Source organism: Heloderma suspectum, chromosome 5 (genome assembly GCF_057233095.1).
Source record: "Heloderma suspectum isolate Gila_16-S chromosome 5, 16-S_ref, whole genome shotgun sequence".
In the NCBI taxonomy this organism is placed as follows: domain Eukaryota; kingdom Metazoa; phylum Chordata; class Lepidosauria; order Squamata; family Helodermatidae; genus Heloderma; species Heloderma suspectum.
Window position 1 is genome coordinate 217,606,431 of NC_139462.1, and position 71,910 is coordinate 217,678,340.

At 44.3% G+C, this 71,910-nt stretch overlaps 2 protein-coding genes across 6 annotated transcripts in view; one reads left to right on the top strand and one right to left on the bottom strand.

Annotated features, from left to right (window-relative positions):
• Positions 1-6,552, top strand: part of MNX1 (motor neuron and pancreas homeobox 1) — a 15,756-nt gene extending 9,204 nt beyond the window's left edge. Inside the window, exon 3 of the mRNA XM_084855088.1 lies at positions 5,024-6,552. Coding sequence (XP_084711214.1) covers positions 5,024-5,422 — 399 coding nt within the window. The 3' untranslated portion in view covers positions 5,423-6,552. The remainder of the gene's footprint in view (positions 1-5,023) is intronic.
• A 27,231-nt stretch (positions 6,553-33,783) lies between these two features.
• On the bottom strand, positions 33,784-52,026 carry NOM1 (nucleolar protein with MIF4G domain 1). Of its 5 annotated transcripts, none has more exons than XM_084859298.1 (12): positions 51,765-51,997; positions 50,889-51,542; positions 48,785-48,909; positions 47,538-47,733; positions 45,614-45,937; positions 43,868-43,978; positions 43,341-43,508; positions 42,478-42,599; positions 36,163-36,295; positions 35,096-35,227; positions 34,447-34,556; positions 33,784-34,266 (listed from the first exon to the last, which is right to left on the bottom strand). In XM_084859298.1, the coding sequence occupies exons 1-12, from the start codon at positions 51,903-51,905 to the stop codon at positions 34,089-34,091; spliced, it is 2,394 nt and encodes a 797-aa protein (XP_084715424.1). In that variant the 5' UTR covers positions 51,906-51,997; the 3' UTR covers positions 33,784-34,088. The 5 variants fall into 5 exon arrangements, with proteins under 5 accessions (XP_084715424.1, XP_084715426.1, XP_084715421.1 ...); XM_084859300.1 differs by having other exon boundaries at positions 51,768-51,990; XM_084859295.1 differs by having other exon boundaries at positions 50,889-52,006.
• Between the last annotated feature and the right edge of the window lie 19,884 nt (positions 52,027-71,910).

A 71,910-nucleotide genomic window follows, 5' to 3' on the forward strand; every position in this document is an offset into this window, starting at 1 on the left:
GAAACACCTCTCTGATCCTCATGGATTTGTTTGCCTTCTGCATGTTAACTCTGAAGGCTGTGTCCCGGGCGGCACTAACATCAAACCATTGGGAACCACACTCAGTGTCATTCGGGGTTACAACTGACAGTAAAGACAGTTTGCAAATATCACATAGTATTTGGAAAATCATAAAATGCACACAACAAACAAAGAAAACACCTTTTTCATAGTGAGGCATGATGGAGCAGATCTAGCAACCATACTGTTCCTCCAGGTTACATGGTCAGGGCCCATCAAGATCAAGGGAGGGCATACTCACACATGCAAAAAGTTCTAGGCCACCGCTCTCGCATCGGCAACTCTACACTGCATGAGCTCTGGCAGAGGGAAGTCCAAAAGTCATAGATCAAACTCAGCCTGCCGTACACTGAGCTGACTACAAGCACAGACACACAATCCACAGCAACAAAAGTTCAAGTCTATGAAAAGCCTCACAGTACTTTTCATGGCAAGTCTTTAACAATCCAAAATTCCAGTCCATGTGCAGAGTGTCTCTAAAAAGCCCAGATGATGATGGATCCAAACAGAGGAGGCTCTGGGCGTTTCCAGCAAAGGCTCCCTGCATCTCTGCATCTGCTCAGAAGGGAAGGTGTGACTGTACACCCCTTCCAGATCCCTCGACAGACAAAGGCCTTTAGCCTTTTCAGCAAGGCTTCTGTCTAAACAGAGTGGCACTGCTCAACTCTTCAGCAGTGACGCTTCAGCCCACTCTGCCTCTGTCAGGTTCTCACAGACATCTTCCAGCCTCCCTGCCCACCAAGGCTAGACCAGCGGCGGACAGGGAGTTGGGTGACTCCCCCTGGCTCCGCTCTGAGAACACTGACAGAGAAAAGCTCACAGAGACTCTGACCTTCTAAAAACTGAATCGGCCTAAACTTTTCTAGGCTACTTATCAAATTTTGGCTATAACTTACAAGGTTTCACTGCATTACTGAGGCTGGGCCTTGACATGTTTTTTGCTCTCATAACACTTCTTCACATTAAAAATTTACTCCCCTCCCCCCACACTGTCCTGGCTTGGTTGCTCGGAGATTGGTGAGGGGAAGCGACTGTCTAAACTAGGGAGCTTGCAAAAACATTGCCAGTGCTTCTGAACTTTCAATGGGTCGACTTGGAAATCTAAATCTAAGTTATTTCAAACACATTCAAAACAACAAAACCATTCTCTTTTGCAAGGAGAAAAGGAGAGATCGGCTATGATCCCCTCCTCTTTCCAAAAGTAAACTTAAAGTTACAGGGCAGTTTTGAACTGCATGGCTCTTAACAGCAAGGGAACAACAATTGTACTTTTAAACGCTTCTTAAACAAGGACCAAGGAAACTGAGGTTTGAGTGAGGAGAAAAACCCTTGGGGCTATCTATCACTAGACAGGCTAGCCAGGGGTTCGCAACATGACACACACACCCTTCTTCTTCTCCCTCAACCTGGCACACAACGCAAAGTGCCGAAACTCAGGTCGCTGCAGGGAGATGGGGGTCGCCTTATACTTGCATTCTTTACGTAGCCATCAATCTCCTTTGGGAGGCAGCGGAGTGATTTGCAGGACTTGAAAGTAAAGCTTCCCAGTTTGTTTGCATTTGTAAATCCCAAGTTCAAAACAAGACAGGACGAGGTACAGGGCAACTGAATCTTTGCCTTGTCAGGGGCGACAAATGACTCAAGGCCAGCCTTTTTCTGCTGGGGTCTCAAACAGGAAAACAGTCTTAGTTTGCAATTGTAACATCACAGCGCCAGCCAGCCAGCTAAGCAGGTCTCACTGTTTTTGGAGACAGCTACTACGATATCTTCTTTTCTTCTCAATCAGGTTTGGTCTCCCAGCTTACACAGTTTGTTTGCAGCTTGCGGGAGCATAGTAGTAGTGTGTGTGTGTGTTTGGCTAGGAACAATGCTGTCAGGTTTCCTGCTCCCTTCAGTGCACACACTCAAGCAGTCCGACACTGGACACCCAAATCAGTGAGATTTCTTTATTGCAGGGAATCCCACGGCAAAAGCTTAATGGTTACACTCTTCAGAAATCATACAGCTGATCGTCAGTAACTACAGGCTCTATGTAATTCTAGAACAGTTCAAAGCTAAACACTGTTACCTTGACTGAGATCTTCAGCGTGGTCTCTCCGCTTCATTCTGCCTTGGGACCATCCTCTGGAGCACTTTCCACTCTAAGAGGGTCTAGCCCATGCCCTGGAGGCACTGATTCTTCACCTTTACTCCATTCTGCATCTTCATCTTCTGGGTCTTCATCTTCAGTTTCCCTTCTTAGGGATTTCATCCCAATCAGGCAAGGTGATGATGTTGCTCACTCTGGCACTCTTCGGGCAATTCTCTCAAGCTCATCGTATCAGTCTAATGGCTACTTCTTCAGCCTCATGCTCCCACACCTCATTAGAGGCCAGGCTGTCTTGCAACGTTTCTCTAATTAACAGCCTTAAATCTTGCTTTTTTCTTAGCTCATCCTTGAGCTTTTCTGCTCTCTTTCTCCATTCTGACTCCTAATGCCTGACACTTTGCATCGCTGTCGGCACAAGCCATGCCAGAGTTCCTGCACTCTGCGCCTCCTTAGCTGACGACTTTTCTAGCTGCAGAGATTCCAACGCAGTTTCCAGAGCCACTGGCGTGCGGTCCTGCTCTGCCTCTGGGCATGCTCCCGGTCCACTCAGGACCGTCGATAGCTTTGCAGCTGGACCCCACAGCTCCAACTGTGGACTGTCTGGGAGTCGGTTTAACACGCTGACAACCACATCCTCCTTCCCTTGGAATTTGAACATAGCAGTATTCTTGGCACCCTGCTCGCTGCGCCAATTGTATTGTCCCTGCAGTAGGCTTTGAACTCTTAATTTAGCGGTGCCAAGATAGTGATAAATCAGATCCAGGTTTACTTACAAGGAGATACTGTATTGAGTACAATCAGCATACAGGCGTACCCAATGGTAGGATCAGACAGCTTCTCTGAACCCAGAGCCATGGGGTAAAATGGGTTTTATATCATACATGTTAGCAGTGAGGCAGTGTGACAACAGCAAGTGTTAATTAGCATTCATTCCCACCATAGGCTCTTTCCCAGCACAGACACCGGCAGCTTGGCATAAATATAGCCTCACTTCCCAGGCACATCTTGATAGACACTCCACTCAGTTAGTATGGAATGTGCTTGAGGCTGCCCTACTGCTCTTAATACCCTTTGACTCATCCTGGTAAATCAAGAGGCCTGTTAGGGAAAACAGCAGCCGACTGACTAAAGTCAGAGAGCATCTAGGCCCCTCTAAAACTACTAATAGCTTGGTTCAGGCCTGGGGCCTTACACTTCCAGATCCAGCTGAGACTACACACTATGCTACTTCTTATCCCTTCTCTGAGTGATTTTTTTCTGCTTGGCAGTCATTGTGCAATACACAAGGGCCCAATCCAGAAAAAAAGTTTGGCTTGCCTAGTTCCACTGCCTCCTTTTCCCTTTGCAAACTTTTCACTGCCCTCCTTCCAAAGTGGTGCCACATCCCACATAACAGGAGATGCCATGTGTAGTGAGTGTTTATGTGTATCTTTGTCCCTCCTCCTCTCCTCTCCATCTTTAAGCGACTTGGCTGCTATGAACCAGGAAGACCTTGGTTAAAAGACCATTTCTGCCATGAATACACTAGATGGCCTTCAACAGGCCACAAATCTGCTCCATCTCTAAAATGGGGATGGGGATGATGATGATAATGGCTCAGCTTCATTATTTAATAAAGGGCTGCAGTAAGGATTACTGACATAATGTAAGTACATATCTCTGGACTTACAAGTAGTGTACAAATACTCCTCCTACTCCTAGTAAAATGTGCCCAAGCTCCGAGCATTTTGGATGACACCCTCTGACTTGGATGTCTTTCCCCAGTTGATTTATTAAAATAATTCCATCCAGTTTTTCATGTGTCAACTTTCAGCCATCAAGCCCATAGTGGGCTGGAGGAAAATCCAAATTATAATCTATTAAAACAACAAGAACAACAAGCATCAAGGAAAACAACAACAAAAGAGAAGCTGAGCAACCAGAACTGAGTCTGACCTAACTACGCAGTGTTGTTATGAAGACAAAAGAGGGGTAGGGGCGACACACACCATGTATGCTGCTTTGAGCTCCTGGGAGGAAAGGTGGATATAAATGTAGCAAACAAGTGAACAAAGCAAAGAAAAAGCTCTAGGAAATGGTACCCCAAAGATAACAAGCTTGGCAGCAAATGCGTATTTCTGGGAAGGGCATTGCACAGCCCACAGTGGCCCACAGCAGAAGCAGGTTCTATCTTCAGCTGTGATCCGCTTACCCTCTAGGGCAGCAAACTTGTGGCCCTCCGAATGATGTTGGACTCCAGATTCCATCAGCCCCAGCAAGCATGGCCAATAGTCAAGGGAGGTGGGAACTGTAGCCCAAGAACATCTGGAGAGCCACAGGTCCCCCCCTGCAAAGACAGGAGCCTCTGGAGCAGGGCCTCCAAAAGGGCATGTTCATAGCCCCAGATGTGTATGGGCTAGCTGTGGATTCCCAGCTGTGTTGAGATAGCAACCTGCACTGGCCCAGGCTTAGTTTTAGAAGAGGATCTGGGGATGAGTCCTGGGCCCAATAAAGCCTTGGGTGGTATCCAGTGTTAGGCCTATGTAGAGTAGATCCGTTGAAATGAATGGGGCTTAAGTTAGTCATGACTAACATTTCAACCACTGAAATGAATGGGCCTTAAGTTAATCATGACTAACATTTCAACCATTGAAATGAATGGGACTTAAGTTAGACATGACTAACATTTCAACCACTGAAATGAATGGCACTGAAATTAGTCATGACAAACTTAAGTCCTATTCATTTCAATGGTTCTACTATAGATAGGACTCATATTGGATGCTAACCCTGGTTGTTGCTGCTGCTGCTGCAAAGGGCTTTTCATGATGCAGTTGTGATCACGTGTACCACCTTCTGTAAGTGTGCTGTTTCCCCTCTCACTTCCCTTCTCAGGTGAAGATCTGGTTCCAGAACAGGCGCATGAAGTGGAAACGGAGCAAGAAGGCCAAGGAGCAGGCGGCACAGGAGGCTGAGAAGCAGAAGGGTGGAAGTGCCGGGGAGGACAAAGTGGGGGACGAGGTGCCACTGCCAGCCGGGGGTCCAGAGAAGAGCAATGGGGGGCACCGCTTGCGGGAGCGCAGGGACAGTGACCGAGAGGAAGAGGAGGAGGAGGAAGAAGAGGAGGAGGAGGAGGAGGAGGAGGACGATGACGACGACGAAGAGGAAAATCGTTCTGGCCACTGCTGCCCGTATGGCTCTCCTGACTGCTCTGGCGGGGAGGAGGATGGGAGGCAGCCCCACGGCAGGCATGGGGGAGCCCACCCACCACTGCCTCCAACTCCAGCCCCCTGAATAGCCAGGACCCAGACAGCCAGTAGCTCCTTTCCTCGCCCTGGTTCACAAGAGGAACCTTCCACCCAGATATGTTTGCTCTATGCTGGCCCCAGGTTTTTGAGGGCCTTTGGGCTCTGGCCGTGCCTTTCCTCCTTCCTGTATTTGGGAAATGTAATTTTTAAGATCAATTAAAATGTGTTAAAATAATTTAAGTCATGTGCTGTCCACTAACCCCCTCCACCCACCTCTATTGGCCTCCAGCCAGCTGCACCATGACACCTCACAGCTCCAAGCTACCTGACCTGCTGATGCCCCAGCTTATGACGCCACATCTCCAGTCTCCTCCTCCCACCCACTTCTGCCCCCAGCTCAGTCCACCACATGAGAGGTCAGTTACCACAGGTCAAGCATGATTGCAGGAATTGGTGGTGCTTAGGAGGACGTTTAGGTTGGCGGCACCTGACCCCCTAAATCAAATAGTCTTGAACATTCAAGAACTTCTGCTCAACTGGCTTGTGGCTTCTGTGTTCCCCACCTTCAAATCCACCTCCCCCCCCCAGTCTGTCCTCCCTCCAACACCCTTTTAGCATCATTCAATGGAAAGGAAACTAAAACCACATTGTCCTGGAGTGGATGATGAGAAGCTTAAGTCACCAGCTCCTTTTGCTTTCACCAAAAGAAAGACAACCACATACCTGGTCATGCTTCCAGTGCAACATTTCAACTTGCAAGCCACAGCTGATAGACAAATGTTTTCTTTAAAAACAAATTAAATTAAAAATGCAGGTAATATCAAAACCACCATTATCTCATTCCCTCACTTGTTTACTGCCTCACTATTCCATTCTGTAAGTAAAAGTGAAGAGGATCATCTTTATGTACCCACAAAATGACATCAAAAGACTGGAAACTTCACTTTCCCTTTCTGGACATGCTGCCCTTTTTCTTCAATAGTACCAGGAGTTTTTGTGCTTATTCTATGGCAAGCAGTCTGGGAAACTTACACCGAGGATGGAACTGCCAAGAATCTTGGGAAGACTGTATTGTCTTTATTTTTGTACATTGTATTTATAAAAAGAGAAAAATATCTCTACTTATGCATGCTAAGTTATTAATCGGCTTCTCCCAATGTAAAATAAACAGTTTTGTACATGAGAACTGTGTAGACTTATTGAACGAAAGAAGCTGTGCCTGCATTTCCCCAGATTTCACCCTGGATCCACAGCTAGGCTGACTAGCTCCTGTTCCTTGAAGAGATCTGTAACTGAACAGAAGTGGTGGAAAGCTGAAAGTGCAGCTTCTCATGTCAGTGTTGCAGAACTTAGAGAAACTATGCCAAACAAAAATTCCCTCTTTCTGCACAATAAGCTTCGTTCTGGAGTCCTCTTGCATCCAGTCATCCTATACACAACAGCTAAAATGAAGCCAATAAGATGGGGATTTCCAACTTGTTTTGGACAGGTTTCTGTGCCTTTAAAAACTGAGTCAGGTAGAAATTCAACAGATGATGTTTTCTAGTGTGGAGGTGAAATAACGAAGGAAAGCTTAAGATGCTCCATTTCTGCTTTACGACAGTCAAAGGCACAGGAGCTGTGCCACAATAAAGCTTATAACCTTAGATAAGCAGTCTTCTCCCTTATAAGCAATGACTTAGTCATAAGTCACATAGGCCTGATCCAGCTACAGTTAGTCATGATTAAGGTACATTGCTTTGGGTTTCTGTGGATCAGGGCCATTGAGTCTAATGGTATTTCATATTGTGCTTAAAATGGGGGTACTGATAAATATATCATGTTGCTGAGTTGGATTGGTAGGCAGGAATTAAATCACATGAAATGCTACATAAAAATCAAATGATGGAGGAGCTGAATCGGTTTTATTTGTCTGCCATGCAGCTGTTTAAAGCAGGGGTGGGCAGAAAGTGGGTCTCCAGATATTTTGGACTTCAGCTCCCAGAAGCCCTTGCCAGTGTGATCAATGGTCAAGAATGCTGGAAGTTGAAGTCCAGAACACCTGGAGAGCCATCTTCTGCCCACCCCTGGTTTAAAGCATAGCGTAAAATCCAATGTTAGTCCTACTTAGAGTAGACCATTGAAATGAATGGAACTTAAGTTAGCCAAGACTAGCTTAAGTCCCATTCATTTCAATGGTCTACTCTAAGTAGGACTTAAGCTGGATTTTACCCAGTGAATTTCAGGTAGGAAGAAGTGTGGCAACCCTAGTTCTTATGCAGTGAGGCCAAAGCAGGACTTAGGGTGCTTCCTTCTTGCAGGGAGAGCTCCTGTGTGTCTAACAGTTGCACTACAGGCAGAAATTCAACACGTGATACCTTTTCACTTCAGCATCTCTCTGTGTAAATCACTATTTCAAAATGTCTAACACACAGCTGTTAGAAACAGAGGCTTGCCACAAAAATGTAGCAACCACTAAATGAGTCTGTATGCATGTGCTTTGATTTGAATGGATGGTGCTGCCTGCTGTGGCAATAGAGAGTACCAGTCTGCTTAAATAATGCTGATGTAGCTGTTCTATAAGGCTTCATTTCAGCCCTTAGACCCATTTGGTTTAGGGGCTGAAACCTGAGGTTTTGCATCCCTGGGCTCACCTACCTCCCAAGGCTATTTCTGCAGTCAAATGCTACTCTGTTTTCTTTGGAAGACGGTAGGATAGAAATGCAACTGGCCCACCAATATTGTTAAAGTAAATATTGACTGAGAAACTGGCAAGGAGCAATGGATTGCCTCTGGGCATGTGCAGAGTGCTTTTCCCTTTGGTCACCTTTTACAGATAAAGAAGGGGTGGGCATGGATTTCAGTGCTGATGGCGTGACTTCGAGACAGTATTGTGCTTTGCCATGTTTTGATATAGCCCATCCTAAACATTTTCTTGGAAACTGTTTTCATTGTTTTCAATGGCACTTGCAAATGGTGTGTGCATAGGAAAGAGCTTATTAGACAGTAACAACTCTGGTACCTGGGGGTTGTAAAGGAAATGTAGTGCTTCGTGCCTGGTTGGCTTGATCAAATATAATTTCCTTGCTTTCCTCTTGCCCTCCCTCTCCTTCCTTATTTGGCCTGGCTCTAAAATTAGTGCCTAACAGCCCTCTCAGATCTGTGGAAATGCACAGCCAAGCAAGTGTTAAGGGGGAGAGTTAATCTGCTGGAACCTTCATGCTCTCTAGAGCAGGGACAGGAAATCTTTTTCCTATGAAGGGCCATGACCCATGGGAAAAGTCAATGGGCTGGGTGTGTGTGCAGCAGGTGGTGGGTGGAGCCAGAAGCCAAAGTGGGTGGAGCTTGTCTAGATCAGCCTTCCCCACCGGGTGCCCTCCAGACGTATTAGACTATAAATCCCAGCATCCCCCAGTAAGTAGTCCAACAGGCCTGGAGGCCCCAGGTTGCAGAATGCTAGCATCATGGAGCATTTCCTTTCTGTGCTATCTCATCATCCCTCTCTTGTGCACATATGCAAAGTAAAAGCGGGACCAGTTCCCAGAGGGATGGTCTGTAGAGCAAAAGTAAGTCTGGAGACCCAGATGACGCAGGGCTGCCAGTTTCCCACCCCAGCTTAGAGGAAAAAACCTTTGGTATGATTTTACCTTTCAGAAGAACTGGACATGTGAATGGTGGAGATCAGCTGTGGATGTGTGGGATGGGTTGCTAACTCTAATCACGTTCTGTAGCTATCACAGGTGATCACATTTAGTTCTATGCCATTAAAAGCTTCTGCTAGTTCCTGCAGATCAAAGGCATAGGTGTGCAGGCCAGATGAAAACTTGGCAACCCTAGCTGTCCTTGCAGGAGACTTCCTCCACAAAGAACTGCCAACCTAATAATAATGATGTCCTCCTTACGGCAAGTTTTCACATGCAATCCTTAAAGTGCCTTTGAATTTCTCAGGTCCAGTCTATAGGATCAGCAGTCAAGTGCTGAAACTTTTCCTGGACTGCACCACTTGAAGGGGCAGATACAGGGTTGTGAGTTTGAATTATCTCTGTGAAAAAAAATAAACAGAAACCCACCTACCCCTGCCTGTGTGTAGAAAACTAGCATGTCAAGGCTGGACAGGAAATCTTACACCTGCAGGTAAGGGACTGCATATCTGAATGGCTGGTTTAAATTCCCCACTTACAAGACCAGGAGTATTTTTCTACATTGTTTCAATTTAGCCAGCTAGTTATTTGGGCACAAGCCTCTGTTTTCATACATTCCACTTACTTTGCGATCTAGCTTTCTGAGGCTTTTAGATATTGTAAAATCACCCAAGGATAAATATTATGAAGGGCAGTTTATAAATGTGCCAAATAAACAGAATAGCATTTGTACGTTTATAAACGTAACCATTTTCCTCAATTAACATTAAACCCACGTTTGCTTAGAATGTCAATGGTATTTATTTAATAAATTTATACACCATTTGACTATATCTAAAAGGACACCTTAAACCGTTTTGCAACATAAAAAATTGAAGATATAAAACATGCAGGTATATAGGCTTTAAATTTTACCACTGCTACTCTTTGCAATTTTATTTATTTACTGAAAGTATATTTATCCCCCTCCTCAACCATAAAAGCTTCCTGGTGTGGCTTACAATCATTCAGCAAAACAGACAGCCCCTGTCCAGAGGCTTACAATCTAGAAAGACATGACACACAAGGAAAAAAGATGGGGAAGAGGAAAAATTAAGCAGACTGTCAGGGCTGGTGGAATAGCACCCGCTTCCCTTCTCATCTCTCAGAGGAGGGGCAATCCAACCGGTGCAGGCCCTGATGTTCCCTATGCGGAGGCTACATAATTTCCCAGGTATTAAACTCTGCTACTTATTTCATAACTGTACAGCTGAAGAGAGCCATTCTATTTTACTCACTCCTTTCAATGTGTAGATATTGAACTAGACTGCTATTCTATCTTACTCTATAAACGTAGTGGACTGCGGAGAGAGCTGGCCTCAAAGCATATTATTTGCTGGATGATGAACTCCAGACCTAAATCAAATGCATGTCCAAATGCATATATCTGCATTGCATCATTTACAATAGGATGCACTTTCAAATCTGCTTCCCCGTCCAAATTCTGTTCTGAGGCCAGATCATAAATCTTTCCTTTTGTTTACCACAGTGCTGATTTTTCTCCTGTTTTAAATGTGTATTCACTCCTATTTTAAATGTGTAACTGTCAAAAAGAAAATAAATATTTATGTACCTTAGGGGGAGATGTTTGCAACACCCTCTCTAAAGTTTGGTATATTTGTAAAAAAAGTTTTTCATAGAATATAGGCTTTATTTTACATTATATACTATACCAAACGGTATTATTTTATGTGCCAAGTTATACAAGGCACATTTCATTTTGTAAAAGTAGTATAGGCCTGATAAGAAAATAAATGTCGCTCCCTTTGATAGCAAACTCAGGTGGTGCCAACAGCTTTGTAGCCAAAATGGGGCCACTGAGAAACAAAAGTATGCAGTTTATATATTTATATCCTTTAAAAAACTAAACAGCCGCCTGGGGCTTTTCTACATGAGGAAGTTATTGTGTATTCATCATTCCATACTCAGAGTTATTTATGGGTTCTTTAGACCACAATGTGGCTCTCCAGTTTCGTTTCTGTGTCTAACCAGCACTTTCGGTGAGTTTTTTTTTAGAGCAGTGAAAATGAGGCATTTAATTATGAAAGTGAAAGGAAGTGTGATTTTCTCTTGGGTATTTGTGCTATTCCACTATATCACAGTGCCACCTAGAGGCTATGTAGTGGAAAAGCAGGAATAGAAAAGCTCCTCATGTAATGCTGGGATTTCAATTCTGCCATGAAACCAAAAGTAGATACAGTGGATTAGCAGCCTCATGTAGAAAAGCTCCTAAGGGGGCAACCCTCCCCCTCCCCCCCCATAGTCCAATGAGGACTGAGCATCTTGGTAGCCACAGAATGTTGGGTGTCAGTTGGAAAAGAAAACTGGAGAACTGGGAGGTGGGATGGATTAAAGTATACTGGTGGGCATGGCCAACTGGTTAGAACCCTATACACAAGCATTCTTGCTAGGAGATAAGGGTACAATGCAATATTTTATTCCAAGTTGTACTTGTTGAGTATACGTTCACATTTCCATTAAAAATGCACAACAACTTGGGTGGGAAAACCCCATGGCTTCAACATTTCTGGAAGTTTTACTTTACGAGTTGTGTAGACATTTTTTTTTTTAACAGCTGGAGAACTGAGGCAAAGTCAGTGACTTTCCATGGACACACAAATCATTCCCACACTCCAACCAGTTATCCTCACATTGGACTAGTTTCTTAAAAAGTCACCAGCTTTCCACGAAGTCACATCCCACTTCCACTGAACATTTTAATTTAAATTCCAGATGTGCAAACTTTGGTTGTGGTTACTCAGTGGGAAAGAAAAAACACACTCTATATGCTCAGATCTTCTCCCCTTCATAGCAATCTTTTAATTCCAAAAGCTTTGTCCAAGCATTAAAAATGTGGCCTGAAATTAGAATAGTTCTTGTCAGGAAAAGCAAAATGTTTTGAACTTCAACTTCCATCAGCCCCAGCCAGCAGGGTCATGAATGCTGGAGAGTTGTAGTCCAAAACATCTGGAGGGCACCAGGCTGGGGAAGGCATCCCATTTGACTGGGAAGCCTCATTGTTTAGTCCTAACTGTGGTTACTAAATGGTGATGGAAATACATGCTCAAAGGTACTTGATCATCACACAGGACTCTGCCCTTGAACTGGAAAATCCATATTGGCATAATACCTTTCTTAAGCCAACCAAAACTTCTCAAACAATGTGCAAGCTTTGGAAATCTCCAGGTCTCTTCATCAGGCAAGATGTTACAAAAAGGTTTGGTGGGGATGGGGATGAATCATAGAATACTAGGGGCCTATAAGACCATCGAGTCCAACCCCCTGCTCAATGCAGGAATCGAAGTCAAACCATCCCTGACATATGGCTGTCCAGCCTCATCTGGAATGCCTCCAGTGTGGGAGAGCCCACCACCTCCCTAGGTAATTGGTTCCATTGTAGTATTACTCTAACAGTCAGGAAGTTTTTCCTGATGTTCAGCCAGAATCTGGCTTCCTGTAACTTGAGCCCATTATTCCGTGTCCTGCATCCTGGATGATCAAGAAGAGATCCTGGCCTTCCTCTCTGTGACAACCTTTCAAGTACTTGAAGAGCGCTATCATATCTCCCCTCAGTCTTCTCTTCTCAAGGCTAAACATGCCCCGTTCTTTCAGTCTCTCCTCATAGGGCCTTGTTTCCAGTCCCCTGATCAGCTTTGTTGCCCTCCTCTGAACCCCCTCCAGCTTGTCTGCATCCTTCTTAAAGTGTGGTGCCCAGAACTGGACACAGTACTCCAGATGAGGCCTCACCAGTGCTGAGTAGAGGGGAACTAGTACTTCCTGGGATTTGGAAGCGATGCTTTTATTAAATATACTAGAAGATGACTTGATGGTAAAGTCACAGTGTCCGCATGGTCAGAAGTCCCAAGATGAAGTGGGGGAGAAGGGGGTCTGCAGACATTCAAATTAGGCTCTGCAGGTCATGTGATGGTTGCAAGGTTGGGCCTGCCCTGAGAGATGCTGGGAACCAGAAAGGGAACAATGTTGAATCCTACAGTCCAAACACACTTAAGGCGCAAGCTTATGCATGTTTAGACAGAAAAAAAAATCCTACAAAACATTCTGTTAGAGCAATACGACAATGGAACCATTTACCTGGCTGGGACATGCTTGGAGTTGTAGGACTTTTTTTTTTTGTCTAAACAATACACAGGATTGCATCCTAAGGGTTGGACACAGATTTAGTCATACATAGAGCAGATCCACTGAAATCAATGGGACTTGGGTTAGACATGACTTACCTGTCCCATTGATTTCAATTGGTCTACTCTAAGTCTTTATTTACAGCAACATATTTAAGTGTGACTAAATCCAGATCCAACAATAAGTGTCATGGAAATCTTACTGGAAAGACCAACTTGTTAGGCTTGGGATGTACGACTTTCTCCAAGTGAATTCAGTAAACTGGAGTAACGGTCCAAAGGCACCTTGGACTACGAAATCGGATTTAATTCAGCGCAAGCAAAAAATAATTGCTCGTGAATCTGGCCCCCACTGGCTTCCCACCTACCGTCCAGATGTGGGTGGGACTCGTGCCACCCGAGTTTTTTTTTAAAGTTTCATTTTTTAAATCTTCCTCAGCAGAAACATCTCCGCTCCGGCCCCTTAACAGCGTTGGGATTTATCTGGCTAATAAATTGAACGATCAATGCCTTCCTGTCAGCGCGGCGCTTCCCCAGATCAATTATCGCACATTTAAATATAATCACCGGCTCATCCCTGCTAACCGGAGGCCGCGGCGGCGCCACGAATTACTGCCGGACAGAGATCTGGCCTCGGTGCCCGGCCGTCCTTCACCCCCACGCGGCTGAGCTACGCAAATGAACCCGGCCAAGACGCCGCGGGGAGTGACGGCCTCCCGCTCTCTGAAGCTGCGGCGGAGCGACTCCGGATCCGCCCCGGGTGGAAGAATAAAGGGCCCGCTCCGCCCGCGGGCGGCGTTAGCCGGGAACGGGGCCGCCGCCCTGCAGCCCCTGCCTGAAGCGGATCATCGCCAGAGCGGAGGCGCTGCGGGCTTCCTTGCAGGGCCGCCGCAAAGCCAGGCTCGCGAGCCGCGCGCAGGCCCGATGCAGGCGGCAGGCCCGCGTGTGCTGACTTAAGAGGAAATCCTGGGCGGGGCTTGCTTCCGAGTAAACGCTCACCGGTCAGTTTATGGAGCCGCGAGTGAACATGGCGGGGTTTACGTCTGGGTGGGGACGACGGGGGCGCGGGAGTTTTAATTTGGTTTTGATGCAGTGGTTTTATTCATTGCTACGGCTTTCTCTTATCCTGGGTTGTTTTTTTGTTTTAATATTTGTACTGTCTGTGTTTAGTGTATTGTACACACCGGGAAAACCAAAGTTATTGGGTGGTTTAAAAGTACCGCAGATAAATACATTTGTGGCATCAGCCCTTTTGTTTCAGAAGTAAGATAGATTGTTATTCATTATTATTACATTCCTATCCCACCGTTTTTCCTCTTGCGAGGGTCCCCCTTGTGTTATATAGTCCCCATCCTCCTCTGCATTTTATCCTCACAACAACCCTGTGAGGTAGGTTAGGCGGTGACTAGCCCAAAGTCACCCAGTGAGGTTTGTGGCGGAGTGGGGACTACAACCCGGGTGTCCCGAGTCCCAGTCCAACACCGACCACTACACCGCGCTGGCTCTTCTTGTTTCATTCACTTTGACTTTTCTCCTCTCCAGCAGGGCCTGTAAGAACTAAAGTCGTTGTCTCTCCCTCTTCCGCTTTTCCCCATCCGAAAGGCTTCACAGACTACATTTCTGCTCTGCAGTCAATGAAGACGCTGTTCTAAACCAGCCTTCTCCAACTTGGTGCCCTCCAGATGGTGCCCTCCGTTCGCAGGCTGAGAACGATGGGAGTTGCAGTCAGCAGCAGCACAAGATGTCCTGCTGCCTGAGGCAGGAGGACGAACGTCACTGCCACCTCCACCTTCTCCTCCCCCCCCCGCCCCCCAACAAGAGATCGGGCAGGCGGGGTCCTTCCTCAAAGCATGGCATTGTGAGGTGGCCCTACAGGTGGCCTCTACAGGCCTACAGGCAGGCTCCAGGGCCGCTTCACAATGCTGTGCTTTGAGGAAGGACCCCTCAAGGTGTGGCATTCAGGCCTGGGCACCTCTCCGGAGAGGCCACCCACCCAATCTCTCTCATCTGGGGGACTCTCCCAGAGCAAGAGATCAGGCAGGTGGCTTCTCTGCTCTCTTGCTCTAGGAGAGTCCCCCAAACAAGAGATTGGACAGGTGGCCTCTCTGGAGAGGCCGCTCACGCATCCATTAGCTTGTTCCGGGGATGCTCCCAGAGGAAGAGATCAGGTGGACGCTCTCTCCGCAGAGCCCACCACTCAGTCTCTCGGTCTGAGCCCTCTCCCAAAGGGAGAGATTGGGCGGGTGGGCGGCCTCTCTGGAGAACCCACGTGCCTGGTCTCTTGCTTTGTGAGAGGGCTCAGAGCAAGAGACGGGGGGTGGGGCGCTCCTCCAAGAAGTCCAGCTTGCTGTTCTGCTGCAGCGCAGAGGCCCTCCCAGTGGGGGATGCAATCCACGACCCTTCTCATCTGCTGCTTGAACAGGGGATTCATCCTGCTTCATGAGAAGGCTGGCCCTGGTTGCAGCCCAATACAGCTGGAGGGCAACAGGTTGGGGAAGGTTGCTGTAAAAAGTCTTGAGTTGCCAACTTCTAAAAAGGTTCTGTTTCTTTAAGAGCAGCTTTCAAGCATTAAAAGTACCACCCCAGGCAACTAAAACCTTTTCTGCCATAGAGCAAAAGGGAATGTGGAAAGCATCCACGGTTTTAACTTCTGTACAAGGAGCACAAGAGCAGGGCAAGCTAAAAAGCTGGCAGCTGGCCATCAAAGGGGCTATTATTTTGCAATAAGCTTCGTCAATTTTTGAGTTGCCCCTGTTCCTGTGCCTTTAATAGCAGCATGATCTGCAGAAGGACTGGATCCAGTTAAGTCCTACTTTGAGGAGACCTGTTGAAATCAGTGGGACTTAAGCTAATTACTAAATTAAGCACATTGATTTTAATGGGTCTACTCTCTGTAAGACTTGTATCCAGACCCAATCCATCAGCCGGTGACAAATGTCATCTGCAAAACCACTTGCTGTTAACGGTGCAGGAGCAGACCAGGTTGCCTTGTCAGTTTGCAACCATGAGAGTAACTGGCCTGAGGATTGCAGCATAGAAGTATCACTCACACACACACACACACACACTCAAATAAAGCTGCAAGGAATTGGAACATCCATCTGGTGAAGGCGCGATCCTCCTGCATGGCTCAGAGGTGGGCATGTTCAGTTGTGATTCAGGGCTGTAAAGGAGATGCTTTGCAGGCTACACGCAGCTATGGCCAAAGTCTCCTGGTGCATTGTGCCTTTTTGAATAGCCCTGATCCTTGTAAAGCCCCCCAATGTGTCCCAAGAATGCTTTCAGCCTGCCAGACTACTAAGGTAAATATGGTTTTCAGATCCCCCTTTTTATGGACGGATTAAAGTTTATTTTCCATAATAGGGCACCTAATAAAAATGCATAAAGCGCTGTCAGTTGCAGCAGCTGGCGGCCTCACTTGACACTTTCACATCGTAACTCATTGCAGGGCTGGCCAGGTGTTTCCAGAAAGTGGGAAGTAAACAAACGCCCAGAAATGCCGGACCTGGTTGAGAAGGATGTAAAAAGAGGTTTATTTGGTTTGTGGGTGTGTGAACTATGTTGGGGGAGTGGGGGGAGAAGGTCATCAAGGGGGCTTGCTGATAGAAGGAGGTTGTCGCTTTTTAGTGAATATTTCCACCCATTCGGGGGTTTTTTGTTCTTCAAAAAGGAGGCTGTGGAACATTCTTTTCACCCCCAAGACTTGAAATTAAAAGGTGGGAGTGATTACAAGGGATCATATTAACCAACGGAGGCGTGAAGAGGCCTTGCTGGTGGAAGGGAGGCCTGCATCATGATGTTCAGAGGAGCCAAAGCTTGTAAGAAGACACATGCACACAGACTGCAGCTGGTGGCACTGCCTGTGTCAGTGTGCGTGTGTTTCTGGCTCTGATTCTGGGCTTTAGGGTGCAATCCTATGCAAGTTCAGATGGAAAAAGGCCTATAACTCCCAGCATGCCCCAGCCAGCATGCCCCTTAATGTTTCTTTTTAAAATTTACGCAAACACGTCCACTTTAAAACTAGTTGTTGGCAGAGGGCAGTACATTTAACATGCCATTCCCTCTTTACCTTACAGAAAAAAATATAGACGGAATCCATTGGCTGCTTGGAGGTTTTCTTTATGGTTCTTCATAATAAGAAATTATATTTAAGATGCAATTCTATGCACGTTTAGACAGAAAAAGGCCTTCGACTGCCAGCATTTCCTAGCCAGCTGTACTGGCTGGGGATTGCTGGGAGTTGTAGGACTTTTTCTGGCTAAACATGCATAGGATTATGCCCTTAGTCTCTCTTCCCTAATGTGAAGAAAGGCTTTGACAAAGACTGCTGCATATGTCCCTGATTTGTATATACAATAAAAGCATGCTGTGTTTTATTTTTTAAGAAAATCAGATACTTTGATTTTGCTTCTGTGCTTCCCGGCCAGGAATTATGGGAATTGCAGTCCAATACTGCTGGAAGGTTCTAGGTTGGGAAGGGCTAAGTGATAGATATGCATGTGTGAACCAGACAGATATTCCAGTTCACAGAGGGGAGGCACAACAAGGCCCTGGCCTCCACCACAGATGGGATGCTGCATGTGAGGTGGGCATCGCATGCTGAAACCTTTACATGAGGCGGCCTGATTCATCTGGCTAGGAATTATGGGAGTTCCGGTCCAACACACCTGGAAGGCCCCAGTTTGGGAAAAGCTGCTGTAGATGTTAATGACTGTGGCAGCTAAGAGTGTGAGGAATGGCTCCATCTGATACATGGTGAAATAAGCAGCCCCATATCTGTAAAACCTGCCCATTCACACAGGCATGCCCGCTTTTTCTGTTGCTGTCAAACAATCCTTGTTTCTAACCTCTGGTCTAATCAAAGGTTAATGCATGACATCATACACTTTCTCAGGGGCCTCTACCACCTGCACCCATTCATTGCCCTTCCACAGTTGCTTATGCTACATTTAACTCACTGCAGCCAAACAAAAGGGTGTCTCCCTCTTGGATGGGTTGTTGGTTAGTGGCCACCCAATCAAAGGCACAGGCCTTGGTTTATATGAGATTTAGCATGGGGGCACAGTTTATTTGGGTTTATTCAGCTGGAGAGGAACAAAGCTTCTTATCTTGGTACAGCCCCAGCTGAGCCCTCAAGGCTACATTCTGCAGGCCAATGGGGCAGTCAATACCAGTGCAAACAAGGCTTTTCCAGGCTCAGGGAAAACAGCTGGGTCATGGAAATAGCCTCATCCACAGAGGTCACAGGGGGTTTCACAAGCCCAGGGGGAAAGCTGAGTCAAGATAGTAACTAAGAGTGCAATCCTATGCATGTTTAGACAGAAAAAAGTCCTGCAATTCCCAGCATGCCTGAGCCAGCCATGCTGGCTAGGGTATGTTGGGAGTTGTAGGACTTCTTTTTCTGTCTAAACATGCATAGAATTGCACCCTAACTAAGGCAACATCCATTGATTTAACTGTTCTTAAGTTGAGTGTGTGTGCACTTTCCAGTTGCACAGGATTCTTCATTAGGCACCATGTAACATCGACAAAATACAAGAGCCTGAAATTACAGTGCAGTGGTCAGAGACCTGAAGCCTTAGATCAGAAACCTCAAACCACTTCATTTTTTCCTGGCAAAAGGTCTTGTATCACTCAAAAGGCCAGCGCACGCTTAGAACTATTATGTACCTACTCCACAGTGGTCACTTTGTGGGCTGCACTCTGCAGTAATTTGTAAGACTGCTTTGGTGTAAGAAGCTTGCAGATAGTTTATAAGTACTACATAAAAATAGTAAACACCATTTATATTATATATGCTTTGCTTGATTTTGTGATATTCATGGGTAGACGTACATTGACACCTTTAATCTTCCCCTTCTGTTTTTAATTTTTATTACTGAATCAGGCATCTTCTAAGAATCAGCAGATAACAAACGATTTTCATAGCTCTACTCAAGAGCAATGAAAATCTTTTATTAGAGCTTTTAAATGATTTTCATTGCTCTACTCGAGAGGGAGCAAGTAGGAATAGGAACATTTTATGGTACTCTTATTTTAAATGCCACCACATGGATGTAATTCACAAACAATTTCATAAAGATTAAGGGCTATAACAAAGAAGTCCAAATCGGATCCATATGTTCTAAGACAAGCTGTTTAAAACTTCACTTTTAAACTTCCCCAAACTGGTGCTTTCCAGATGTTTTGGACTACAACTCCCAGGATTCCTGACCATTGGCCATGCATTTGGAGTACAAAACATCTGAAGGGCACCAGGTTGGGAAGGCAGCCATAAGCACAAGACCCTCCTGCTGTGGAACCCGTGTGACCAAATGGCTGATGAATGAAAGGAATAGGGATGGCTTGTGAAGTCTTTTATCCTGCATCAAGCCTTCAAGGGTGTAGCTCCCTTCCCTCCTCAACAAAGTCATTTATGATAGTTTTAATCTTCTTTTGTTAGGACTTGCTTCCCTTTGAACTGTCTGTACATTTCATGGATTTCTATACGAGCTGCAAGATTATGGGTGCGTTCGGATGATCATGGCAGGGGAAGAAGACATTGTGCCTCTCCCCCCATTCTGCATGGACCGCCGTTTGCATTATTCCCCACGCTGCAATGCAGGTTGGCGTGTCATCCGAACCTAGCATGTGGGGGGGGGGGCTTTGTACCCACCCTACAACCTCTACTGCATGTGACGGGTTGTAGGGTGGGGGCAAAGCCCCCCCCATTGAACGGCATGCTGGGTTCGGACAACACACCAATGCCCACTGCAGTGTGGGAAATAATACAAATGGCACTGGCAGGGGTGGGGGAAGAAGCCAAGATGGCTTCTTCCCTTGCTGCGATTGTCCAAACCCAGTCTATGTCCATTGATCATTCAGATTAATCAACTAAAACATTTAATGTAAGAAGATAAGAAGAGTCATGCTGTATCAGAACAAAGTCCTATTGAGTCCAGCACTCTGTTCTCATAGTGGCCATCTGGATGCTCACAGCAGGACACAAACGCAATAACACCCTCCCACTTGTGTTCCCAGCAACTGGCATAAAGATATTGGAAGTAATATATAGCCATCGTGACAAGTAGCTATTGATAACTTTATCCTTCAAGAATTTGTCCAATCCTCTTTTAAAGCCATCCAAAGTGGTGGCCATCACTACATCTTGTGGAAGTGAATTCCATGGTTTAACTATGCACTGTGTGAAGCCTTTTATCTGTCCTGAATCTCCCACAGATTAGCTTAATCAGATGACCCTTTGGGGTTCTAGTATTATGAGAGGGATAAAAATGTCTCCCTATCCATTTCTTCCACATCATCCATAATTTTATACACTTTTCTAATGTCTCCCCTTACTCGCCTTTTTCTAAGCTAAACAGCCCCAAATAATGTAACCCTTCAATGTATTTAAAATATGCCCCTGAGTAATTGGATGGGGCATGTTTAAAAAAATGTGTTAATAGAAGGTCTAGTGATGGTGGTGATGGGGAAAGGAAGAAGCCCCTCCAAGATAGTATATGCAATATTGCATGCATGAACCCAGGAGTGGTTGCTCTAGGATGGGCCAGTTTGCACGTCACCATGCAAGATCCTAGATTAATTAATTACCTGAAGGTTTGCTGGGACACACTCCACATGCAAGCTGCTTCTGTTTTCTGTAAACAACCTCTGATTGGCCTGATTGGACACTGTGAGCGTGATGCGTGACTAGGGATGTTGGAGAAATCTGCAACAGAATCAAATGAGATTGGATTTTCATGAATCTGACCTTGGTATTCTGCAGTGGACTGACTTGCCCCCTCGTTGGGTGGATTCCTCAGACTTGTGGACATTTTTCTAGCTTTCCCAAATTTTGTGCAAATTTTGTCATAGAAAAATATGAAACATTAAAAAAAACCTGGCCCAAAATGTGCATTTCCCCCATAGGCTAAAGCATGAAAATGCACACTTTGGGGGAATTTGAGCATCTTTGCACATGCTAGTTTGTGCAGATACACAGTCTGGCACAAAAGCGAATTTGTGCAAATTTGAAAACAAAAAAATCTGATTCTGTCAACGTGCAGACAACGGAATGAAAGGTGCCTAACAATCCACAAAAAATAGACAGAGTGGATTTTACACAATCCATACATCCCTACATGTGACCGTGGACCAATGGGTCATTTAGGGGTTGTTTAAAGAAATCGGAAGCGGCTCGCAGGTGGCGTGTGCCCCCTGCAAATTCTGATTAAATAACTCGCTATTTGCCACCGTGACATGTGGACTGGGTCAGTGCTATCTTGGTGGTGCCACCTCACTGCTTCTGGCCTTTTAGGGACAAGGCTAATTTTAAGGTCTGACCTAATGGCATAGAACGAGAGCCTTTTCTACTGTGGCATCCTGGCTGGGGAATGAGCTCCCTAGAGAGGTTCACCTGGCACCTACCTTGTACTCCTTTCGGCGCCAGGTGAAGATCTTTTCATTTCCCCTGGGTTTTAGCACTCTTGTCTTTTAGCTCTGGTGTTTTAAATCTGTGTTTTAAATATCAGCATTAAAACTGCTAGGTTTTATTTTGGTTGTACTTTTATATTGTAGTTTTAAGCTTTCATATTTTATATTTTTTATGCTGTACCTTGTGGTTTTTGTGAACTGCCCAGAGAGCTTCAGCTATTGGGCGGTGCAGAAAACAAACAAACAAACAAACAAACTGTAACCTCGCTGAAGCTAAGCAGGTCTCATTTTGGTTAGTTCCGTGTGGGCAACCCCCTCTCTTCCCGTTTGAGCTCCATGATGTTAGCCAGGTGGAATATAAATTAATATATATTTCTCAAAATCTGGCTAGGGCATGCTGGGAGTTGTAGGATGTTTTTCTGTCTCAAAATGCATAGGACTGTGCCCTTAATTGCTTTTCTGTCCACCGGGGCCCTCAAAGTACTGTACAATTATATCAAATTAAACAAAACCCCAGAGCAAAACTTTATTTAAAATAGGCCAAAACTATTTTAAAAGCCAAAGTTGCCTGGCAAAACAGTACCATTTTCAGTGCCTATCTAAAACCCACTAGGGATGGAGCCAACCTGACCTCTCTCAGGAGGCGGTTCCACAGTCAGGGTGTTGCTACAGAAAAGGCCCTGTCTTGTGGGCCCACCAACCTAGCATCTCTCGGTGGCAGGACACACAACAGGGCCTCCGATGGAGATGGCAAAGTTTGGTCCCCAGTGGCTGGAGCAGCCACTTCCAGCACTCCACAGTCTACTCATTGCCTTGCTCTCAGAGAGGGAAGATCACAGCGGGGTGCCACCAGCAACAAGAGGTTCCCTGGAGCCTCCAGGAGACATCAATAGCACCTTCAAGCAGAAATGCAGCATCTCTGCAAGGAGAGGTCTGAAGTTGCTGCTGAAGGTATTATACAATGTGGTTGGGGACATTTTCACCAGCATCTCTCTTAGGGCTGGTTCAGAAATGCCCATTCAAGGGATGACTCAGGCACACACTACAGGGGATAACAACCTTGCCTCTAGGGCAGTCTTCTCCAATCTGGTACCCTCCAGATGTGTTGGACTCCAACTCCCACCATGCCCAGGCTTGATTGCTGGGATGATGGGAGTTGTTGTCAAACGCATCTGGAAGGCACCAGGTTGTGGGAGGCTGCTCAAGGATCCTAGCCAATTACAAAATCTTCTGTTATGAAGATCAGGAAGATCTGAACATGCGTACAACCCATCCTTCAGGGCTTCCCAACCCAAAGGAAGTTCTATTACATGCAGGCCCTCACTGTCCACAGCCAGTATAGTGTCATAGTTGAGAGTGTTGGAGTAGGGTTGGAAAGACCCAAGTTCAAATCCCTACCTGGCCATAAAGGTTGCTAGGTAACCTTGGGTCAGTCATGATCTCTCAGGCTTTTCTATATGAATCTGTTAACCCACCACTTTACCGAGGCTTCTGCTTCTGGATACTTTGTGGAATTAAGACTGGCACCTTTACACATATAGATTTTTTTGTTTTGGTCTTTCTATATGTTCCATCACACAAGCACTAGGTGGCGATGTGGTATAGCAGAGTTGTATAACTACACCAGGGTTTCATGCCACCATTTACAGAAATACCAGAGAGCTTTGGCTATTGGGCAGTATAGAAATGAAAGAAAGAAAGAAAGAAAGAAAGAAAGAAAGAAAGAAAGAAAGAAAGACAGACCAGCTTTTCCTTGTTAGAAAAAATCTCAAAACTGTGATAATGGATGCAAAGCACGGGAGAGGCCCTGGAAGATAATGAAGTTGTGTAAAGCACCTGCAAACTACTGAGAGTGAGGAATCGTGACTGTGCAATAAATGCCCTGTGTAGAAAGGCTCTCAGTCTTAGGGTTGGCCAGAGTGTTTATAGCAGGGGTGCAGTACCTCTTTCAGCCCGAGGCCTGAATTCCATTTCAGAGAAGTTTTCAGAGGCCGCATTCCAGCGGTGGGCAGGGACAAAGGTAGAAGGGGCGGAGTCAGACCCCCCCAGAAATACCAGCATGATTTAGCTATAAGCTGTTACTGCCAGTAACTAAGCCTTAGGAGAGGAATTTCAGCCTTTGAGAATGGGCAGAGAATTGCACAAAAGCTGGGAAACCACTAAATAATCAGTGGTAGCGGGCAAGGGATGGGGCTACCTGGGGAATCCCAGAGGGCTGGATTTGGCCCCTGGGTCTGAGGTTCTGCACCTCTGATTTATAGGATCTGGGACAGATGTGATGTTGGGGGACCTGCCACTGCCGCTACAAGGACCCATCTGTGTGTTGGCCTCTGGTGAGCAACATGGCAGGGCCAGGGTGGGGTCCAACATTACGGAAAGAAGGTGGGGCAGGAGGCCTCCTCTGAGCAGCCCTCCTCAGCCTAAGCTACCTCACAGGGTTGTAGTGAAGACAAAGTGTGCGCGCGCACCTGGGGAGTATCTATGGTGCCTTGAGCTCATCAGAGGAAAAGTGGGATATAAATAAAACAACAAAAACCATCACACACCCTGGATGCTATTCCAGAACATCATACTGTGATGTCGCACTGGAGGAGCAGTCGTTACATATCTTCTGATCCTAACAGTTTCTCTGCTGGCAAAGCAACCCAGCTCCAGTGGCCATCCTTGGCCATAGCAATATATATTGTACTTACAGTTCTTGCCCTTACTTGCTTATTACATTTCCTAGTATGATTAAAAATACGAGCTTTTCAATGTCCAGAGATACTAGCTGCAGACAGGTTAGGGTTTGCAGCTTTTTCAGCCAGCCGTCACTACTGTGCCTTTAACAGTGGCTTGAGCTGCAGGAATCAGCAGGTGACGCTTTTCGCATAACGGATATAAACATGACGACCTGCTGGCTGCTGTAGTAGATCGAAGTGTTGTTAAAAGCATAGCAGCAGGGGCTGGTTGAAAAGTTGGCAACCTCTGGGCAGGCATACAGATCCATGCGTATGGAAAGCTACTGTAGCGCACTTGGCTTTTAACTTAAGTGAGAATGCAGATTTTAGCAGGTTTTGGTGGCAGAGTAACGGTTTTATTGGAGCAGGTGTGATTCGTATGTCTGTGGATCTAGAGGTAAATTAAGCTTTATTAGAAAGAAGGGCCTGTGCTTTTAGTTGATCTGAAATTGTGAGAAGTGACAGCTGGTAAAAGAGTCAGCCAGATACTGTAAGTGCTGCTGATCGGGGCAAAAAGATGATTAGAGCTGTATTGGAAATTTTCACAAACGTATTTGATATCAACACAGCAAATAATAATACTTTGATTTAGGCTAGCCTTCTCTAACCTGACACCCTCCTGATGTGTTGGACTACAGCTCCCATAATCCCCCAGCAAGCTAGTTCACCATATCTGGAGGATATCAGGTTGGGGAAGGGTGATGGAGGGAGCAATCCTATGGCTGCTAGTCAGCAGCTAGATAGCCATAGGATATCTGGTTTTCTGGGAACTGACTTCGGAGCCTGCACTCTGAGGTCAGTTCCCAGAGAACCAGCCTTCCCCCACTTCTGTGCTGCCTTGCAGGCAGCACAGAACAGCCTTGTGCTCCGTGCTCGCAAGAGGAGCACAAAGCAGCCAAAATGGGGCATTCTGGAGGGCATTCCAGGGCAGGGAGGGTGGAAATGCCTGTACAACACATCCAATGTGTCGTACGGCAGCCTCCTCTCCCACTCAGCCCTCCTGCGGCTGTCTACCAGGAAATGCAGGGCAGGAGAAGTGCGGAGGGAACGATCCCCTCTGTGCTTCTCCTGCCCTGCATTGGATAGGCAGTCGCCTCTGAGTTCGGAGGCAGCCGCCTATCTGCATAGGATTGCCCCCTTAGACAGCGCCTCCCCCCGCCCCAGCCAAATGGTGCTTGGGATGCATCACGCTTTAAAATAATATTTTAATTCATTCATTCATGTATTACATTTCTATACACCCCAATAGCCAAAGCTCTCTGGGTGGTTCACAAAAAAAATACAGAATAAGTAACACAATGAAATGAAATCATATGAAAGTTATTTCAAAGCCATTTTTTAAAAAGTAGGAAAATAGTCTGGGAGAGGAAAACACACGCAAAGAGAGCAGGGACACGGACAGTAGGTTGTCCAAAGTAACCTGCTCTGTGGAAAAGCCTTCAGGTGGTTTCTTAAAAGTGAGGAAGAAGAACAGAAAGAGGGAATTCAACAGGAATCTTCCCCCTGCCTCCGCCCCTAGAAAAGGCCCAACTGTCCATTGCCTTAAACACGACAGAGCAGAGTCCCTTTCCAGAGGTTCACTTAGGGCAGGACTTTGGGGGAGAAGTCCAGAGCCCCACTTAGTAGAATGAGCAGGAGGACCTCCAAACCTTTGAACACATTTTGGAGTGAGTTAGGGCTTTTTTACATGAGGCTTTTATGTAAAACCTTTACTGAGGCTTCTGCTTCTGGATTCTTTGTGGGATTAAGCTTGGCTCCTTCTCATGTGTTTTGTTCCAGGGTTTTTCTTTTTCTGCCTTTCCATATGTTCCATTACACAACCACTAGGTGGTGCTGTGGCATAGCAGAATTGTGCAAATACACAAGGCTTCTATAACACCATTGAGAAAAATATTAGACTTTCCTCATTAGGAAAAAAACACCCTGCAATAATGGTTACAAAGCATGGGGGAGGCTCTGCAGGACGAGGATGTTGTGTAAAGGACCCATAAACTACCACGAGTGAGGAATCACGAGTGCACAATAAAAGCCTTGTTAGAAAGCCTCTAATACACATGACCATTTAAAGGGGAGCTCCCATCAAACCATTTATAATATGTGGAGTGAGACACATTACTTCAGGCTTCCCTAGCCTGGTGCCCTCCAGATGTGCTGGACTGCAACTCCCATCATTCCCAGCCAACATGGCCATCTGGAGGTGCCATGTTGAGGAAGGCTGATTTAATCTAAGCAGGAGGCCATTGCTTCTGATGTTCAGGGAAACAGCCTGATTTGTCTGACCTCTTTCCAGACTGGACCAGGGGGAAAGTAATGTTAATGTCCTGGTGAGTGAGTGTTCTAATTGCAGCTGTGAGTTAATAAGTGCTTCCGGCATTATTTGTAAATAACTAAATACTTTCAACTTTCACCTTTGAAAAGCAGCTGCAGAGCTGTGACCCAGTCATTTCAAGAGACTATATCACAAATGAGGGCTTATGCAGAAAGAATCCTGGAATCCAGTACGGGACTGAAGTACTGGGACCTCAGCATTAAACTTTACACACACATCATTGCAGAAGAAATGTACCTGGCACAGTTTGGACTCCCAGCCTCTGACAGCTTAACGTATCGATTTCTCTTGAACAATACACATAAAGGTATTCCAGATGTTTTAAGGACAATCTCAAGCTGCCAAACCAAAGCAGGACAGCCAAGCTGACACCCTTGCACTTTAAGGAGAAGTGCTGATCACAAACTCGTCCTCCCCCTTCATACAGCACAATGGAAAAATATGTAATGCACAAGAAGCCTGCAAAAACTCAGCTCTTTCAGGTGCTGCAGTGTAAAAGCTCTGCCAAAGGGGGATCGTGTGTGATTTATCCCTGTAACACTTTCCCCCAAGCTACAAAACAGACTTCTTTGTGTTCTCTGTCCTGTTAACACTGATCCAAAAACCAGAATAACGGTTTAACATCTCATTGTCCGGCTATTTATAATGCTAAAATCCCCGATAACAGCTCTGCGTGCTAGATACAACTGAGACTGAGTAGTACTGCACTATATCTTTCATCAAATGTTACACTTTCAGGCTGGACCAGCATTTCCCAAATATCTGAGGAACACTTTTTTTTATATATGCAAATAGGTCACATACATTCCCCTTGCCTCCCACCCCACTTTTTGGGCAGCCCACTTGTTGCTAAAAGCAACAGCGTTGCTTTTAGACTTAGCGTATAACAGAGGAGCCCAACTCTTGTGCTTCTGCATGAGTCGCTGTTCTGGGGTGCCTCCTCCGAAGGCCGATCTCAAAAGTCCTGTTCACTCCTATGCATACAGCAGAGGCTTGAAGGTGCAACAACAGGAAGGGGAGCACAAAACTGTATCTGTGGAGAGTATCTTTCAGACACTGTGCCAAATGGAGAAATATTGAGAGGGTGGGGCTGGTGTGCATACTGACCTCTGGGGCAGGATCAGAAGGCAGGTACTGCTTCCCTTTCTACAGATTAACCTGTGTGTGTGTGGTGAGGGATGAACGAACAAACGAATGAACGGGACTTCTGCTGCATTAGGAGCAAATGAATGATTTGCCCACATTTGATTCCTAGATGCGCACCGAGTGGAGGCTGAATGGAAGGAGGCAGGACATCAGACAGAGATGCAATGGCAGCCTCCTCTGGGGGGGGGCATTCTGGGCCCACCCCTTTAAGTGACAATATGCTGGCATCTTTGGCCTCACCCTTTTACCTTTGGTCACATCCTCAACCCTGCCCACCACTCAAATCTGCCCCTTGGGCTGAAAGAGGTTTGACATCCCTGTTTTAGACTCTGGACTTAATGGTTTTATGCCCCTCCCCACCTCTTTAAATGGTAATGTGTATTACTTGACTTACTTCAAAATATCGTTAACCAGCTCTGAGCCTCTTGGACTTACTAACCAGGGTTTACTGTTAACTAGGATTCAAAACCAAGTTTTAAAGCAAGTTAAGAGAAACCTAGTCAGTGTTAGCCGTAATTAAAAGACCAAGAGCATTACATGTGCATTAAACTATACATGGGGTGACTCCCTTTTATCCTCCTCACAATATGCCTGTGAGGTAGGATATGCTGAGCAAGAAATGACTGGCCCAGGGTCACCTTGCAATCTTCATGACCAAGCAGGGATTGAACCCATATCTCTCATGGCAACCATTCTGTCCACTATACCACATTAGCAGTCCTTTGTAGAGCCAACATGAGAGGCTTTCCAGACAGCATTCTCTATGGTTAAGGGAGATTTGCTTATTTTACCCATCATTTCTAATGGCACATATATGAAAAATAACTGTTGGGGACGTTGGCCTCCTTGTGTTAAACAGTAAATCAAACCACCGTTCTGCACCTCACTTTAAAGTACACACAAGGCAAGTTCTTGGTTTTACATGGTCATTCAATTTACTTTGCCAACTTAACTATTATTTCACTAATAGCTGAAGAGAAGTCTTTTGCCTTTTTTGCATGTTTTTGGGGAGAAGGTCAGCTAGGACCTTCTCCCAAGATCATGCAACTATCATGTGACCAATCAACTCTACCGTGAAATCCAGGCAGCTTGATTTGCTGAGGTCACAGATAAGCAGACAGTGAACATGTAAAACCAAAGCCAACGAGTGGCACTTTCTAAACCAACGCATCTATTGTGGCAAAAGCTTTTGTTTTGCCCACAGATGTTCATGCCACAGTGAATTTGTTAATTTTTAAGGAACCACATGGTTCTATTGCTTTTGCTGCAAAAACAAAGAGATAGCTACCCTTTTGTTGCTGTCAAGCTATTCTCAGTGAGCTTCTGTGCAAGTGCAGGCCAAAGAAAATACAGCCAGTCAGGTAGTTGTGACACCCCCGGCATAATTCAGTATAAGTAAATCTCATCCATAAGGCTACAGCAGGCATTGAGAGCCAGTGCAGTGTAGTGGTTAGAGTGTCGGACTGGGACTCAGGAGATCCAGGTTCTAGTCCCCATTTGGTCATGATGCTCACTGGGTGACTTTGGGCCAGCCACTGACTCTCAGCCTAACATACCTCACAGGGCTGTTGTGATGCTAAAATGGAGAGGAGGATAGCTATGTAACCCCCCTTGAGTTCCTTGCAAGAGGAAAAAAGGCGGGATATAAATGTAATAATAAGTAAATAAATTTGCCCTCATCCAGCATTCACCAAGGGGGATATGGAAGCTTAAACAGGTTTCTTCTCACAGATCTTCTTCTCATAGGGCACAAAATATTGCGGGTGGGGAAGAAGAGAGAACTGGACTCCAGCACCCAAGATGGGGGTGGGTTCTCCATCCAGGCACATTACTGACAGTCAGCAGCTGTGGTCAATTCCTGTGCCTGACAGCTTTGGCAGCACTAATCAGCTAAGCTGTGATTGGCCATGTGTCCAACTTCCACAACAAATCTGTCAGGCAGGTGGGTGCAGTGTTGTCCTTCTTTATTTGTTTCCATCCTGTTTCTCAGTGGCTTGGAGAGACAACACTCCTGATTGCAATCAACAAGAACCTACTGCAGCTGGTAACTTGCAGATGCTGTAGACTACAACTCCCATCATATCTGACCATTGGTCATGCTGGGTGGGGCTGATAAGAATTGCAGTCCAAAACATCTGGAGGCCACCAATAACCTGAAGGCTGGCCTGCCACATTTCATTTTTTTTTTTTTTACATCCTTTTTCCTAACTCTCTGGTTTTGTCTTACCATATGGAAAGGAGTTCTTCCCAATACCATTATCCCATTGTTTCAGTGGGGCACTGAAGCATGTGGTAGGAGATGATACTCACTTGCTAAGGATAAGTGTTAAATTAACCATGCTGAGGTTCCTCATCTACCAAGACTGGATATCTAGGGATCTGTACCTGCAATTCCATAGGGACTACTTCAGACCAGTTGTTTAGATCATTCAAAACTTTTCACACCTGCAGATGGTATTAAACTTGTAATCCCTTTTGGCAAATAAAGTGAACTATTTTGTACTGCCAATGAAATGTATGGCATATGGGCTTAAAAGTGTAAGATATCTCAGAGCTAGACTACAAGAAATGAGATGTTATATAGGGAAAGTGATATAGGGCCTTTCCAGAAAATATCTCAATGGATTGTGAAAGCGGATCTTCGATAAGATCCTCTCCTCGAACGCAGCTTCAGAATACATCACACACACACACACGCATGTACCACTTACTTGTGTAGTAACTTACTACAAAAGTATTTTCTAAATCTTATCATAGCCTAAAACTGTTAAGGTTCAATTAAATCTACCATTATTAATGAATTAATACTACCCTTCAATTAGGAATACTAAAAAACAGAGCTATCTTTTTAAGTTCATGACTGATTTTCAGACTGATTCAACTGGAAATTTTGATAAATGGAGAGCAAATTGATAGATGGATTTAACTTTGGAAAACTGATCAACTGAATTATTTGGTTATGTTACTAAAATAGTAGTATTTTGAATCAAGGTTAATAATTTATCTGTAGTTGAACCTACTGGAGTTAGATCTTTAATTAGAATTTGTGGCAAATTTGTGCCTACAATGCCCTATCACACAGGCCAATTGCAGATACTTCTATCCGGTTAGGAAGATTTTGCCACCCTCTCTCTTTTACTAGTAATTCTGGCCAGGGAGGTAGTCCAGAGCTCCAAACTGATTAACTGCCTGGGAGAGGTAGAAACCAGCTAGAACCCTCCTATCACTGTGTGGGAAGGCAGCTTCACAGAATCATAGAACAGTAGGGTTGGAAGGGGCCTATAAGACCATCGAGTCCAACCCCCTGCTCAGTGCCGGAACCCAAGTCAGAGCATCCCTGACAGATGGCTGTCCAGCTTCATCTTGAATGCCTCCAGTGTGGGCGAGCCCACTACCTCCCTAGGTACTGCTCTAACAGTCAGGAGGTTTTCCCCGAAGTTCAGCCGGAATCTGGCTTCCTGTAACTTGAACCTATTCTTCCGTGTCCTGCACTCTGGCATGATCGAGAAGTGTTCCTGGCCTTCTTCTCTGTGACAACCTGTCAAGTACTTGAAGAGTGCTATCATATCTCTTCTCTTCTCAAGGCTCAACATGCCCAGTTCTTTCAGTCTCTCCTCAAAGGGCTTTGTTTCCAATCCCCTGATCATCTTCATTGCCCTCCTCTGAACCCTCTCCAGTTTGTCTGCATCCTTCTTAAAGTGTGGCACCCAGAACTGGGCACAGTACTCAAGATGAGGCCTAACCAGTGCTGAGTAGAGGGGAACTAGTACTTCACGTGATTTGGAAGCTATGCTTCTATTGATGCAGCCCAAAATAGCAGTTGCCTTTTTTGCAGCCGCATCACATTGTGGGGTCATATTCAGCTTGTGATCTACAACCATTCCAAGGTCCTTCTCACTTTTAGTATTGTTTCCCTTCCTCTTATCTCCCCTGAGGCAGACATAGATAACTGGGAGGGTGGGGTAATCTCACAAACTCACTCCAAACTTCAATTCCAAATAGTTTGATTAGGAATAAGGAACAAAGTAAAAGCAGAAAAGTTCTTATGCTAAAAAGTCGCGAGTATCTGTACGCTCGCATACGTAGGGGTCATCCAGGTAGATTAATCGTATGGCATCATCAGAAGTGGCAAGGGAGTAAGGCAGGGGAGGGGAACCTGCAGCCTGTGGAGTTTCCCCATCTGGCCCACAAAGCTTTCAGGGATTACTCCAGGGTTCAGTCTTGCCCTGGAGGAATCTCCACTTATCTCTGATGGGAAATAATAGCAGGGGTTCCCCTGTGAGCAGTGCACAGGGAAATGCCCGCTGTTTCCTCCAATCACAGATCAGAGGTAACAGCAGGGGATGCAGGCAGTGGGAGACTAGAAAGGCACTGGGAGATGTTCCTTCCACGGCTGGCCGAGTCTGTTTGGTGAATGAAGCCCCATAAACTTGCCCGCAGGGGGCCTTCCCCATTGGGGAGGATGCCATGCAGGTGCGGTATCTACAGTTGAGCCAGCTGCTGGAGCACTCCTCCAGCTAGCTGGGGCAGCTTCACTGCATGCCACCTTCCCCCAATGGAAGAAGCTGGCACATGGTGAATTTCTTGCAATATGTGCCAGGTGAATGCACATGACATATCTGCTGGGAAGCAAATGACATCAGGGCACATAGCCCTATCCCCTGACAGAAAGCTGGATGGGTGGGTCATCCAGCCCCCCCACCCCAATACAGTTCCGTGCTTCAGGAATAGGGGGATTGCATTTTTAGTATGTTTAGCAATGGCACCCAAGTAACACTAGGGAAACAGGCTCAGCCATTCAAATCCCTTTCACGTAGGCAGGAAGGCACCCTTAACTTTTGGAGCTAGAAGAGGCTAGAAAGGTATTAATTAAAAAGGAGATTGGTCTATCTAAGCTGGTAGGTATGACATGTCAAAGGTTAGATTGTGTATTTGAAAGTGTCAGGAAGTGTGCGAGTTGTTCACCTTGGAGGAATTGAGGCTACGTGGGCTGGGGATGCTGCAGTTTTAAAGAAACATACACTGGAATGTGCCACAGAACTAGTCTTTTTTTTTTTTTTACTGGTGTTAATAATCTTAATGGATGTGTGTGTGTATCATATCTCATATATATTTGTAAACCAATGTGGATTTCCCCAACCTGGTGTCCTCCAGATATTTTGGACTGCAACTCCCAGAATTCCTGACCAGTGGTCATACTGGCTAGGGCTGATGTGAGTTGAAGTCCAAAACATGTGGAGGGCACCAGGTTGGGGAAGGCTGCAGAAGGGTATAATGGATTTATGACTACCCAATGGCAGTGATTGTTTTTCAACATGATTCCAAGGAAAAATTCTAAGCAGTTGGATTCAGGTGGAAGGGTTGGTAAATGTCAGCTCTTGCGCAAAAAGGCCTTATTGCTTCTGGAGTTACATTTGATAGGAATGCTCAAAAAATGAAAGAAAAGGAATTCGAGGACAGAATATTAGGAATAGATAACAGGTGAGAAGAAAAGTTGGAAGGAAGAAAGAATGTGACAGCTAAATTATACCATGAAGTAAACTGACGATGTAAACGAAAATCAATTACTGTATTGATTTCTATGGATTATAGTAAAGGAGAAAGTAGCAGTTGTTCTGCATGCACAAAAAGCATGTGACTACATAGAATGGGACTTTCAAGAAAAAACATCTGAAGAACTTGGGAGTGGGTAATACATTTCTGCATTGGATTTCAATAATCCATAGTAATCCTGTAGCTAGATTAATACTGAATTAACTGTGAGAAGATACCACTGGGGAAAAGTACGGGAGAGACATCCTATGCACTGTTTGCATTAACTATCAAAACTTTAGCAAAATGGATTAGGAAAAATAAAGATATAAGAAGTTGAAGAAAGTCAATAGAAAGGAGTGAGAAATAAGGAAGTTACAATGGTTCAATGTAGCAAACCATTCACTCATATAGTTATAACTCTGAAAGTGGTTTTGACAGAGGTTGAACAGTATATTCAAGCGTCAGGGTACAAATGTAACAAAATTTTATTTGAAAAATACACTGCACAGATTATTCAGGTTTTACTGGTGACCTTGCCTTGTGTTTTAACAGAATGTAAATGAATTACCATGTAAAAGCATCACCATTTATACATGCATATCTTTTAAAAATAAATACATGTGGGCTGAGTATCAAACCTAACCCAAGTCTATGTGCTTGTGAAGGAACTGTTCAGAAAATGATTTTTTCAGTTTATTAAATACCACCAAATTCAACACTGGTGCTTTCAATTGCCCCCATTTTCCACACAGGTAGGCCTGATAACTGGACACTATAACTTCAATCTTGATTCTTTTGCTTTCAAAGTCCTAGTTATTAGTTCAACTCTCTCTTTTAGCAAACTGGCTTCTTCAACACTTCGGTGAGCTTGAATATTCTTCAGCATGAAGTGGGTGAGGAAAAGCTTCAAGCCTTCATGTAGCATTCCCAGCTTGGGGTTGTCAGCCAATCTGGAAAAATACACTGAATTGAGAATTTAAATAATCTAACATTTTTCTTAGCGCAATCTTATAGCAACATTTAAAAAGTATGATCAGGTGAACAGGATAGAGGTTTACAAAAGGTTGTGGAGCATTGTATAGTAGGCTGGTTAAACCATTAGAATCTAATCAACCCCTGGGATGACTTACTTTCCAAAGATGTGGTGGAGTTCTTCTGGGTCTGTTTTTAGGAACAATGCAGATAACACTTGTCGTAAGAAGTGGACTTTTGGCTTGTCTAATTCACTGAATTCAATCACCTAGTTAAAAAGCAATGAAACGGCAAGTCTTAAAGCAAAAACTCTTAAGACACTATGAAACATTTAAGCTGTCTCTAAAATAAAGTTATCAGTACTATATAAATCACCAGCATACTACTCCTAAAAGAAAAGTTAGTAATAATACCAAAAACCAGCCTCATCTTTCTGAATATACAATGAGAGCTAAAGCTTAATCATGGCTCTAAGACAAAAAGACACCTGTCTCACATACATGCCAATTAACAAAGAAAATGGAAAAGATCTGAAAACATGAAATGCTCAACAGCAACTTGCTTAAACATTAAAAGCAACTTGCTTAAACATTAAAAAAGAGTGTAAACATTACACTCTAATAGTCTATAAAATAATCTAATGGATATTGATGCAAAAATGGGAAAATCCTGTAGTTTTCCTTTAGATATGAATAACTATTTACTTTGCCTTGCTTGTTATGTGAAGTTACACAGCAAAGCACAAATGTATTAAGCATAAGGCTAACAAGAGATGTAAAAATACATTTAAAAATGAGTTCTAATTACCTTGAAAACAGTAAGGGAGAGAGATTTAGTCTTTAACAGATGAGCCAAGAGATTAACTAAGTTGGAAAATGCAGTAGAGGATAGATTTCCCAGATCTCTGATTTTGTCCCACATACTGAACTGGAACGTCATCTAAACAAACAACCCAACAAAACCCAGAAAAAGCTGTTATTAACTATTAAAGCATGTTCTCAAGAATTATAACCTTCATGAACCTGTTACAGACCAGTTCCACATTTTGTACTGCAATGCAAGTACATTTTGATATGCTAAGTGACGTCAAATGATGTCTTATGGCTCTGGTTGGCAACTACAAGAAGCAAGCCACTTGGGAAGAGAGTCAAATCTCTCAGTCCCAAGTGATCTGCTACCAGGTCCTGCCACAGCTGGAAATGGAAGACAGCAGAGTGCAGCAGAGAGATCTCTTGTCTTTATCTACAAGTGGAGTTTTGTTTTCCCTTTTTGCCTCACATCACAATTTCCACTCCCATCCGGATTCCTGTCAGGAAAATGGGCAGGAAGCATGATTAGAAGGCACTGAAGAGGAAGAATCCACTCCGTAGCTGTGCCTGGTTTAGAATTCCATTCCATTTCTCAGAAGGGAGGCAGGCAGAAACAGACCAGAATGCACTAGCAAGAGAATTATTTCTCCTACTAGCATCCTTCAGTCCCCCGCCCCCTGAATTGCTTCAAGAAGTGTGTGTAAAAGGAGAGGTGATATATGGGGGAAAAGGGCAGGCAGCACTCCTCATGGGCACAGAGGCAGAGTGCAGGCCTCCAGCCGTAGAGATGCTGGGGACTGAATCTGGAACCTTCTTTATACAAAGTATGTGCTCTGCCACTGACCTATGGTTCCTCTCTCATACCATGCTCTTTTTGGCTTGACAAACAATATGGAAGAGTTAAAGGCTTTTTTCCTTCTGAAACATATTGTCCACATAAATGTTGTAATTAACTTTGGAAACCAAAGTTATACTTATATAACTTCATACTTATATGTGATAATGCCACTTTTATTCCCAGAAGTCTCTTTATTCAAATAGTGCAACCAGTAGTTCTTCGCTTACCTGGAATCGCCTTTCATATTCACAGAACTTGGCAGACAAATACGCGTAGAAGGGATTATAAGTCTTCTCTTGTAGGCAACAATCTATGAGAACATGGGCAATCTCTCTCTCCTGCTGATCTTTAAGCTGAAGCCTATGACATCAAAAGCCAGCATGTAAAATCCATTTCCAGAACTTTTAGGCTGAATTACCATAGAGTAAAGTTTCACTGCCAACCCAAGAACCACCCGTAGTTAATTCCCTCTTGACTTGAGCTCAAACCATTAGGCATCTAGTAAATTTTTTTAGGGCAAAATATGTTTAAGTTTAATTGTAGCACTTTTCTAAATAACGTTATCAAAAATTTATGGGTGGGAGACCTATAATGTGCAGCTGGAAAACAAAGTGTTTGGAACTGTGTGCTTTGCTCAGTATATAGTTGTGAAATAATTACTAATGTTATAAAGAATATAAAAATGGGTAGGGGGTAATCTAGATGCCATCCATCTTCAAATGCTATAGCACTGGGGAGGGGGGATCCCTTTGGCCTCCATGTTACTCAGTCAACTCTATCATCTATATTGAATCAAGAAGTTATGGTGACTGAAAAGCAACTATCCTCCAAGTTTGTCTATTTCTTAATTGACAGTGTTGGGAATCTCAACCAACCTAATTACAAAAATATAATCAGCATTAATGAGTTTCCCGCTGGCTATCTCAGCAGAAAGTCTGGCAGGACTTCTTCTTCCTCATAGAGCTGGACCAGATAGAGGAAGATTAAGACATGCTGGCAGAGAATAGTCTTAACTTGTGCTGTACCTGTTCTGTCAAATAAGTCTGATTTAGCTTCCAGAGCCATCAAATACTTGGCAGCACTAAAGCCAATTAAAATGAAAAATGCTTAATATTATACTGCAGAGTGTATCAAGCACAAAATTTGCATCCTTTCAAGACGAGGCTTTCATCTACAGATTCTAAGTCCGAGATAAATAGCCTGCCTATGATGGCCTGATTTTGCTAAGATGTAGATAAATGTTTAACTTTAACTGAAATGTTAAACGTGAGCCACATTTCAGTGAAGTCAATGGAACAACAATGTGCTATTTGTAACAAAGAATGCCACTGATGGCTCCCCAAGAAGTTATTAGCTAAGAGGGTCAAAAGTAATGCAACTAATTTCTAGATCTAGGTGCTGAGAATGAACGGAGGTGGACGAGTGGATATGTCAAAACACTTATTTCCTCGTACATTGCTTCTGTAGTATTTGTTAAACAAAATGCTGGGGTGGATGGACCTTGGATCAGACCTGTAAGGCAGTGGCCTATAACCTTACATTGTAGTCTTGAGACCCAACTTTCCACCAAGCGGATACTTTACAGTTCGTACAGAACAATGCATTGTAATAGTGTCTTGCATCTAACTCTATCAGGCCTCCTATTGCATTTGTGCATGCATGCTTATTTACATTAAGCACGCTTTCATATAAGTAAGAGGTAGACTCGAATTTAAGCCACTATGGGTGGGCTGGTTGGTGGGATCAAAATTTTAGAGTAAATCAGAAGATCTGACCTTGAATACCCTCTCAAGTATGGCACCCATTAAGTCCAAACAACAAGGGTATACAGAAATGACCTTGAGCATCCTCTAGAAGTGCTTCCCTGTTCGGAATTTCTTCGACTGGGGTTACACAGACATGGATCAGCCTGTGTGCCCCTCTACCCGTTAAATGTACTGTTTTCTGTTTGCCTTCAGTATATGGCATATATGTCTCTCTGTCTCTTTCTCTTTTTACGGGACTTTTGCTCTCTTGAGGACCCAAGTTTCTAATCTTGTTGGGTTCAGGTTCCAATCCTTCCAACAGAGGATCCCTAGTTGTCAAAATATATCAGTACAATTCATACCAATTTCTTGTGCAGTGAGAAGTGCTAGGGGCAATGGTACAGGATTTTGCTTCCTTTGGATGAGAGCGCTCTGGAATTTGTGGTCTCTTTGTAGTAACTGTTTTAATTAATATACAAGCAGAGCGCATTGGAAGCTAATAGGCACTCCACCAGGCAGCAAGCCTGCTGATGGTGCATCAGATCCGCAGAGAGCAGCTATTGCAGCCCCCTCATCTGGCCCTGCCAATTTCAGCTAAAAATCTCCAAATTCAAACTGCCTTTCCCCCTCTCTCACTCACAGGTATCTACCCTGTGGAATTCTGATCTCAGATCTCACTCCCTGCAGGTAGATTGCTCATTCAGAAAAACATCTATAGCTATTAATGGAACATTTGAGTTCTTTTGTCAAATCCCATCAGCCAATGGGATTAGACAAAACCATAGTGACAGACCCATTTACAGAAACTGTTAAACTATTCTGAGTCAGAACCTTCGCCCATCTACTGCAAATCACCCAGAGATCTACCAGTAGAGCCCAATCTACTTTCTGCTCAGCCCTGATTTACATGCATACAAGCAAAGCTTACTGGAAGCAAGCAGTCACTAGTTTGGCAGGCAAAAGACTGTTGCTGCTCCATCAAATCCTCAGTTGGGGCAGCCTCAGTTTAGTTAAAGCTCAGTTCTTCAAATTCAAAATTTCTCTCTCTCTCTCATTTGCTCTCCCTCTTGCAGAGCCCTAGTTTCAGATACCGCTCCCTGAAGGTAGACTGCCCATTCAGGATAACATTGTTGTTGTTGTTCAGTCGTTCAGTCGTGTCCGACTCTTCGTGACCCCATGGACCATAGCACGCCAGGCCTTCCTGTCCTGCGCTCTCTCCCGGAGCGTGCTCAAGTTCATATTCATTGCATCCGTGATGCTATCTAGCCATCTCATCCTCTGCCGTCCCCTTCTCCTTTTGCCTTCAGTCTTTCCCAGCATCAGGGTCTTTTCCAGGGAGTTTTCTCTTCGCATTAGGTGGCCAAAATATTGGAGCTTCAGCTTCAGTATGTGTCCTTCCAATGAGCAGTCAGGGTTGATTTCCTTTAGGATGGACTGATTTGACCTCCTTGCAGTCCAGGGGACTCGTAAGAGTCTTCTCCAGCACCACAGTTCGAAAGCATCAATTCTTCGGCGCTCAGCCTTCCTTATAGTCCAGCTCTCACAGCCATACATTACTACTGGGAAAACCATAGCTTTGATTAGACGGACCTTTGTCGGCAAGGTGATGTCTCTGCTTCTTACTATGCTGTCTAGGTTGGCCATAGCTTTCCTCCCAAGGAGCAAGCGTCTTTTAATTTCATGGCTACAGTCACCGTCTGCGGTGATCTTGGAGCCCAAGAAAGTAAAATCTGTCACTGCTTCCATTTCTTCCCCTTCTATATGCCAGGAAGTGATGGGGCCAGATGCCATGATCTTAGTTTTTTTAATGTTGAGTTTCAAACCAGCTTTTGCACTCTCCTCTTTCACCCTCAACAAGAGGCTCTTTAGATCCTCTTCGCTTTCTGCCATTAGGGTGGTATCGTCTGCATATCGGAGGTTGTTGATAATTCTCCCAGCAATCTTAATTCCGACCTCTGATTCATCCAACCCGGCATTTCTCATGATGTACTCTGCATATAAGTTAAATAAGCAGGGTGACAATATGCAGCCTTGTCGTACTCCTTTCCCAATTTTGAACCAATCGGTTGTTCCATGTCTGGTTCTTACTGTTGCTTCTTGACCCTCGTACAGGTTTCTCAGGAGACAGGTAAGGTGGTCTGGTACTCCCATCACTTTCAGAATTTGCCACAGTTTGTTGTGATCCACGCAATCAAAGGCTTTAGCGTAGTCAATGAAGCAGAAATAGACGTTTTTCTGGAATTCTCTTGCTTTCTCCATGATGCAGCGAATGTTGGCGATTTGATCTCTAGTTCCTCTGCCTCTTCTAAACCCAGCTTGTACTTCCGGTAGTTCTTGGTTCGCATACTGCTGAAGCCTAGCTTGTAGGATTTTGAGCATCACCTTGCTGGCATGTGAAATGAGCGCAATGGTGCGGTAGTTTGAACACTCTTTGGCGTTGCCCTTCTTTGGAATTGGAATGTAAACTGACCTTTTCCAGTCTTGTGGCCACTGTTGAGTGTTCCAGATTTGTTGGCATATTGAATGCAGCACTTTAACAGCATCATCTTTTAGGATTTTAAATAGCTCGGCTGGAATACTGTCATCTCCGCTAGCTTTGTTGTTACTAATGCTTCCTAAGGCCCACTTGACTTCACTCTCTAGGATGTCCGGCTCAAGTTCAGTGACCGCACTATCATGGCTATCAGGGACATTCAGATCTTTCCTGTATAGTTCTTCTGTGTATTCTTGCCACCTCTTCTTAATCTCATCTGCTTCTGTTAGGTCCCTGCCTTCTTTGTCCTTTATCATGCCCGTCTTTGCACAAAACGTTCCCTTGAGATCTCCAATTTTCTTGAAGAGATCTCTAGTCTTTCCCATTCTGTTGTTTTCCTCGATTTCTTTGCATTGTTCATTTAAGAAGGCCTTCTTGTCTCTCCTTGCTATTCTCTGGAACTCTGCATTCAGTTGGGTGTATCTTCCCCTTTCTCCCTTGCTTTTCGCTTCCCTTCTTTCCTCAGCTACTTGTAAAGCCTCATCAGACAGCCACTTGGCTTTCTTGCATTTCTTTTTCTTTGGGATGGATTTCGTTGCTGCCTCCTGAACAATGTTACGGACCTCCGTCCATAGTTCCTCAGGCACTCTGTCTATCAGGTCTAATCCCTGAAATCTATTCCTCACCTCCACTGTATATTCATCAGGGATATGATTTAGGTCATACCTGAACGGTTTAGTGGTTTTCCCGACGTTCTTCAATTTAAGCCGAAATTTTGCAAGAAGCAGCTCATGATCTGAGCCACAGTCAGCTCCAAGTCTTGTTTTTACTGACTGTATGGAGCTTCTCCATCTTTGGTTGCAAAGGACATAATCAATCTGATTTCGATATTGACCATCTGGTGACGTCCATGTGTAGAGTCGCCTCTTGTGCTGTTGGAAAAGAGTGTTTGCTATGATCAGCATGTTCTCTTGGCAAAACTCTATTAGCTTTTGTCCTGCTTCATTTTGTACACCAAGGCCATGCCTGCCTGTTATCCCGGTGATTTCTTGACTTCCTACTTTAGCATTCCAATCCCCTATGATGAAGAGGACATCTTTTTTTGGTGTTAGTTCTAGAAGGTGTTGTAGGTCTTCATAGAACCGATCAACCTCAGCTTCTTCGGCCTCAGTGGTTGGGGCATAGACTTGAATTACTGTGATGTTGAATGGTTTGCCTTGGATTCGTACTGAGATCATTCTATCATTTTTAAGATTGTACCCCAGTACTGTTTTTCCCACCCTTTTGTTGACTATGATTGCTACTCCATTTCTTCTAAGGGATTCTTGCCCACAATAGTAGATATGATGGTCACCTGAATTAAATTCGCCCATGCCTGTCCATTTGAGTTCGCTGATTCCCAAGATGTCGATGTTCAATCTTGCCATCTCCTGTTTGACCACCTCCAGCTTACCTTGATTCATTGATCTGACATTCCAGGTTCCTAAACAATATTGTTCTTTACAGCATCGGATTTTCTTTTCACCACCAGACACATCCACAGCTGAGTGTCCTTTCGGCTTTGGCCCAGCCGCTTCACTCTTTCTGGCGCTACTTGGAAATACCCTCTGCTCTTCCCCAGTAGCATATTGGACACCTTCCGACCTGAGGGGCTCATCTTCCGGCGTCATCTCTTTTAGCCTTGCGATACGTTCCATGGGGTTTTCTTGGCAAGAATCCTGGAGTGGGTTGCCATTTCCTTCTCCAGTGGACCACATTTTGTCAGAACTCTCTGCCATGACCTGTCCGTCTTGGGTGGCCCTGCACGGCATAGCTTATGGCTTCACTGAGTTACACAAGCCCCTTCGCCACAACAAGGCAGTGATCCATGAAGGGGCAGGATAACATACCCACCCATTATAGGAACATTACTTTTTTTTTTTTTTTTTACTACCATCAAGCAACACTTTAAGCAAACCATAGCGATAGACCCATTCACTGTAATTAGTTGACTAAATTCACAAGATGCTAACATTTACCCATTCCATACAGCACGATCCTCTCCTAAAATGGGATTTTATCTTAGACTGCAATCTGTAACACGCTTAATTTGGAAGTAAGGTCCACTGAATATTTTACTTCAGGGTAAACATTCAAAGGACCGCATTTTTAGAATATGTCCACCTGTTTCTGTTTCACAATTCCCTTGCACCAAGCAAAATGGAGACTTGCTATTACTAAGGCACAATCTTCTGGCCATACATTGTAGACACTTATTCAGGGGAAATTTGTTTTGCATCCAAACAGTGGTTTCGCTTCTGAGACTTATCCTGGCAGGTACTTACTTTAAAAGTTTTTCGAAGGCATCCAAAAAATCTTCACTAGTCATCAAGATACAAAATATATTCCTCCTGATGTCTGTGTTCATTCTCTGCTTACGAGCAAGCTCCAGAATCTTTGAACTTACCTGAAGAGGGCGAGGGTTGAGTATTAGACACTGTACTAGCTGTTAATAATCTTAAAATATGCCTGTCTTGGATAAGCTACATAAATACAAATTCTATTATTTATCATTACATTTATATCCCACTTTTTTCTTCCCGCTAGGAACTTTTTTGGTCCTCCTCATCTCCATTTTTAGTCCTCACAACAACCCTGTGAGGTAGGTTAGAGACAGTTTGCAGTAAGCAGTACCTTCAGAAGCAAAAAAGTAACTGGAGGTATGTGATCTTTAGCAAAGAACCAGCATGTCCCCCCGCCTCCCACCCTTCAGATTGATGCCCTGCAGCTTTTTCTTCAGAATAAACGTGAGCAGTTAAAGCAGGCTTCATGATCATAACATGCCATTTGCTCAAGTACATCACTAATGGTATGTTTAGACTGCAGATTTGTTGCTGACTACTGTGAGGACTGGGACAGAAGCCCAGGAGCTTGTAGGGAAATATTTATACTTGGAGGGAGGGCAAAGAGATTTGGAGGAGCTACCATTCCCCCTCTTGCCAGTATTAGATTATAGGGGTGGGTGGGTCAATTTTATCCTTGAACAGATTCTGAAAGGAATACATACTCCCAAGAACACCTCCCCCCCAACCATCCTCATTTACACTGATAAGGAGAAATCCCAATGTTAAGAATGCTCTTTGGGGGGCCATTAAAGTCTCAGTGTTAGAAAGGCACCAGGCTTGGATCAATAATGCTCAGCAGTTACCTTTCCTACAGGTAGCATTTGTTGATTTTTGTTGCTGGTGCTGCCAATCATTGGAGCTCCACTCCATGATGATCCAACAATCCACCAACGGCCGACCTGATCAGCACTGAGGAGAGATTCGAATGACACACGAAGTTGAGCTTCTTTTCCAGAACTGCTACTGTGAATCTAATATAAAAGAAGTGTGTTCAGGTAGATGATGTTTAAATAAGGAGTTTTATACTCAAGTATTGGTCATCATTGGACTTCATAATCTCCATCACCAAATGTAACTGGAAAGCCTAAATTATGGTTTACTTGAACCCAAGATGCTCTTGGGGACTTCTTTTTAAACACATGGCAAACACAGCAACTAATTCTCCTTCTGCAAAACAAACCTTGTTTCATTAGGGCAGTCAACCATGCTATGTTAATAGGTCCTAAAGGTTCATGTTGTTAATAGCAATTTTTACTAATGTTCAGATTTTATTTAGAATCTATCAGACAGAAAGAAATATAGCAAAGTATGTTTTTTTCTTCCACTTTACCAGTGTTCTCAGCAGCTTTCGTAATTTCTCTACAGGTTCAGGATCATAACCAGGGATTTTCCTCATGTCATTATTTTTTAGTGCCAGCATTGTTTCCAACATAAAGCAAACCTTTTGAAAAAGACAAGTCTGTATTATTGTCCCAGTGCTTAAAATGGCAAAGATCTCCAGCATAAAGATGAAAATTGGACTACAGCCCAAATGCTTTTACACTGATCTCTAAGATTGGTATTAAAATCTGCCAAACAAAATCACATTTTTGACTGATTTATGAATAGTCATGTTTCTTCTTCAGACATATTTAAAAAGCTACGTTTCATAGGTTTTCCAGGGAATGCTTCAAGTCTATAGGTAAAATCCAAATACTGTGGCACAGATCTGGATAGACAGATTACCTATATTACCTTAACACATGTCTAAACCTTATTTTGAGGCAAAATGTGCCAGTGTCATCAGATCCAAGAGGACAATGCAGGGGTCCCCAACCATTTTGGACCCATGGACACACTCAAACTCTGAAAAACTTGTGGGCACTACAAAATGGGTGCTGTGAGGAGCATGGCCAGTCACGCAAAGGCTGCTTTGGGAGAACAGCCAGCCAGAACTAGTAGATAAAAATGGATCATCATGCATCTATATGATTTTTACACTGGGTCCCTCTGCCCCCACAACCCACTATCAAATTAAAACTCACAGTGGTGCCTCTAGGCAGTGAAGTAAAAAGTATAGATCTGGTGCTTGTCAGTGCCACCATTTTAGATCAAAAGCATTAATCCAAACTATCATCAAATCACAGATCCCATCTGTGGACACAGAGGTGACCTATGATTTGCAGGTGGATTTGAGGGATCCCTTGTTAAAATCATGAGGAAACATAAGGATCTTTTCCTTGGCTCTATGTTTTTGTACCATGGTGGCACTAGAAAGTGCTGGAACCATTATTTTTGCAGTTCAGCTGTGACCTGTGGTATGATGGCAGTTTTGTAAAAAATTATGCAAATTCAAATGGATTCATCTTTTACATGTGTGTACGTCCACGCGTGCATGCACGTGCCTTCTCTGTGTGCCCTCCTCAACCTGGCACTCTATTCTCTCTATGTGCTTCCATGTCCCCTCTATCTCCTGACTGACACATCACTATGCTGGGAAGGAGCAGGGGCCCCGTGGATGGTTTTTGTGGGTGCTGCGATGCCTGCATGCACTGCATTGGGAAAGGCAGGGATAGTGGCTGTGAAGACTTGAATTCAAATCTCATCTCTGCCATGAACTCCCCAGGTAGCTTTAAGCAAGTCCTTAGCTTTAGTCCTTTATCCAGAAGATGAGAATAATAATGCTGATCTACCTTACAGGACTGTTTTAAGGATTACTGAGATAATGGGAGCTACATATTTTAAGAGCCAAGTATTAATAATCAGATGTTTACTGTGTTCCAGCCTTCCAGTCTGTAGAAAGTGGCATGCGTGGTATCTATACACTATCTGTGCTATGGGAGAGGCCAGCACTGTGGTCCCCTGTGCTTCATTCTGCCTATTTAAACAGGAATACTCTGCTGTGCTACTGCTCCCCATACACCAGCTGTGTGACAGCTCAAAGGCACAATTTTAAGGTCCAATCAGACTTCAGGCAACTGCACCCCTCCTATCGCAAGTTGCATTAGGAAAATACAGCTCTATTAAAGCTCCTGTCAAATTCTGCTTTTGTTAAGAAAGTTGTCTCAAAAAGATATTTTTAAAAATGCATCCATACCCTTGACTGGTCCTGGAATTGCTTCCCTACTGCATTTGCTTTTTTCTGGGCCTCAGTGATAAGTTCTTTCAGCGCCAGAGCATCATCTTTCCTCAAGGAAAAGCCCACATTTTTCAGCAGCAGCAGAATTAGTTCAATATCCTTTTCAGAAAAAGTGCTAACAAGCTTCTTTAAGATGTCAAAGATCAGCAATGAATGCACTACATAAAAGTTATACAAATGAGCAATTAAGGTAAGGAGGTTCTCACATTCTTTCCCTTCAGCTTCACTTTTGTAGACTTCATCAAATTTCCTCACCACAGTTTCCAAAAAGTGAGTGCCAACCTGGAATAGTTAACACACACACACGATTAATGAGATGCTGACAGTTTAGCGCTTTAAAAAAGGAATCCAACAATTCATAACTAATACTGTGGTCTTAAAACATGCTGACCAGCAATTCTGAACATATAGTATGGAGCATATTGGCTGCTGTGCTTGCATATTACTAACCACTGCATTAGGCTAGCATTGCAGACAGTTTTCAGTCACATCAAGAGTATTTCCCAAGCATTATTTGAATGGCTGGAATGTCTCACCTGCAAACGTTAATAAGTTCTAGAAAATGGAGTAATCCTCCTTACAACAAATGTAAAGCTTTTTAACATGATTCACAGATAGGTGTGAGGAAAAACAAAACCTACTCAAGCATCGTTTGTGAAAACAGTTTTAGATCATCATGGATGGCGATACTCATGTATACAGGTCAGTTTATAAAATTAAGTCATGACTGTATAAATTGGCCAGAGTTGCCAAATATAATAACTAAGGGATATATTGGGAACAGTCAGTGTTGGGATTCACAGTAAAATTAGAAGGAGAAAGTGCCTTTTCTCTACGGACAACATGCAAAGATCCTTGGCCTTTTAAAACCTTGGGAACCTTCGTTAAAATGTTAATATTTTTTTAAAAAATGATTTTATTTACATTTACATGCCACCACTCTGTTGAACAGCACCCAGGACAGTGCTTCTTAAATAAGACAAAAAAGTACCATAAAACCCATAATTACCAAAATGTTGTGGAACTACCATTAGAACGTAATTGGCACCTAAAAATTAAAGTCCTACTAGAACAGGGATGGGGAACCTCTAGTCCTCCAGTGATTGTCAGACTTCAAATCTCATCGGCCCCAGCAAATATGGCCAAAGGCCAGGGATGATGGTATTTGGAGTTCAGCAGTATCTGGAGGACCACAGGTTCCCCACCCTTGTACCAGAAAATGAGGTATACTTTCCCTCTGGTCCAATTTGGAAAGCAGACAAACCAGGCTATTTAGCTGTAAACCAAAAGCAATGGCCCCTGGTTTAGATTAGATTGGGGTGGGAAACGTGTGAACTTCGAATTGTTTTGGCCTACAACTCCCATCAGCCTTAGCCAGCATAGCCAAAGGTGAGAGATGATAGGAGTTGAAGGCCCAAAAAATCCAGAGGTTCACAAATTTCCCCCCCGTGGATTAGATGAAGGGGAATAGGCAAATGTATGGCACACAGGTTTATCAGTGGGTGTTAGGCATAACAGCCAAATAGAACCTCCATGTTCAAGGGCAGTATGCCACTGAATACCAGTTTGGTAGGGGGAGCAAGATTACAGGACAGCTATTGCCTTCATGCCCTGCTGGGCTTTCAAGAGGCATCAGGTTAGCTGCTCTGGGAAACAGAGTGTTGGACTAGAATGGGGGTGGGGAACCTATAGCCTTGCAGTTGTTGAACTCCAACTCCCATCAGCCCCAGCCAGAATGGCCAGTGATCAGGGATGATTGGAGCTGCTGTCCAACAATGTTTGGAGGGTCACAGGTTCTGCACTCTATACTTGAAAGTCAGGTATGCTGCTGTGCCAATCAACACTTGAGAAGAAAAAGAAAAAGCCAGAAAAGAAAAATTACCTCAATTCCCACTGTCCGATGAAGGACGCTAACCAAAAGAATATGCTCCATCACCAGTCTGGAAGGCATTGCTGATGCTGTAACACAAGCACTGATAAGAATATTCGTTAATGTTTCATTCATATCTTTTCTGCTGTTTGCCATGTATAGCTCCTCCAACTGCGCACTTATAGAAGTTAAGTTTGGTTCGCTCAACCTAGTGGGAAACAAATCATATACAGATCAAGTTAAATTGTTGGATTTAATATTTTGTTTCATCATTATCAATACCCAGCCATATTAAACAATATGTAAAAAGTATGTTCATGGATGTAATATCTTTATGGTAGGGAACTTCTTTGGATCTTCTATTTTAATCCATAAACTTTTAACTCTGGTCTATAAGAGATGAAACATGCACCTACGAAACATTCAGAATGAACAACCATATGCTGCCTGCAGTTAACACAGGTTTTAATTCCAAACTTTAGAGAACTTCCATCAATTTTAATAAAAACAACAAAGAGTCTTGTGGCACCTTAAAGACTAAGGAATTTATTCTGGCATAAGCTTTCGTGGACAATAGCCCACTTCATCAGATGCATGGAGTATTATGGAAAGTTTCAGGTTTATTTACAGGACATATGGTGGTGAAGGGTGGGGGGAAGAATTAACACTACATGTGCTAATCAGCTTACCTTGTGCCAGGATGTTTGAATTATCAGCAACAACTGCACTGTGAATGACCATGGTTAATAATTGATTGTCGCTTTCTGCACTGAATTACCTTCTGCCCTTACTGTTTACAATGTGTTGTATCTAAACTTGAAACTCTCCATAGTATTTTATGCATCTGATGAAGTGGACTATACTCCATAAAAACTTATGGTAGAATAAATGTATTAGTTTTTAAAGTGACACAAGACTCTTGGTTGTTTTTACTGCAATAGACTAACATGGCTACCCTCTGGGAATCAATTTTAATAGAAATGTTCTGGAGAGAAAGGCAGTTTTTCTCAAGATTGATGACCCGGCATACCAGAATGTAAGCTACCACTTTGTAACTGAAACCACAATGTTTCATATCAAAATCTAGCACAACATATATATCAACTTGAGAAAAATTGACAAGCCACTCAATTTGACTGGAAAAGTCAATGAAGGAGCCACAAAACAAAATGCAGTACGTAAATTAGAAATTCTACCTATTCTTGGTTGAACCATAGAAGTTCTGTAAGAAAAATTAGTTAACACAATTTCAATGCTACCTGTTAATTAGACCTTTCAATGTTTTCTTCAGCCTTTCTAATTCTTCCCTCTTTTTGGCATCTAGAGTCTTTTCAGACCTTTGCATCAGAGGGGGAACATACTTTGTAGCACCTTGGCAAAGATTCTAAACAAAAACAAAGAAGCAAATATGTTTTATTAAATAATTTCATATTTGAAAATATGGTTGAATATTCAGATCTTAAGTGACTGTGAATGAAAAAGCACCTGTTGTGCATATCTTACTATAATCAGCCATGTGAGCTTTTGCACATGGGCACTTCAAAAGTCATCATGTGGGCAACAACTATTATATGATTATGTGATAGCTGATTCAATAAAATATGTTTACACTGTTAGGTGCATCTAAAACTATAAACGGTGAATGTGACCAATACAAATTTGTCAATATGCGTACATTTGACAGGTACACTGGTTAGAGAGCTGAGATATGCTGCTGATTCTCACAATGGAGGGGTGTAAAGAGTGGGATCCCACAAGGGTATTGGGACCAGTGCTTTTTAACTTCCATAAATGATCTGGAATTAGGAGTAACAGTGAGGTGGCCAAGTTTGCTGATGGCAAAAAATTTAGGGTGGTTAAAACCAAAAGGAATTGTGAAGAGCTCTACGAGGATCTCTCCAAACCCGGAGTATGGGCATCAAAATGGCAAATGCAGTTCAATGTAAGAAAGCAGAAAGTGATGCACACTAGGGCAACCTTCCTCCCCCCTTCACATATATGCTTATGGGATCTCAGCTAGCAGTGACTGACCAAGAAAGAGATCTTGGGCTAATGGTGGACAGCTTAATAAAAATGTCAACCCAGTGTGCAGCTACTGTAAAAATGGCAAATTCCATGTTAGGCATAACTAGGAAAGGAATGAGAAATAAAACTGCAAATATCATACTGGCCTTATACAAATCTATTGTGCAACCACACTTGGAATACTGTGTACAGTTCTGGTTACCTGAGCTAAAGAAGATATTGTTGAATTGGAAAAGGACAACCAAAATGAGGGGCTGGAGCAACTCCCCTATGACGAAAGGTTACAGTGTCTGGGTCTGTTTAGCTTACAAAAACGTTGAGCAGGGGGCTATGTGATAGAGGTGTACAAAATTATGCATGGTGCAGAGAGGGAGACATTTTTCTCCTCTCATATAATACTAGAACCTGGGGTCATCCCATGAAGCTGATTGGTGGGAGATTCAGGACAGTTAATACAGCAAATAGTTAAAACTATGCAGTGGTAGCCACCAATTTTGATAGCTTTAAAAGGGGATTAAATTTACAGAGGATAAGGCCATCAATGGCATCATGATGGCTATATGATACCTCAGTATCAGAGGCATTATGCCTACGTACACCAGTTCCTGGAGAACATGACTGGGAGGGTGCTACTGCACTCATGTCCTACTTGTCAATTTCACACAGGTAGACGGTCGGCCACTGTATGAATGGCTCTTCTTACATTCTTATACTGACCAGGGTTTGCTGTTGTGCAATGTGGGCAGTTAGGTGGGTGACTACATTAATACTTTTCTGCAGTGGGCCAACATCTCTGGAATGCTTTGCCATTAAGGGTCCACCAGGCCCCAACATTGCAGGCTTTTAGGAAAGCCCTGAAAAGTTGTTTACTCTGGCCTTTCCCTGATTATGTTTTATTGGACTGGACTGTAGTTGCAATTGTGATGTAGGTCTTGTCCTACACTAGCCTTTGCTATATTTTGGAATGTTTGCTGTTGTTACCACATCATTTTTATTGTATGAATGTTACTGTTGTATGCTGCCTTGGGAGTGCTCCTGCCCTGAACGGCAGCCTAGAAATATCTTAAATACATATATAAATGTGTGAATATATGAAGGTGCCTGACACTAAATCAGGCCCCTTGTCCCTTGTGTATTGTCTACTCAGATTGGCACCAGATTTCCAAGGCCTCAGGCCCCCTACGCCAGCCTTCCCCAACCTGGAACTCTCTAGATGTTTTGGATTCCTGACCACTGACCATGCCACCTGGGTCTGATAAGAGCTGAAGTCCTAAACATCTAAAGGCAGCAGGTCAGGAAAGACTGACTTAAGCAGACCTTAGAAGCCTTCATACAGACCTCCTCCTTGTCTCTGGGAGGTGCAGGTTCTTTGGCTCCAGCCTCTGTGCTTTTGAAGCCATGGGATGTGACTTCTCCCTCTTCACTTTCGCGATCTCCTTCCAAGATGGAGTTCTCTGAGCTTCTCCCCTCTTCTCCCATAGCCAAATCCTGTTCCTCGTTGTCTTCCTCCATACCCCTCTCTTCTTCCATTGCCAAATCCTCCTCCTCCTCCTCCATACTCATCTCCTCTCCCTCATCTGTCTGGTGTGGTCCCTCTGCTTCCTCGTCCTCAGACGCCCCTCCTTCTCCACCCTGCTCTTCCTCGCCTTCCTCACTGCTCTCGTACAGGCCGGGGAAGGAAGCCCCTGGTTCCAAAGCTCCCAACACGTATCCCAGCCCGTCCTTGGCGAAGCTCTGAGGCAAGGCCGCTGCCTCCCCCAGCCCTTGCTGCTGCTGCTTCCGACGCTTGTTGAGTCCCAGCTGTCTTTCCAGCCGCCGGATCTCCCGCTCCTCCGCCTCGTTGGCCGCCAGCAGGGCTTTTTTGCGCGCCAGGGCTGTAGCTGAGGGCACCGGGCCTCCGGGCCGCTCTCTCCGGGCTTCGGCGGCGGGGAGACGCTTCCCTTGCGCCGGGGCCTGCGGTAGTAGCGGTGGTGGTGATGATGGCGGCGGCGGCTTCTTCTTCCCGGCGGAGGTTGCCAAAGCCGGGCGGGAGGGCCGAGGGAGTTTCACCTCCACTGCCGCTGTCTCCTTGCCGTTCAGGTGCCGTCGCCGCCGGCCCCGCTTCAACTTGCGCTTCTCTCGCCTCAGCTCCCGGCGGTTCCTCCGGCTGCTCAACGCCGGTCGGGGCTGCTGCGGCGGGGCCCCAGAAGGTGCCAAGAAGCCGCCGCCGCCGGCTGCCTCCACAAACTCCCGTACCGCCAACCCCAGCTTCTGTAAGTTCCCTGCTTGCTGCTGCTGCTGCTGCTGCCGCCGCCCTAGTTTCCTACTCTGGGTCCGGCCATTCCCAGGCGCTGAGGAGGAGGCCGCCCGCTTCATGGCAACTACCTACTACACGCACCTCAGGCCCTTCTCCTCATGGGCGCCGCCATCTTAGAGCGGCCTCTTAGCCAGGCCTCGTTTTCAGACCCAGCCTAGTTGCGGCGGAAGAGGCGGCAGCGCCATCTGCTGGAGAGCCAGTACATTACAGCAAGGATTGAGGAAGAAAAGCTATTGGGACGCGACCAGTCAAGGCGCCGCGTTCTCTCCATGAACGCTGGGAAATGTAGTTTCTTCGGTGAAGGGCTCAGGTTCCTTCGCCAGAAAGCTACAGTTCCCAGAATTCCTTGGGAGAAATCTTGGAAGCCATGACTGTTGTAAACGATATCGACAGCACATTTAAAGACAAAGTTAAGCCATTACTGAACTCAGTGGCCGGGCTGGCCCCAGGTTTTTGAGGGCCCTTGGACTAGGCATCCCCAATGGCCACCCTGGTATTGCTCGTCCTCTTTCTTATCACTGCTTCCTTACCACCACAGTTGTCTGGGCCAGAGTAAGAGGCAGGTGAGCAAGTAGGTTGCAGTGGTAAGTAGGAGCAAGTCTAGGGGGCTCTTGTCAGCGGGCCCCTGCTGGGATGTGGGTTTTTGACAGGTGCCCGACCATGCCTACCTTGGATGGTTCGCTTCTGCTTCTGAATAAAACACATTTAGGGATCACACTGTTAGGCTTCCTGTAGGTTTGTTGTATAGCCTAGGGTCAATTAAGTGTTGCCAACATTTTCTCTCCCTGGCAGCCAGGGCTCTCATGCCATTAAACAGCTGTGTGAAAGCAATAATGAAACGGGAAACTTGCCATTCCTGTTTCTACAAGCTAGGAAGTGCTTCATTATGTTGTCGTTTATTCGTTCAGTCACTTCCGACTCTTCGTGACTTCATGGACCAGCCCACGCCAGAGCTTACTGTTGGCCGTTGCCACCCCCAGCTCCCCCAAGGTCGAGTCCGTCACCTCCAGAATATCATCCATCCATCTTGCCCTTGGTCGGCTCCTCTTCCTTTTGCCTTCCACTTTCCCTAGCATCAGCATCTTCTTCAGGGTTCATTATATATCTGTTAAAAGTTGATAAGAGCCTTGAGAACGGACAGGAGGAAAACGAGAGGGAGATGGGTGGCAAACTTATATCCAGATATGTGGGGAATGAAAACATAACTACCAGTGCAATCCTATACATAGCTGCTTAGAAGTCTCATTGAGCTCAATGGAGCTTACTCCCAGGTAAGTAGGTGTAGGACAGCAGCCTATATCACAGACTGGTTGAATAAACTTTCCTCCCTTGGAAAAGGTGGGATTTCTAGCATACTTTTTAGCATTGTTACTGAACTACAGTTCCCAAGATTCTTTGTGGAGAAATTCATGACACAACTGGTATAAAGCTAATGGGAAGAATTAAGAGTCCCTTCTGATTATGCAAACTATGTGTGTCAGTCAGAGTCAGATTTCTGCCAATTCCCCCTCCAGCTGCCGCCCCACATCCCATGCCATTCTAGAGGTTCCTTTGCTTGAGGTGGGGGAACATTAATGGGAAGGAGGAGGAAGGAAAGCCCCCATGCACCAGTGGAACACTGCTCATAGTTATCTGGATCCTGCTCAATATAAGTTAGTAGCATAGCAATATTCAATAAGGTTTCCTAGTAGTGCTTCTGTCTTACCATATGCCTGACAATCAGCAATTTATAAGGTGTAAACTGTTCCAGCTTGCAGATGCAGTGACAGAAAAACTTGAATGTCCTGAATGCTTGTTGTCATCAGGCTGTTAAAGTCACAGAAGGGATGGTAAGGGAAGCACTGCAAATGTTTTGAAGCATTGAAAAACGTTCCAGACCTTTAGTGGTCGTAATCTCAAAGCCCTGGTTACTATGCTTCACCAGTTAAATCCATTTGAACTGGGTTCCCTTAAGATTTCTGTTCTCATAGTAAAGAAACTATGATTATTATTTCAATTTTTATATACTGCCTTTCATTATCTAAATTCTAGGACAGTTCACAGTGATATAAAAAAATCCCAAAACAATACAATCAACAATAAAAGCAGCAGATAAAACAACTGGAGCAATAATAAAACACTCTCGCTAAATGCCTACATGATTAACAAGGGATAAGATTGTTATTTTATTTATTTATTACACTTATATCTCACCTTTCTTCCATTGTGGAACTGAAGGTGGCTACATGTGGTTCCCAGGTGGTCTCCCCTCCAAGCACTGACCAGATCCAGACCTGCTTTGCTTCAGCAAGGTGGCTGCCTCATGTGCCTTCAGAACATGTCTTGGGACCTTGTTAACACATAGCAGGCCTCCTTGAATGGATGCGTGTTCCATTTGTACATACTTTCATAGTTGGATAGAAAAACTGGGGGATAGATTTATTGAAAACATTTTGAGCCTGTCCATTTGAGGTGTCTCAGTATGAATCCAAGGCAAACCATTCAACATCACAGTAATTCAAGTCTATGCCCCAACCACTGATGCCGAAGAAGCTGAGGTCCATCGGTTCTATGAAGACCTCCAACACCTTCTAGAACTAACACCAAAAAAAGATGTCCTCTTCATCATAGGGGATTGGAATGCTAAACTCGGAAGTCAAGAAATCACCGGGATAACAGGCAGGCATGGCCTTGGTGTACAAAATGAAGCAGGACAAAGGCTAATAGAGTTTTGCCAAGAGAACACACTGATCACAGCAAACACTCTTTTCCAACAGCACAAGAGGCGACTACACATGGACATCACCAGATGGTCAATATCGAAATCAGATGGGTTATGTACTTTGCAGCCAAAGATGGAGAAGCTCTATACAGTCAGTAAAAACAAGACCTGGAGCTGACTGTGGCTCAGATCATGAGCTTCTTATTGCAAAATTTCGGCTTAAATTGAAGAACGTAGGGAAAAGCACTAAACCATTCAGGTATGACCTAAATCATATCCCTTATGAATATACAGTGGAGGTTATGAATACATTTAAGGGATTAGACCTGATAGAGTGTCTGAAGAACTATGGACGGAGGTCCGTAACATTGTTCAGGAGGCAGCAACTCAATCCATCCCAAAGAAAAAGAAATGCAAGAAAGCCAAGTGGCTGTCTGATGAGGCTTTACAAGTAGCTGAGGAAAGAAGGGAAGCAAAAAGCAAGGGAGAAAGGGGAAGATATACCCAACTGAATGCAGATTTCCAGAGAATAGCAAGGAGAGACAAGAAGGCCTTCTTAAATGAACAATGCAAAGAAATCGAAGAAAATAATAGAATGGGAAAGACTAGAGATCTCTTCAAGAAAATCAGAGACCTCAAGGGAATGTTTTGTGCAAAGATGGGCATGATAAAGGACAAAGAAGGCAGGGACCTAACAGAAGCAGATGAGATTAAGAAGAGGTGGAAAGAATACACAGAAGAACTATACAGGAAAAATCTGAATGTCCCTGATAGCCATGATAGTGTGGTCACTGAACATGAACCAGACATCCTAGAGAGTGAAGTCAACTGCGCCTTAGGAAGCATTACTAACAACAAATCTAGCGGATATGACAGTATTCCAGCTGAGCTATTTAAGATCCTAAAAGATGATGCTGTTAAAGTGCTGCACTCAATATGCCAACAAATTTGGAACACTCAACAATGGCCACAAGACTGGAAAAGGTCAGTTTACATTCCAATTCCAAAGAAGGGCAATGCCAAAGAGTGTTCAAACTACCGTACAATTGCGCTCATTTCACATGCCAGCAAGGTTATACTCAAAATCCTACAAGCTAGGCTTCAGCAGTATGTGAACCAAGAACTACCGGAAGTACAAGCTGGGTTTCGAAGAGGCAGAGGAACTAGAGATCAAATCGCCAACATTCACTGGATCATGGAGAAAGCAAGAGAATTCCAGAAAAATGTCTATTTCTGCTTCATTGACTGTGCTAAAGCCTTTGATTGTGTGGATCACAACAAACTGTGGCAAATTCTTAAAGAGATGGGAGTACCAGACCACCTTACCTGTCTCCTGAGAAACCTGTACGAGGGTCAAAAAGCAACAGTAAGAACCAGACATGGAACAACCGATTGGTTCAAAATTGGGAAAGGAGTACAACAAGACTGTATATTGTCGCCCTGCTTATTTAACTTATATGCAGAGTACATCATGAGAAACGCCGGGTTGGATGAATCACAGGTCGGAATTAATATTGCCGGGAGAATTATCAACAACATCAGATACGCAGATGATACCACCCTAATGGCAGAAAACGAGGAGGATCTAAAGAGCCTCTTGTTGAGGGTGAAAGTGGAGAGTGCAAAAGCTGGTTTCAAACTCAACATTAAAAAAACTAAAATCATGGCATCTGGCCCCATCACTTCCTGGCATATAGAAGGGGAAGAAATGGAAGCAGTGACAGATTTTATTTTCTTGGGCTCCAAGATCACCGTACGCGGTGACTGTAGCCATGAAATTAAAAGACGCTTGCTCCTTGGAAGGAAAGCTATGGCAAACCCAGACAGCATAGTAAGAAGCAGAGACATCACCTTGCCGACAAAGGTCTGTCTAATCAAAGCTATGGTTTTCCCAGTAGCAACGTATGGCTGTGAGAGCTGGACTATAAGGAAGGCTTAGCGCCGAAGTATTGATGCTTTCTAACTGTGGTGCTGGAGAAGACTCTTACGAGTCCCCTGGACTGCAAGGAGGTCCAATCAGTCCATCCTAAAGGAAATCAAACCTGACTGCTCATTGGAAGGACAGATACTGAATCTGAAGCTCAAATATTTTGGCCACCTAATGCGAAGAGAAAACTCCCTGGAAAAGACCCTGAAGCTGGGAAAGATTGAAGGCAAAAGGAGAAGGGGACGGCAGAGGATGAGATGGCTAGATAGCATCACCGATGCAATGAATATGGACTTGAGCATGCTCCAGGAGAGAGCGCAGGACAGGAAGGCGTGGCGTGCTATGATTCATGGGGTCACGAAGAGTCAGACATGACTGAATGATTGAACAACAACAAACAAACATTAGTAACCACGTTTATAACCTTCATTCTTGGGCCATTCTCCTTCTTCCTAGGACAGGGCTTCAGAACCTCTTCCCCAGGGTCCAAATCCAGTCTTCCTGGGGTCCCTATCTGGCCCTCTGGGGCTTCCAAGATGGCTATGCCCCCTTTCCCCTAACCACTGCTCGCTTGGTGGTTTCCTGACTTTTGTGTAGTTTTTACCCTATTTTAAAAGTTTGAAATGCCTTTCCTGAAGCTTAGTTACTCGCAGTAAGGGCTTTAAGTTTAAATATTCTAGTATTTTGACCTTGTCCCTTTTTCTTCAGCCCCGCCCACCAGTGGAATGTGGACTCTGAAAGCATCTCCAAAATGGAATCCTGCCCTTGGGCTGAAAGAGGAGGCTGGCGGCTCCAATTTTGGTGGGGCCAGAAATTTATTCCAGGTCTCAATCAGAACCAGCCAGAACTCTAAAGCAGCTATCCAGGGTGCTCAGCCTATTTTGGGGGTAGAGTTCAGCATCTTAGATAGCTGCTTTAGAGTTCTGGCTGAATTCCTGGCCCCACTAAAATCAGATCCACCAGCCCCTTCTATACCCCCGTCCTAGAAGCAGTACACAGTTAAGAAGACCTTTTGAGAAGTAAGTCATAAGCATGTTTCTTGCTACAGGTTTTGATAGAATAAAGTGATGGATAAAAACACAGACAAGCAAAAGAAGCATATGCATGAGAGGACACTGAGTGGGCAGAGGGATCTGCCAGTATCCCTCTACTTTCTTGCTCTGTTCGTGTCCTGAAGTATAAGGAACTAAGGTGAAAAGAAAGCTATCTGTGTCTGGCCAGCCTTCACCCATATTGCTGATAATTGCCAAGAAGAAATCCCATTGCCAGCTTTGTCTTATTTGTATCCGCTGCAGCTCCCGGCGTGGACTCAGTGTCCCTGGGCTCCTGTCCCATGGCTGTCATTTCTTGTCCTAAGTACTGAACATTTTTATCCAGCTCTGGCTGGAAAACTTTAATAACTCATTAATTTTCAGAAGATGGTTTGTTACCTTCTATGCATTTCCCCTTTTTCAGTCATTACATCATGTATCGTAGTGGCACGAGCATCAGAACTACAGCTTTCCAGTTCCAAGACAAAGTCCTTTATACCTAATGAATATTTCTCCTTCTTTGGCAGAAGAGGTCCTGCTGATGTCAAAATATTTAGAGGATATATATTCCTAACTATTTTTTCTAGAAGATTTCAAGGTTAAACTGCTCTTTACTCATGCAGAGAAAAAGTCCTATGAAATCTGTATCTGACTGGTATTTTATTGATGATATTCCATTACTAGAATACTAGCATCAGGAGAACTAGATGATTTTGGCCAGTCTGCTTTCTGCAAGATCAAGTTGGATTTTGTCAAGATTTTGCATGTAGATATTGTAATTGTTGGGGGAGGTAAAAGATAAGGTCCAGTTGGTACAAGGAATTATAGGACAAGCATCCACAAGCAGATGATGTGGCAGGGAATCATAGTAATAACATTTCAAGGATGGTAAACAAGAGGCAAGCAATGGAATGAAGCTGTGGTGGAGGAGGCATAAAGTAAGCCGGGGGTGCTTCCAGAGGAGGCTTTTATGGTGCAATCGCCCTGCCTCATTCACAGAATTTTATGGGGTAGGGTCCAGATGATATCATCTTCCAGTCATAGCCCTCCTTCTTTTCCACATCTTCCATCTTATGGAAAATTTGTTAAAAGAGAAAACGATGGAATTGCTATACAATGCCTTTTGCAAAGGGCTCTCCATCTGGAAGCACCCGACATCAAGAGAAAGAATGGGTGTATTTCAGATTTAAAATTGGTTTTAATTTATTTCACAGATGTAAAGTTGGTTTCATTACCTCACCCAAGGAAACTCTGGGAGCTGTAGTTCTGTGAAGGGGGCTGAGGATATCCAACAGAGAATCCTCTGCACCCTCACAAAACTACAATTCCCAGGCTTCTTTGCATGGGGAAATCAGTAACTGTTATACTGGTATAAAATGAGTGGGAAGGATCCAGACTTAGTCATGTGTGGAACAGACCCATTGAAAGACATGAGACTTAAGTTAGTCATGACGAATAGGTCCCATTGATTGGTCTCCTCTAAGTATGATGAAATCCGGATCCAAGCCAATATGTTTGTACTGAAATGTTGCTAAAGTGGGATATGTTTTCATGTACTAGTCCCAAAGAGCACTGGGAAACTCCAGAAGGCTGCTGAATTACTTGGGTGCTTCCAGTCAGAGGGTTCCTAGAGTTACCAGTTGAAAGGCATTGTGCAGCTATTCCATCTTTTTTCTGGTAAGAAAAAAGATGAAAGAAACAATGAGAAAACACAGGAGGGTTACAAATCGAAGATGATGTCATCTAGACCGTCTGTAAAATTTTGTGAATGAAGCAGGATGATTGCATAATTAAAGCCTTGTCTATTAGAACCCCATGTATCTAAGAACAATTCTGTAAATTTTGTAAGAGCCTCCTCCATTGGAGCTTTCAGTGGAGCAATCCGGGTATACAATAAATTCCATTATATTAGCAAGAATTAGAGAAGCTTTTGTAAAAGAGAGAGAGAGAGAGCAAAGCCACACATGCAGAGCGAAGCTAGACACTGATAACTGCACTGTTTAAAAAAATGCTATAATTTAATTCTTTTTAGCAGGCAGTGTGCCAGCTTTTAAATACATATGTATATTTATGCATTATTTTCCATAAAAAACATACTAAAAGTGTTTAACAGCCTTAACCTTACAAATGAAAGGGGCTTTTAAAGGGCCAGACTAGATGCTTATGCTTTCAAAGATGAATGGCCTTCAAAGGTCTAAAATTTAGTAGTACTGCCAACTGTACTGAATATGTCCACCTATATAATGGTAAACAAAGATATGGAACTTTTAGAAAAAAAATTAGACACTATACAAGCTTCTAGATGAGTCTGCAATTGCTCTCCATATTCAAGGATGGGGGATGAGGTTTCCAGACAATGAGGGCTTCCCACTCGTAACCCTCCTGTGTTTTCCCACCATTTCTTCTGCCTTTTTTCTTTCCACAATATATATGAGGAAAAGATGGAATAGCTACACAACAGCATTTGATTGGTAGTGCCACGAGCCTTCTGTCTGGAAACACCCTATTTATTTTCTACATATGGCTAACTGTTGGAATGGGGTGAGAGCTGGACTATAAGGAAGGCTGAGCGCCGAAGAATTGATGCTTTCGAACTGTGGTGCTGGAGAAGACTCTTACGAGTCCCCTGGACTGCAAGGAGGTCAAATCAGTCCATCCTAAAGGAAATCAACCCTGACTGCTCATTGGAAGGACAGATACTGAAGCTGAAGCTCAAATATTTTGGCCCCCTAATGTGAAGAGAAAACTCCCTGGAAAAGACCCTGAAGCTGGGAAAGATTGAAGGCAAAAGGAGAAGGGGATAGCAGAGGATGAGATGGCTAGATAGCATCACCGATGCAATGAATATGGACTTGAGCACACTCTGGGAGAGAGCGGAAGACAGGAAGGCCTGGTGTGCTATGGTCCATGGGGTCACGAAGAGTCGGACATGACTTAACGACTGAACAGCAACAACATTAATGCATATAAGACTTTCTCACTGCTGTTGTAAATGTTTTTTCATCTATAGATTGGTTTTTGTAATTATAAACAACAACCACAGCCCTTATGCTAAAAACACAGCTGCCACTGAAAATGGTAGCTGTGTGCCCTTCTCCCCTTTCCCTCCATAACATTGCATAGAATGTAGCTGCGGCCTGATTCCACAACATTCTGCATTTTCTGTCCCCTGATAACAACAGCCAGTGATGTGAGAAAGGGTGAGGAAATGTAGAGCACCCTAATGTTGGGACATGGGTAAGTTCTACTGGATTTTATAGAGAGGGAGGAAGGCACATGATGTACAGCTGCTGTCTTCAGCAGCAGCTGTGTGTTCAGTGTAACATGTAGTTTGGCCCCAAGCAAGACCCTTCTTGTTGTTGTTGCTCAGTCATTAAGCCGTGTCTGACTCTTTGTGATCCCATGGACCATAGCACGCCAGGCCTTCCCGTCCTCCACTCTCTCCCGGAGTGTGCTCAAGTTCATATTCATTGCATCGATGATGCTATCTAGCCATCTCCTCCTCTGCTGTCCCCTTCTCCTTTTGCCTTCAATCTTTCCCAGCATCAGGGTCTTTTCCAGGGAGTTTTCTCTTCGCAAAGGCCCTTCTACCAGAACTTAAACAGCAGGCAGGATCATATCTGAGAGAGGTACTCCCTCTCTGTGAGGAATTTAACAGAATTTGTTAATCCACTGCAATTTTTATTTTCTTGATGGAAAAAAGGTCGGTTTTGAGATTGGCCATAGAAGTGTTAAGAGCATAATTTTAATTTACCCGTGGGGTTGCTGGAAGCATCGTAAAAGTTGTGACAAAAGCCTAGCTTTTAAATTAGCTGCTTGTTAAAATATCACTGTTCAAAAATACACAACTATAAATCAGAAGAGCGTCATTAATCAAAGTCACACATTATAGGACTTTGCATTTCCTTTATGAAATTTATATAATTAATGTGTCCATGCCAAGAAATGTAATTCTTCCTTCTATAAGAGACTTAACTTCAACTTGAAAGTTGACCTAACCTTGGGAACACTTTCTTGTATTATATTGTCATTTATAGTGTGGTTTTCATCAAAGCTCTAGTGGTAAATGTTTGACAAGGGGCATTTCCTTTTCCCTCTGTCCTTTTTCTTTATTTGTTAAATTAATGGCTTTATTTTTACATCCAAAATTGTGAATACCTTCTTATGTAGCCCTCCATGACAGTTCTTATTTCCATTAAGCTGCAACCATGTCTTTAATTTGCATTTAGCAACTATTATGCATGATCACCCTAGGGAGGCAAGGAAATCAAAGTAGAAGAAACAGCCATGGAAAAATGCCAAAAGATGCATTCCTCATTTATAGGTTTTTTATTTCATCATTGGACATGAAAATAAGATCAGTATCTGTCTGACACAGTATCTGAATGAGATTTATTTTTCAAATGCAAATGGGAATTAATCTAAGTGTAAACTCTGTATTAGGTCTGTGAACACATATTTGATTTTCTTAGGTATCCTTACAAGCCTGTTACTTCTCTAATGCTGCGTTCTGTCCTGACCACAAGCGGGGACCCACAAATGATACCTGAGGGTGGTTTAGCTTGGTAGGTAGCTTCAGGCGGAAGTCACAGGACCTTGGATAGCTCCTAGCAGACAACTTGCCTTAAGGAAACTTGGAGCTCAAGCAAGGCTCAAACTTTTACCCCTTTTGGGCTACACCACTCCTCCCAACCCCCCTGTTCCTGAAGAGAGGGCCTTAAAGGGGTAGTGACTCAAAGGGGTAGTTCTCTGGTGCCTCTCGGAGCAAAACTACATGCTATGTTAAATATCCTCACCATTTTCTTTGGCTTAGTGTAAGTGTATGCAGTCTAGCTTGGGACCACCATGCCCAGGTAGAGGAGGTTTAAACCTTCCCACCCAGCCATTTTCCCTCCTGAAATTTGCCACTGTCACTGCGAGGTCTAAAAAAAATGGGGGGGGGGACCCATGCCTCCATTGGCTCTAATGGAAGCTTTCATAGAATCATAGAATTTAGTCCCTGCTTGGGGGTGGGTGGGAGGTATTTGGAAAAAAAAAAATGGCCAGGTGGAAAAGTTGAAACCTCCCCTAGCCAAATGCAGTGGCCCCCATCCAGACCAGCCCCCACATGCTTACACTAAGGTAAACAAAATGGTGAGGATCAGCTGTACACTATGTATATAATGTAGTGTGTGGTTCTGCCCTTAGTCAGCTGCTGCTAAGTGTGTTTCCTGCCTTGAGAAGCCAGCGCTAGGGGGACCACAAGGCTCCTATTGTAAAAGGGGCTGATTCTTCACGGGGAACCTGGCTCAGGAAGGGCTACCTCTGAGGGCCCCAGGTCCAGGGTGTTTGGCTCAAGGGGCGCTTGGCTGACAGACTCTGGCTCAGGCTTTTATGTCCTCCTGGAGCTTGTGCCACTGCTGTTCCTGCTCCATCTGGTTCCTTCCCCTCTGGGTCAAATTTCTGGTAGTTGCTCAGGGTCATGAGAGACCGCTGCCATTCTGTGGCTCTTGCTGGCTGCCCTAGTGAAGCGAAAGTGAACTCCCACCCCCTGCACTCTTGCTGAAGCGCCACTGCAAGATAATAGGCAGTTTGTCGCTGAATGTTGGTGGCATAGTGCTCTGGAGGCTCAAAAAGGTCAAATTTAACTTGTTTTCAAGCTAAATTTGTTGCTTTTAAGTCTCTGTAGCAGTTTGCCAACCACCAGTATATTTATTTATAGAATTGTGGTGGTGTGGTGCGTACCAGAATTGGCGGAGCACATGCAGCCCACAGATCACAGGTTGCCCACCCCTACTCTAATGGATCCTGAAATAGTGCTTATTATTGGTAAGTGGGCTTATTATAAAGCTAAGTACTTCCCCTCTGGGTCTATCCAGTTAGAAGATCAAACACTGTTCAGTTTAATAGAACTGACAGCTAGGTATTGTCTGTAAGACTGGGTTGTAAGGCAGCAATCCTCAGACTGTGGAGTGGGTCCCTATGGGGCAGGGGAATCAGGACATCTGAAGAATAAATGGGATTCTGAGTCACGTGGAACTCACTCCCTACACCAGCCAAAGGTAGGGTAGGATGAATGCCCCTAGTAGAAGGCTCCAGGGCTTGCCCAAGACATTTTGCTGCCCAAGGCAAAGTACAAGATGGTACCTCCCCATCCCCTTCTAGGGATGTATGGATTTTGTAAAATCCATTCCATGTGTTTCGTGGATTCCTGGGTGCCTTTTGTTCTGTCATCTGCTCATTGATGGAATCGGGTCCCCCCCCCCAATTTTCCGAATTTACACTAATTTGCATTTATGAAAATGTGCAAATCTCCCCCAAGTGCATTTTCATGTTTTAGCCTGTAGGGGAAATGCACATTTTCAGCTGGTATTCATTTTACATATTTTTCTATGACTAAATTCGCATAAAATTCTGGAAAGTTTTTTTTTTAAAAAATCCTCCGCAAGTCCTTGGAATCTGTGCAACTCAGGAAAAGCCAGTCAGCTGTGGAATCCCCAGGTCAGTTTAATAGAAATCTAAACTCATTTGATTCTGTTGCGGATTTCTCTGACATTCCTACCCCCTTCCATGTACACATTTCTGGTAGCTTCTCAGGGTCATGAGTGCTGGCCAGAGTGGCAGCTGAATCTTATTGCAACATTGGCGATGGGACAGTGTCCTCCACTGCACCTGAGGATAGCAGCCTAGCTTAGTGGGGACAGGGCAGACCTTCAGGTCACACAGTTCTGTCTGTTCCCTTCCCCTGAGCATCTGTTGCCTGAGGTGCTGGCCGCTTCACGGTAGAGCTGGCTGTAGAAGGCCCTCAGACATCCACATTTCATTTGCAGTAGTAACTGTTTCCCCACTGCCCCATCACCTCTCTCTGATTGAGAATAAGAGCTGCTGGTTTCTTCTAATGATGTCTCTCAACTGGTTTTGGGACCATCTCACTCCAGACAGCTTCCTGCAAGGATCTCTGTGCATCCACCAGTGGATTGGATAATTTGTGCCAAGTTGGGTGGGCCCGGAAGGTGAAGAACTTTGAGTCAAAATGTTTGAGAAACACTAGTGCAAGGAATAGCAGCTGATCATTATAGCCAAACCATAGTTTTAAGAACCACACTGCATTGCTATTGGTAGTTCAGTCTTTCATCTCAGTTCAGTCAGCCACTATAGAGTTGCTTTTCTAGTTAAACTGGATGAATGTTGAGGGCAGTGCATTTTAAAACTTAATTAAAACATAACAAATTTGTGTCCTGTATAAGAGTAGGTGGCAAAGAGCTGTTTCTGTAGCTTTTATTTTAATTGTACCTAGAAACGGGGGGAAAGCAATAAAAACCTAAGGGGGTGCGGGTGGGGAGAAGAGAACCATTGCACTAGATGAATTAGTGCCCTTTAAAAGGCATAGAGAGCTATAGATAAAATGTTTGGTTTGCATGTGGAAATGTAAGGTTTAAATGATCGCTTTGCCATGAAGTGACACTGGCGGCCTTGGACAAGTCACTATGTCTCAGGGCTAAACTGCATGCTAAATTAAATGCTTAGTGTGAAGGGGTGATCATAACTTTTTATTTTACTTTTGTGTAAGTTTGTGGGGCCTGATCTATATCAGGACCAATATGCGTGGGTGGGTGGGGTTAAACCTTCCCAGCCAGTTACCTTTTTTCTTTAAATTTGCTTCCCCTCCCCCACCACACAGGGGTTTAAGGAAAAAAGAACTCCATTGGCACCAATGGAATTTTCCGCCCTTTCTTAAGTCTGGTGGGAGGAACAATTTACCAAAGAAAAGTAGCTGGGTGGAAAGGCCTAGACCCCCTACCCACACGAGCTCCTGTGCCTTCATAAATACAGTAAAAAGTTATGGTCAACTACACACTAAATGTAGCATGTAGTTTAACCCTCGAGCAGGGTTGTTAATAAGGATAAATTTGATAAGTTACCAGTTACCTGAGACTGCAGAGCTGAAGGGAAACACCCTGGCCTCTTCCGCCACCCAGGAGACCAAGGGCCCCTGGGAGACTAGTTCCCCTGTCTCCAAGGAAGAACATCATACATGGGACCAACCTGGTCTCATCCATCAGCCAGTAAAGGTACAGCTGCTCCAGTGCATGGCTTCCCTCTTCCCTCCTCCCTCCTTTTGTATTGTGTCCATTAGATTGTGAGCCTGCAGGCAGGGACGGTCTTTTAATATTTGTACATCGTTTAGAATATTTTAGGCACTTGATAAGGGTTAATAATAATAATAAAGCACTTTGTGCAATGAATAAGTCTAAAACCATTTTATTGTCTAATCAAGGGCTAAACTGCATGTTACACTGCAGCTGTTTGTAACGTTAGTGTTAGTCATTTCTGCACTGAAGAACAAGCAGGTGGGGGCAGGGTGCTTAACCTGCTCCTTTCCCTGTTTTTCCCAGATAACTTGTATCCCAGCTGCTTTTTCCCTGGCTGGGGTTCCAGACCTGTGGAATCCCCACGAACAGAAAAGCACCTGGGGTTAAAGGGCTGCAGGAAGAAAGCAGGGAAGAGTCAAGCACCCCTCCACAACCCATGCTGCCCACCACTTCTCCTCTGCAGGTCACTCCATATTGAGGCTCCTTTGTGGCAAAGAACTAGCTATTATGGTGATGTTACACACAGCTGGACCCAGGCAGGGAGGTCCAGAAAGGGAAACATCTGAATCTGAGCGCACATTTTCATTGGAATGGCAATTATGTATGACATTCTGGTAGCTGTGCATATTCTTCAAGGTAGGCCAGCACTGTTAATGCTTTGGTTAACGTGGCTTACACATAAACATAATTGTTCAGTTTTGATGACTGAATTTGCCTTACCCGTACTCATAATTCTTACATAGATCAGTATGAATGTTTCCTGTGGGTTAAGATAACCCTTTTTCCCTTCTGGGGAGATGCCCAATTCCTTTCAAAAGACTTTTGAAAGAGAAATATGGAAGCAGCAATAACATAATAGGCAGCAAGGTTAGACTTGCCCATTAAATTTCATCTCTCAATAAACATATGCAGATTAAACTGAGATCATGTAAAGAAATCTTTGTGCACTGTATGATGGATGCTGTGCTGAGGAGGCAGAACCTACAGTTCTAGGAGAACATGCAGCTCACAGGCTGGTAGGTATATCTACCAGTAATGGCCATTGCTAGGATTCTTGCTGTGGATTCATCACGGCAGGAAAGATTGCCATCCTGGGGACACTTACTTTGGAAGAAGCCCCACTGAACACCTTGGGACTTACTTCCAAGTAAACAAGCTTAGAATTGCACTGCATAACTTTGGCAACGCTGCAATGAGATGGGTTGGAGTGCATAACCTAAGCCAGCCTTCCCCCACCTGGCGCAATGCAGACTTGTTGGACTATAATTCCCATCATCCTCAACCAGCACTGTGTATTTCTAATTTTAAAATCCTGTCTTGGCTGATTGAGGTGGGACTGAAATCTGTTGGGAGTGGTCTGGAGTTGCACAGGACAGGAAGTACATAGCAGGCAACAGAGATGAGTAGTTGGCCAACTGAGGGGAAGCTGGCAAAGGAAAGCAAGACAGGGCAGGATAAACCATTAGCCAGCTACAGACTACAAGCAGACGCTAGCGTCAAGCCACACACATACCTGTGCAAGGAGCAGGCTCTGATATTTGAACCAAGCCCCACCTCCCTGTATAAAGAAAATCTTCTTAAAGGAGCTGCAGTCTGGCATAGAGCTGAGTTTTCTTTTGTTGCTGTGTGGTTTCTTGACAGGCCCTTTAGTGTCTCTGACAAGGACTACTGGATGTGGGAACCTCAGTAGTTGTGGGGTGGTTCCTCATGGTGGACCGGTCTGCTGACTGCTGACTCTGTGTCTGGCATCAAGGGTAGATATGGTTGGGCACCTGCCAAGGGCCCACACCCCAGCAGGGCCCACCCTTGGACTTTCTCCTCCTCTTCACCATTGCAACCTACTGGTTCACTTGCCTCTTGCTCTGATGAGCAGGTGCCACTGCCTACTTGCTTACTAGCACTCTGCCTGTCAAGCAATCAAATGGTAGCAAAGACGAGAAAGAGGATGTGGAGCAACTGCAGCTCGTGACAATGGCAGTGAAAAGGTAGACTCCCTGAGGGAGGGGGCCCACTAGGGATGGACGGACTCACCCCAGTCCGCTTTGCGTGCTGTTCACCATGCCGCATGAGGTGCTGAACGGTCCGTGAGCACCTGGTGAGTGGTGCGTGGCTGCCCATTCCCTCAGCAAGCTGCCATTTTGCATAAAAATGGCCGCTCATTCTTTTACGTGAAGCGCCTTTTACACAAATGGCAACCATAAAGCACCCATTTATGCAATATTACAGGCATAAATGGCCCATTTATGCCTGTAATATTGCATAAATGGATGCTTTACAGCCGCCATTTGCATAAAAGGCCCTTTAAGTAAAAGAGCAAGCTGCCATTTTTATGCAAAATGGCAGTTCAGCAGAGCAGTGGAGACCACCACTCTTGCCTGACTTGGTGCTTACTGGGTCTGGCAAGCATGGCCAAGAGGCTGAGCGGTGTGTGTGTGTGTGTGTTTGCCAGACTCCCCTCCCCTCTTGGACTCCCGCAACATCCCTAAGGCCCATTGAGGGTCTCTTGCCCAAGGGCCTTCCAAAACCAGGAGCCAGCCCCTCCATGCTCTCCTTCCTGGACTGGCTGGGTTCCTAGTTCATTCAGGGCTATGTGGGACTTCCAACTCTACATCTCCCAGATGTAGACCAAATTTCAACCTGGTACCCTCCAGATGTTTTGGCCTACAGCTCCCAGAATTCCTGACCATTGGCTATGTTGGCTGATGGGAGTCAAAGTCTAAAACATCTGAAGGAGACCTGGCTGGGGAAGGCTGGTCTGGAATATGGTACCACCCTCCCATCTGAGTCAGTGTCTGATGCATTACCTATCTTTCTTGACCAATTTTATCTGAAGCCACATTTGAAGAAGGAGGCCCTGACGGTTTGAGTAGAGCTGTCCTTTAATATGAAGTAGACATATAGACATAGACTCATAGGGTTGGAAGGGGTCTACAAGACCATCGAGTCCAACCCCCTGCTCAGTGCAGGAAGCCTGATTCCCAGGCGGTCTCCCATCCAAGTACTAACCAGGGCTGACCCTGCTTAGCTTCCAAGATCAGACGAGATCAGGCACATCCGACCCTTGTACAACTGTGATTCAGAAGATGAAATTAACTGGACGAAGAGGGCACTTAGGTGTTGAAATTTAAACATCATGGGTTGGATCCAGACTTTGTCATGATTAACTTACATTCTATTGATTTCTATTGGTCTACTCTAAGTATGACTCCAACCCCACCCATATTTGGATAACCTTAATTCTGACTGCTTTGAGCTCAGTTTGGATCAGGTTCTCCTGATTTAAGACCAAGGTCAGAGCAATCAGATTTGCTGATCACATTACAGGTCAGCTGTGCAGCATATCGGAAAAGCAGCGGAGTTGCTATGGATAAATGTATGTACCTCAAATGGTAATGAACAGTCTTAAATGCTTTGCAGACTTTAGAAATGCTAAAATACTATTTACATGAAATGACACATACAGTTTCCCTCACTGCCTGTGGGTGTATTGAAGATAGGCAGCCTGTTGAGCTAATTCTAGTAGGTCTACAATTAAATCACTTCTCTTTCTCCTTCAGTATCTCTTTGAGTATTTTGGAATGAGTCAGAATCTAATTCAGATCTACTTTTAGAGCAATCTGACAAGAGGCACACAAGCCTGTCCTTTGCCTTTGGCAAAGTCGCAAATGACAGAAGGTTGTACCTTCCAGAAGAAGCTATAAATGCTGGGCTTGCGATGTTGGGAATGCAAATGTGTTAACAAACTGCATCAACTTTAAAACATTTTGTTTTGTGCTTGGTGGTTAAGTTGTGTTGAGTCACCACGCCCAGCACAGCTGGATTTCAAAACTAAAGCACATCTCTCTCTGTTGGCCACATCTGAAAAAGCCTTCACATTATGAACAGGGTTATTTGTTACATTTCTAAACTGCCCAATAACCAAAGCTCTTTTCTTCCAGCAATTGAAAATCCAGCTAAATGAAAACCAGCAAGAACCCTGCTCCCTACTCACATGCGCAAACGCACACACACCTCCGTGTAAACTCCTGCTGGTTAATTTATTGGGATGGATCCAGACTACATTAGCTGCATTTAGGTCCCACTGAAATCAGTGGTGATGACTTGATTTAAGTCTCATTGATTTCAACAAGAAGTGAAACTAACTCAGCCTGGATCCAGCCCTCCCACTAGACCATGGGTGGACAACTTCTAGGGTCAAGGGGGCCGCATTGCCTCCCCCAGAACTTATCAGGGGCCACCCACCACCCTGGCCAGAATCATGCAGCCAAAACCACCATTCGAATGGAAGGCTGCATTGGTGGCAAAACACTGCGGTGATTTCGCCTGGAAACAAGACTCGTGGGGAATGCATGCCTTGTTTCCTAGAGGAATCTCATTTCTGGAGGCTTTCAAGAGTGTATGTGAGATGGAACACCTCTTGTGGCATAAACCAACCCATGCACTATGTTTTGGATTTAAGGCCCTCCTCCAAGGGAGGCTCAGAAGGTGGCAACAAGGGGGAGGGACTTCTCGGTGGTGGCTCCCCCAATTATGGAACGATCTCCCCGACGAGGCCTGCATGGTGCCAACGTTGTTATCTTTTCAGCGCCAGGTTAAAACTGCCCTCTTCTCTCAGTCGTTTGGCAGCATATAGTGAGTTTTAAATCAGGTCCTGGATTGTCTTTGGCTGATTGTTTAAAAATTGTTTTTAGATATATGTTGTCTCTGTGTGTGCTATCAGTTTATATGTTTTGATGTAAATAGTTTTTGTACTTTGTATAATGTATTTTAATGGTTTTTAATTTTTGTGAACCGTCCAGAGCTTTGGCTATGGGTCAGTATAGAAATATAACAAATTAAATGAAACGGAAACAAGTCATGCACCCCCTTGTTTCAATACAAAATCACTGGGGCTTTTTGCTGCTGATGCTGCTTTCTCCTTGCCAGGTGGTTTTAGCAGTGTGATTTTGGTGGCGGCGGCCAGGAACACAGTGGCGGCTGCAAAAATGGCGGCGTGGTGGTGGTCTGTATGCAGCCTGTACTAGACCTGCTTAATAGGTACAATGCCAATATTCTTCTTATTGTAACTCAAATCCAGTGGCTGTGGTGCTTCAGGACATTCACTGCAATGCTTAGTCCATGGTCTGTTGTGGAATCCAGCAAGCCGAGTTAGCAGCAGGGCAACAATAGCACAACCAAGGGAGAAGATGCGGAATAGACAGGAGGCTACTCAAGACCAGCACAGTGACTGCAGTGATGGAGACTGGAAGAACACACAGCTTTGTAAATATTGTGCAATCCTATCATGATGTCCCAGACATCATAGCATTCTCCCAGACATCGCAAGAAATCCAAGAGTGTATTATAGGTGCCTGGGACAGCAATATACCTTAAACAGGCTCTGCCCCACTCCCAACATTCTGCCAACAAATTCAAAATGTTGGAACACATTCTGAATATGACATCAATTTATACTTTTTCATCATTTCTCTTCATCATAAAATTTGGGTTTTCTGGCTGAAAAATAATTACAGGCTCAGAAATCTAGATCTCTTGCTCATCCACGACTATTCCAAGGAGGACAGAAGGACTAATTCACTATCGCTAAAATGTATTTGTCATGTCCTTGAGCAACTTTGAATTCTGAGGATTTGCTCTGCCAGAAAAGGGAACCAATTCATTTTTGTTAATGAGACAGAAGAGGAAGATAAAGGTTTTTAAAAATGCCAACCATTGTGCTTTATAAGCCACCCAATCTAATTATTGACAGGGATCAAGGATGTTAAGGTCCAAAAAAGGGACTACTTATTATCTGAACACTTTGGAGAGGTATTAAACTCATTTGAATTTAATTAGAAAGGAGCATTCATGATTTAAGAATAAATCTTGCCTCTATTAATTGTAAGAATTAAAGTGATTTATGGCCCTTAAGATTGCTAGTGATTTGGGGGGTGGGGTGGGAAGCCTTTAATAAAAAGTACATGGCATATTGTCAAAAAGAAAATGGCAAAAAGTGATTATGCAAACCCATTGGGGAAAGTGTGTTTTAGTTAAATGTTACATTTCTGTGTGTACTGTCTTTGAGTTGGTTCTGAACAATCTACTTGTGTGAGGAGCATGTAATGTTTGAAGCCAAACAGCCGTCACATGGGCCATAGGTAAAACTCTTATTCATGCGGTAAATGTGCTTAAACATGATGGGGTGTGCACAGAACACTCACCACATGTGTTGCGGTATTGGACCATTTGCCAGTAGTGTTGCCATGCCACCAATTAGTGGCTCAGGTAGATCTTTCATGTGTAGGCCCAAAACTATGGAATGTGCTCTCTCAAGAATTATGATTGGCCCCCATT

Coding starts and splice junctions, on each gene's coding strand:
- NOM1 (XM_084859295.1), bottom strand. CDS start 51,905: ATGAAGCGGGCGGCCTCCTCCTCAGCGCCTGGGAATGGCCGGACCCAG. Junction 48,910..50,888: donor CTCCCAGAGACAAGGAGGAG/GTCTGTATGAAG, acceptor GTTTTTGTTTAG/AATCTTTGCCAAGGTGCTAC. Junction 35,228..36,162: donor AATATGAAAGGCGATTCCAG/GTAAGCGAAGAA, acceptor TTGTTTGTTTAG/ATGACGTTCCAGTTCAGTAT.